The sequence below is a fragment of the Triticum aestivum genome, chromosome 2B, assembly GCF_018294505.1.
Source record: "Triticum aestivum cultivar Chinese Spring chromosome 2B, IWGSC CS RefSeq v2.1, whole genome shotgun sequence".
Classification (NCBI taxonomy): domain Eukaryota; kingdom Viridiplantae; phylum Streptophyta; class Magnoliopsida; order Poales; family Poaceae; genus Triticum; species Triticum aestivum.
This window is the reverse complement of record NC_057798.1, coordinates 147,613,348-147,685,436: the sequence shown is the minus strand read 5'-3', so window position 1 is coordinate 147,685,436 and position 72,089 is coordinate 147,613,348. Positions and strand designations below refer to the sequence as shown.

At 45.0% G+C, this 72,089-nt stretch overlaps 1 protein-coding gene across 1 annotated transcript; it reads right to left on the bottom strand.

Moving 5' to 3' along the window:
- Positions 1-29,399: 29,399 nt before the first annotated feature.
- On the bottom strand, positions 29,400-52,321 carry LOC123043982 (transcription-associated protein 1). The gene is made up of 36 exons (XM_044466600.1): positions 52,007-52,321; positions 50,708-51,435; positions 50,506-50,634; positions 50,339-50,424; positions 49,642-49,750; positions 48,864-48,959; positions 47,825-47,887; positions 47,685-47,744; positions 46,539-46,607; positions 46,331-46,412; positions 46,171-46,223; positions 45,942-46,004; positions 44,634-45,863; positions 42,826-43,818; positions 42,401-42,736; positions 41,679-41,937; positions 41,105-41,327; positions 40,152-40,551; positions 38,926-39,075; positions 38,611-38,832; positions 38,308-38,529; positions 37,565-38,215; positions 36,980-37,240; positions 36,502-36,858; positions 35,438-35,841; positions 34,934-35,363; positions 33,480-34,781; positions 33,130-33,390; positions 32,756-33,046; positions 32,221-32,655; positions 31,524-31,955; positions 31,084-31,362; positions 30,558-30,960; positions 30,297-30,445; positions 29,917-30,123; positions 29,400-29,820 (listed from the first exon to the last, which is right to left on the bottom strand). The coding sequence occupies exons 1-36, from the start codon at positions 52,068-52,070 to the stop codon at positions 29,701-29,703; spliced, it is 11,619 nt and encodes a 3,872-aa protein (XP_044322535.1). The 5' UTR covers positions 52,071-52,321; the 3' UTR covers positions 29,400-29,700.
- Positions 52,322-72,089: the final 19,768 nt, after the last annotated feature.

Here is a 72,089-nt window from a genome sequence, read left to right as displayed (position 1 = left end):
GGTCCCCTGCCTGGTCTGCTCTTGCTATTGCTCTTGCTCGCGTTGCTGCTCTCGCTCTTGCTCTTACTTGCGATGTTGCTCCGATTTGGCTACACTTCAGTCGACTGAATTGACTTTTGGGTCAGTCGATTTTCAAGGGGTGGGCTCGCCGGGGTGAAGGAAGAACCAGCCGCAGCAGGGAGGGGGGCTTGCCGGAGAGGTACCCTACTATCTATCTTAGGGTTCAGGATGGGGGCGGTGGTCGCCTGCGGTGGCGGGGCGTTGGCGGGGCGGTGGTGTGGGGATCGCCGGAGAAAAAGCTCGGCACGGGGGGGGGGCTAGAGGGATGGCCGGGGCGGCGGCGGACCGACGGTGGGGAGTGTTTTCGGGGCGGGCGGGGCGGCGCACCGCCGGCCACGGGCGGCGGGGGGCTGCAGTTTGGCTGGTGGTGGCTGGCGGCTCAGGGGGGTGGAGGTTGAAGATGAACCGCATGCCCTTGATTTCGTATCCAACGGCTGCAAAATCGACTGACCAGAGATGAAAAAGTCAGTCGACCGACGTGTAGCCTCACCTTGCTAGTGCGTTCAGTTTCGACAGCAAAATTCAGTTTCAATAGCAAAATTCAGTTTCGACAGTTAGGTTCAGTTTCGACAGTTAAATTCAGTTTCGACAGTTAATTTCAGTTTCGACAGTTAAGTTCAGAGATGAGCGGCTGATGTATTTTACATCTAGCACTTTGTGGTTATGTATTTTACGTCATGTATTGGAGATTCTATTAGAATTCCACTCAGCTTAACATTGTTCGTTGTCTTTCTTGTCCTGCTTCAGCCTCGGCGTCGTACAACTCACCGGAGCTGCTCCAACGACGAAACCCTCCATCACAACGGAGCAGTACCTCGGGCTCCATCTCCAAACGCCTAAGATCTTCTTCCCCTCCTCCGACAGCAAAGTCAGCCGGAGCATCCTCACCGGACAACCCAATCACGCTGAGATCGACATGGCTTCGTCAAAGAGGTTGTACACTTGTTCCATCTCTTTTTTACTCTACATGTTATATATATATATATTGTCCACTGAGCACACGGATTTGTTCCTTTAGTGTCTCCTTGAAAGAAAAAATGTAGGAATTTTAATTTTCACTTGTCCTCCTTTTCAAATTCCTATTCATGAAGCACAAGACTAAGAGATAGTAGCATAATAGCATTATAACCGTACATTTTCTTGTGGTTTGACTTAATCTCACCATGCTTCTTTGCATCCTATGATCTTCCAATTGTTGTGAATCAAACACCCAGATTGGCAGAAATCCTGTGTTTTTAAATTCTCTATTTTGCACGCGCATTCCTATCCTATTCTTGTCTATTTCCTATCCCTACATTGTTGGAATCCTCCAATTCAAACGAGCCCTTACAGAATTACTTCTCTTACAGATAGTTGTCAAAGAAAACCTTGCGTGGTTTGTGTCAGGCCCCCGACTCAATGCCACATCGATCTAGCATGTAACACCTCATATCACTTTGCGGCCTCACGCACGGTATTCCACGGGTGTCGCCTTACCTTTGCCCGGGACCGTTTGCGCCTTTTGGCACACGTATATGATAGTGTCGCTAGCATCCATATGATAAGGAGCCCGGGCTGACATGGCTAGTCGTAAACCCAAAGTGGCACAAACTTACAGGGACAGGCATCCATGACCCGGCATCGAACGTGTCGGTCATCAGCGAGTGAATCCAGGCTGTAGTACTGGGCTAGCAGGACTCCGGTGAACCGGGCTGTAGCGGGCTAACAGGACTCCGGTATTCATCGCGTGACATTTCCCCGAGGGGACAGACACAGGAACGAAGAAGGACACATGTCGGCCAGCCTAAGTGTTCCGGAGCAGTAGCAAGCTACCATGGCTCAGTGGAATCACTAGGAGACATTTCCCGGTAAGAGAGGCTACTAAGGATAAACAACTAGATAGTCAGATCCCACACATACCAAGCATTTCAATAACATACACACAAAATGCTCGATATGTGCAAATACAACATGGCATCACAACATGACTCTACGACTCAAGTATTTATTCAATAGGCTCCGAGGAGCGAGATATTACAAACATGGGTCCTATGACCCAACATTCAGAGCATACAAGTCAAAACACAAGCGGAAGCTATCATGTCTGAGTACAGACATCTATAAATGAAAAAGGCTGAGAAGCCTGACTATCTACCAGATCCTGCCGAGGGCACAAGATCGTAGCTGAGGTAACAAGCTAAACGTCGAAGTCCACGCGGAACTACTAGCGAGACTGAAGTCTCTCTGCAAAAACATAAAATAGGCAAACGTGAGTACAAATGTACCCAGCAAGACTTACATCAGAACTAACTACATATGCATCATTATCAACAAAGGGATGGTGGGGGTTTAACTGCAGCAAGCCAGCTTTGACTCGGTGGCTATCCTGAACTACAACTGCAAGCAACTCTTTTGAGGTGGCGCACACGAGTCCACATATTCACCATATCAATACACCACTATGGATCCGCTCCCGTCTCCCTACGAGAACGCCATCCATAGCACTCACGCTTATCTTGCGTATTTTAGGGTATCCACTTTCACTTGTCTATGAACTGATATAAGCAACCCAGAAGTCCTTTACCGCGGACACGGCTATTCGAATAGATGATGTTAACCCTGCAGGGGTGTACTTCTTCATACATGTTTCCACCACTTAGCGTCTGCACACGACATGTGCTCGGCAGACTTCAAGCGAAAGCCGACGTGGGTGTAGACCACGACCTACCTAAACACTCAAGTCTCTAGTCCAGGTTTATCGCCTATTCGGGTTCCATCCATGAGGAGATCCGGCCGGAGTTTCGCTCACAGCCCCAAACGATGTGTGCAGGGTTCCCGAGATACCTAACGGGTATCCGGTACACCGTGCCACGTACCTACCGCATCACAGCCCACCCCTACGGTCAGCGCTGTCCACGGCCTCCAGTAAGCTACAAACACCAGAAACTACTTGCAACTCCTGGACAGAGGACTAGGGTGAATAAGAAGTCGAGCGGGGTCATATTTCAGGGCCCAATGCATGGTAGTAGCTGAATCATGGATCACAAACACAGAACTCAGTTCCTAAGGACGGCTTCAATGAGACAACCCACCATGTACTCCTACATGGCCTCTCACCGTTACCTTTTACCAAATCGTGTTCACACACTTAGCTCACACACAGTAGGACATGTTCACACACCTCTGATTCATCCCCGATGAATCAGACCTGACTCAACTCTAAGCAGTAGCAGGCATGACAAACAAACATGAATGAGTAGGCACAACAGGGCTCAAACAACTCCTACTCATACTAGTGGGTTTCATCTATTTACTGTGGCAATGACAGGTCATGCAGAGGATAAAGGGGTTCAGCTACCGCAGCAAGTAACAAATGACTCATTGTTGTTCTAATGCAGTAAAAGAGAGCAGGGCGAGAGAGTAGGATTGTATCAGAATGAACAAGGGGGTTTTGCTTGCCTGGCACTTCTGAAGATAACAATCAGTCTTCATCAGTGTCAACGATCACATCATCGGTACAGCGTCTACCGAGGGGGAACAACACCGGCAAACACAGAAGAAACACGATCAATGCAATGCACAGTATGATGCATGCTATGACATGGCAATATGAATGTGTTTTGGGCTAATGCATCTAGCAACAAGTTAAATGGGGTTGGTTTAAATACAAGATTCAAATTCAAACTCCATATGTGAGAGTTTAAATGCCATTTATTTGTTTTGTCCAAAACAGAGGACAAACATTGTTCAAACATGCATGAAAATGGTACAGATGGATTCCTTGAATTTTTTTGATAATTTTTCATATATAATTTGTTTGATTTGGAGTCACGGTTGAATTACTATGATTTTTAGAAGTTTTAGCTATTTTCTGAAATAAATAAATCGTTTAGATTTATTTAAAATCCAGAAAAGGGTTTACTGCGTCAGCATGACGTTGGCATCACATCAGCAGGTCAACAGGGGCTGGTCCGGGTCAAACCTGACACGTGGGTCCCGCATGTCAGTGTAATTAGTTTAACTAATTCAATTAGTACTAATCCTAATTAACTAACAGGGCTGGGCCCCACCTGTCATTGAGTCAAGGGGAGTCAAACTGGGGTCAAACCCAGGTCAAACTCGCCGGAGTTGACCCGAGGCTCGTCGCCGGCAAGGCCAGGGACGGCGGAGAGCGTCGGGATTCGCCCTCCGATGACCAAAAGAGCAGCGGAGGGGCTCTACGGGATGCCCAGGCTCGCGCGCATCTAACAGGGCAAACGGGAGAAGCTAGGGTGGCCGGAGGCGACGGCAATCATGACGACAGTGGCGGCCGGAGTTCGGGTGAGGCGCGGGCGGTGGCTACGGTACACAACAGGAGCAATAGACTAGGGTTTTAGGATCCTGGCATGGTGCTGAGCACAGTGGTGTGCTCGGACGTGACGTGTGTGAGCTCTAGCCACGGCGACCTCGTGGCCGGCGGTGATGAGCTCTCGGGCTCGGCGGAGCCCGCGGTTAGTGGAAGAAATCGGCATCGGGGAGAGGGAGGTTCGGTGCGGGGGATCACAGCGATGACGACGGAACGCTCGGCGAGGTCGGGGACGGTCCGGAGCCGACGAATCGGGCGATGGCGACCGGCGGGTCTGAGGAGGGGAAAAGCATCGGGGCGGCGCTTCGGGGCTTCTCCGGTCGCGTGAGCCGACGGAGAGGACGAGGGAGGCACTACGAAGCTCGGGAGCGCGTCGGAGAGGAGAGGGGGTGGCGGTGGCCGCGAGGGAGCTCGTCGGTGGCGACGGCTGCGTTCGGGCGAGTGAGAGAGAGGAAGCAGAGGAGAGGAGGCCACGGGGAGAGTGATAGAGAGGTCGAGGGGGTTCGGCATCTCCGTGGCGTCATCTAGGCGCATCAGAGAGGGGTCAGGTAGGCAGGGAGGGAGGAGGTGGCCGGCGCGGGACGGGCACGCGCCTCCGTCCTTCTGGCGAGGGAGGAAGACGACAGGGAGGAGGCGGTGATGGGCTGGGCCGTTGGAGCTGGGCCGGTTGGTGGGCGCCAGGTAAGTCCAGGTGGGTTCTCTCTCTCTTTCTTTCTCTTTTCTATTTTCTGCAATTGGTTTTGATTTGATTTAAAATATCAAATCATTTTTCTAAAACTTTCTGTAAATTGTATGTGAGCTCAGGAACTAGTCCAAGGTCACAGGCAACTTACAAAAATATTTGAACTTTATTTCTTATATAATAGAAATAAATTCAACTCAAATATGTCATTGGTTTAAGTCAAAGGCCCAAAAATAAATAATTCTGTGATTCCAAAAATATTGGTTTGAATTTTACCTCTTACCAATATTTTCACAGAGTAACAGGAACATTTCTTTGGACTCATTTGATGAGATTTAAATGTTGGTTATTTTTAGAGGTCTTCTGAGGCTTTTGAAAATTCCTCAATTCAAATTTCATTTGAATTAAAACATGATGCTCACATGAGGGTCTAGCCTAGTGCATAACAGGACCAGGGATGTGACAACTCACCCCCACTAAACAAAAATCTCGTCCCGAGATTCAAGCGTAGGGTAAGGTGAAGGGGGAACGCAAACTAGCACAATCTTCACGATCCAGGTTGCACTTCAAATGAACGTTGATTCGTTCACCATCATTGTCTCGAAGTCTTGCTCTGAGAACTCCAACTATCATGACAACGAGAGGAAGGAAAGACCCCAAAAGAATCGTTCTTCTCGAAGGTCGAACAACTCAGGATTAACTCACGGAATGAGACATAGCAACATCTCTTGAGCTGAGAGACGAAGCACACCTCTAGCGGAAAGGAGTGGAACAAATGACGGAGGTTTACCAGGTAGACTACAATTCCACACTTAAAAAGGTGGTAAACGATTGTCAACGTAGCGAGGAGTTGAGTTGCCATGATACCACAACGAGGCACCTTAGGGATGGTGACTCGTAGATATATCCCCTTAAGTGGCAAAAAGAATTACCTTTGATTCAGAGATCATTGAAACTCTTTAAACCAGCCTAAGGCAATTCTCGAGCGATCGTTTGGAGGGGGTCGGTAGAATGGCATACTCGGACTTGGATGATGTGGATTACCTTGTTGAAGACAACGTAATGGATGAATTTGCTTACCACCGGAAATGGAAGAGACCCATGGTAGAATGGCACATTGGCGGTGCAAGCTGGGAACAAAATGCAAATGCTGGGAATGATTCTGGTAACTGGGGAAGAACCCAACAATAGAGAGTGAATTCACTGTTTGAAAAGGTCATAGCATTGCCGAGGAAACTGAGAGCACTATACAGTTAATGCCGACGATCAAACCTAGCACTTGCGCGTGCTCTCAAGAACTTGAGCATTTCCATAATCATCAAGATTTTACCAATATCCGTGTCAAGGATCCTGGCAACACAACTTGCTACCATGATGAATGATGATGGATGATGCAGATGCAAAGGAAGATAACACTTTCTCAGATTTCACCCTTGGCGGGGCCAAGGAAATAAAATCTGGATGATCGACCGAGAGACATTTAGCACTCCGCTTCTAATGCTCTCCTTAATGTGCTAGCGTAATCCATTTATTGAAATGGTTTGGTAACCAGACCATCAAGTAAAAAGGTCGGACTTCGGGAGCACAAAAATCCATAAGGAACAACTAGGGAGTAGATCCTACGAAATCCTTATGGGGAGGTGGCCAACTTCCTCAATCAAGATATTATAATAACAGGTCTTCCGGCTGGGTGTGTTGGCCACGACATCCACTTTACCGGTTTCCGAGGGACCGATATTATAGTTCTTGGGAAATGTTCCAAACCATCATATCTGCCTGAGATTCAGATCTGGTTGGTGTCAGGATATTCCAGACTCATCGAGTCTAGGAAGAAAAACGAAAGTTTGCAACACAAATCGACGAGATGACGTTGCGAGATTCTCGGGGAATGAACTACAATAGTAAGCTCCAAAACATGAGCTAGTTCTGCTACAAACATGTGAACACGTTGTCCCAGACAAGCATGGCCACGTAGTAGTCTTATAATTAAACACTACCGAGTTCAGGTGGGGAACCATCATCGAGGATATCGAAGTCCTTGCATAAGGTATACTCTTAAGAAGGAACTTCTTCTCCTTGAACAAATCAATCGGTGGCTTGGTGTGCTCGGGACACCTATGGAATGAAGGTTGCAAGTCTCCAGACCATAGAATACTTCGCACGTGTGCATGACTGACTTGGGATGATTCCAGAGGAAGCAAAACTAACTTTCTCAAATTCACGGCGGCAACTTTCACCAAATGCACGTGTATAAGAGGAAGTCACTCCTTTCATCAAACAAATACTTCATGAGCTAGCATGAAGAAAATGCTTTCAAAAGTTTCCAACACTAACTTGTTGTCCAACAAAATCATGGAGGAGATAAGGATGTTGTCAATGGGCTCAACAACAATTCATCTGGGTTTCCTTTTAAAAGGAATTCCATAGTTAAGTGAACAAGTGATAGCATTGGTCAGACCCAAAAGATATAATGGTGTATGCTCGAGGGATCAACCACGAGTAAGACAACATTACGAATATCGTTGGTTCTGGTCTGATTGGATGATAGCCCATACTCCAATCAAAGGTTGGATAAAAATGATAGGTCCATTAACTGATCACGAGGTTCAGTCGATGAAAATATCAACTTTCTTCAACACACATACAAGACATCCCTTATAATGAACTATATCGGACAAGCTTCTATCTTCCAACTCTCCAAGTTGATGCATAGCTTAACCAACTAGCTCAGGGGTATCCAACACGGATTCTTGGAGAAAGGGTGGTTTACAGGATAAACCAACTTGATCACGAGCTCAACATAACAGTCAGGTGACAACCTGGTGATACTTTCGAGAAGATATTCGGAAAATCACGAACCACCGATATGTTACTAAGATCGAGAACAATCTTGCTTTTCAGGGCAAGACGATATGATCAAATGAGCGAGGACTTGACAAAATCCTAACTCATCAATCGAAATGTGCACCAGGAAGATGGACAAGGTAGCACGATCAATCTTAGAATGATGATTCAAGAACCAACACGTTAAGAATGAGGTTATTGTCCATTTAACTACCAAGCAACAAGGTTGCTAGGAGTATTGATTTCACACATCACGATTCACTTGTCGACATTCCGGTTATAACAACACGGGAACCGAGAAATGAATAATGATGGAGAGAAGTATCACTGCACCAAGAATTCATAGGATGGTGTGCAATTCCCATGATAATCTTAATATAAAGATGGTAACACTCCAGGGTGGAACAGAACAAAAACTGGATTAGTATTTTGATCTGCGGAGTACAACTGCTAAGACCCAATCCTGGGTACGGATGAGGTACTGGAGTTTGTTTCTCCTAGTCATTCTGGAATAGAATGGCTTGACGGACCACAAGAGTAATAGGCATCGATGAATGAACGCACGCATACTCTTGACTATCAATTGATAGATGAGGGTCGGAAGACAACTAAAGCAGGACAACTCAAAGGAACATATGGTTTTCTGAGTTGTGGATGCATAGATTAGTATGTTGAACCAAGTTCAACAAAAAATTCCGGATAACCCATGCAGAAAAGTTGAACTAGCAGAGTCGCAATATAGAATAGAGAACCCATCGAGAGCACTCCTGTTATGATCTTTTGATCCAACAAACTACTGCCATAAGTGGTTCATAGTATTTGGAAGAAGGAAAATACCATGGACCTCAAGGACTAATGCAAAAGTTACTAATTTCCTAAAGGAACTAGCAACACTATCAACATGAGGTAAATGGGGTGAATCTCGGGTTCAGAACCCAGAAATAGAATGCCTACTAACTAAATGGCATCACGGGATGCTTTCGATAATGACGGCCAGAATCATCACACTGGAAACACAGATCATGGCTAGACCACTAGATGATCCCCTAAGCACTTAGGGTCATAATTATTAACTCCAACATATATGTCGAGGCAATAAAGTACCTCAACTCACTAATTTGTGTGATTAATCTGACCAAAAGGACATCGGGAACGGGAAGAAGGGATTTGCAAATGCATCAGACTGTTTAGAAACCTGGGATGACTCGGACAGCATAACGGCTATAAATGCTCAAAAGATTTGAGACATGCTACAAAAATGGTGGCATAGCCACTCAGAAGCACAATACCAAGGTTTCGAGATCAACAGTTAACATACAGAAGTCGTAGGAACTGAACTCAAGCTTAAATCCAACAATCTTATAAGTCTACGAATTAGTAACACGTGATCCTGATAGAAAGAAGAGAAAGCCTAGTTCCTTAACCCCGTAGGAAAGATAAGATGACTCAGATCAGAAGGGCATAAGGTATAAGGAGTAAAAAGAGCCTTACGTTCCATCCCACAATCAATTCCCTTATATAACTAAAGAATTTCTAGACTCAACTTCGACCAGTTTGGCTTGGTAATCCTACAGGCAGTCAAGCTCTGATACCAACGCTGTCAGGACCCCGACTCAATGCCACATCGATCTAGCATGTAACACCTCATATCACTTTGCGGCCTCACGCACGGTATTCCCACGGGTGTCGCCTTACCTTTGCCCGGGACCGTTTGCGCCTTTTGGCACACGTATATGATAGTGTCGCTAGCATCCATATGATAAGGAGCCCGGGCTGACATGGCTAGTCGTAAACCCAAAGTGGCACAAACTTACAGGGACAGGCATCCATGACCCAGCATCGAACGTGTCGGTCATCAGCGAGTGAATCCAGGCTGTAGCACTGGGCTAGCAGGACTCCGGTGAACCGGGCTGTAGCGGGCTAACAGGACTCCGGTATTCATCGCGTGACATTTCCCTGAAGGGACAGACACAGGAACGGAGAAGGACACATGCCGGCCAGCCTAAGTGTTCCGGAGCAGTAGCAAGCTACCATGGCTCAGTGGAAACACTAGGAGACATTTCCCGGTAAGAGAGGCTACTAAGGATAAACAACTAGATAGTCAGATCCCACACATACCAAGCATTTCAATAACATACACACAAAATGCTCGATATGTGCAAATACAACATGGCATCACAACATGACTCTATGACTCAAGTATTTATTCAATAGGCTCCGAGGAGCGAGATATTACAAACATGGGCCCTACGACCCAACATTCAGAGCATACAAGTCAAAACACAAGCGGAAGCTATCATGTCTGAGTACAGACATCTATAAATGAAAAGGCTGAGAAGCCTGACTATCTACCAAATCCTGCCGAGGCACAAGATCGTAGCTGAGGTAACAAGCTAAACGTCGAAGTCCACGTGGAACTACTAGTGAGACTGAAGTCTCTCTCTGCAAAAACATAAAATAGGCAAACGTGAGTACAAATGTACCCAGCAAGACTTACATCAGAACTAACTACATATGCATCATTATCAACAAAGGGATGGTGGGGGTTTAACTGCAGCAAGCCAGCTTTGACTCGGTGGCTATCCTGAACTACGACTGCAAGCAACTCTTTTGAGGTGGCGCACACGAGTCCACATATTCACCATATCAATACACCACTATGGATCCGCTCCCGTCTCCCTACGAGAACGCCATCCATAGCACTCACGCTTGTCTTGCGTATTTTAGAGTATCCACTTTCACTTGTCTATGAACTGATATAAGCAACCCAGAAGTCCTTTACCGCGGACACGGCTATTCGAATAGATGATGTTAACCCTGCAGGGGTGTACTTCTTCATACATGTTTCCACCACTTAGCGTCTGCACACGACATGTGCTCGGCAGACTTCAAGCGAAAGCCGACGTGGGTGTAGACCACGACCTACCTAAACACTCAAGTCTCTAGTCCAGGTTTATCGCCTATTCGGGTTCCATCCATGAGGAGATCCGGCCGGAGTTTCGCTCACAGCCCCAAACGATGTGTGCAGGGTTCCCGAGATACCTAACGGGTATCCGGTACACCGGGCCACGTACCTACCGCATCACAGCCCACCCCTACGGTCAGCGCTGTCCACGGCCTCCAGTAAGCTACAAACACCAGAAACTACTTGCAACTCCTGGACAGAGGACTAGGGTGAATAAGAAGTCGAGCGGGGTCATATTTCAGGGCCCAATGCATGGTAGTAGCTGAATCATGGATCACAAACACAGAACTCAGTTCCTAAGGACGGCTTCAATGAGACAACCCACCATGTACTCCTACATGGCCTCTCACCGTTACCTTTACCAAATCGTGTTCACACACTTAGCTCACACACAGTAGGACATGTTCACACACCTCTGATTCATCCCCGATGAATCAGACCTGACTCAACTCTAAGCAGTAGCAGGCATGACAAACAAACATGAATGAGTAGGCACAACAGGGCTCAAGCAACTCCTACTCATACTAGTGGGTTTCATCTATTTACTGTGGCAATGACAGGTCATGCAGAGGATAAAGGGGTTCAGCTACCGCAGCAAGTAACAAATGACTCGTTGTTGTCCTAATGCAGTAAAAGAGAGCAGGGCGAGAGAGTAGGATTGTATCGGAATGAACAAGGGGGTTTTGCTTGCCTGGCACTTCTGAAGATAACATTCAGTCTTCATCAGTGTCAACGATCACATCATCGGTACAGCGTCTACCGAGGGGGAACAACACCGGCAAACACAGAAGAAACACGATCAATGCAATGCACAGTATGATGCATGCTATGACATGGCAATATGAATGTGTTTTGGGCTAATGCATCTAGCAACAAGTTAAATGGGGTTGGTTTGAATACAAGATTCAAATTCAAACTCCATATGTGAGAGTTTAAATGCCATTTATTTGTTTTGTCCAAAACAGAGGACAAACATTGTTCAAACATGCATGAAAATGGTACAGATGGATTCCTTGAATTTTTCTGATAATTTTTCATATATAATTTGTTTGATTTGGAGTCACGGTTGAATTACTATGATTTTTAGAAGTTTTAGCTATTTTCTGAAATAAATAAATCGTTTAGATTTATTTAAAATCCAGAAAAGGGTTTACTGCGTCAGCATGACGTTGGCATGACGTCAGCAGGTCAACACGGGCTGGTCCGGGTCAAACCTGACACATGGGTCCCGCGTGTCAGTGTAATTAGTTTAACTAATTCGATTAGTACTAATCCTAATTAACTAACAGGGTTGGGCCCCACCTGTCATTGAGTTAGGGGGAGTCAAACTGGGGTCAAACCCGGGTCAAACTCGCCGGAGTTGACCCGAGGCTCGTCGCCGGCAAGGCCAGGGACGGCGGAGAGCGTCGGGATTCGCCCTCCGATGACCAAAAGAGCGGCGGAGGGGCTCTACGGGATGCCCAAGCTCGCGCGCATCTAACAGGGCAAACGGGAGAAGCTAGGGTGGCCGGAGGCGACGGCAATCATGACGACGGCGGCGGCCGGAGTTCGGGTGAGGCGCGGGCGGTGGCTACGGTACACAACAGGAGCAATAGACTAGGGTTTTGGGATCCTGGCATGGTGCTGAGCACGGTGGTGTGCTCGGACGTGACATGTGTGAGCTCTAGCCACGGCGACCTCGTGGCCGGCGGCGATGAGCTCTCGGGCTCGGCGGAGCCCGCGGTTAGTGGAATAAATCGGCATCGGGGAGAGGGAGGTTCGGTGCGGGGGCTCACAGCGATGACGACGGAATGCTCGGCGAGGTCGGGGATGGTCCGGAGCCGAGGAATCGGGCGACGGCGACCGGCGGGTCCAAGGAGGGGAAAAGCGTCGGGGCGGCGCTTCGGGGCTTCTCCGGTCGCGTGAGTCGACGGAGAGGACGAGGGAGGCACTACGGAGCTCGGGAGCGCGTCGGAGAGGAGAGGCGGTGGCAGTGGCCGCGAGGGAGCTCGTCGGTGGCGATGGCTGCGTTCGGGCGAGTGAGAGAGAGGAAGCAGAGGAGAGGAGGGCCACGGGGAGAGTGATAGAGAGGTCGATGGGGTTCGGCATCTCCGTGGCGTCGTCTAGGCGCATCGGAGAGGGGCCAGGCAGGCAGGGAGGGAGGAGGTGGCCGGCGCGGGGCGGGCACGCGCCTCCGTCCTTCTGGTGAGGGAGGAAGACGACAGGGAGGAGGCGGTGATGGGCTGGGCCGTTGGAGCTGGGCCGTTTGGTGGGCGCCAGGTAAGTCCAGGTGGGTTCTCTCTCTCTTTCTTTCTCTTTTCTATTTTCTGCAATTGGTTTTGAATTGATTTGAAATATCAAATCATTTTTCTAAAACTTTCTGTAAATTGTATGTGAGCTCAGGAACTAGTCCAAGGTCACAGGCAACTTACAAAAATATTTGAACTTTATTTCTTATATAATAGAAATAAATTCAACTCAAATATGTCATTGGTTTAAGTCAAAGGCCCAAAAATAAATAATTCTGTGATTCCAAAAATATTGGTTTGAATTTTACCTCTTACCAATGTTTTCACAGAGTAACAGGAACATTTCTTTGGACTTATTTGATGAGATTTAAATGTTGGTTATTTTTAGAGGTCTTCTGAGGCTTTTGAAAATTCCTCAATTCAAGTTTCATTTGAATTAAAACATGATGCTCACATGAGGGTCTAGCCTAGTGCATAACAGGACCAGGGATGTGACAGTTTGTCCCGCTCCTGCTGCGCCGTCGTCCACCCCAGCTCAGCTGCTCCAACGATAGAAGGGTTTAGCACAGCAGGGATCCGGCCTCTAGACTGTCTTTCACTGCCTCAGATCTTCTTCCCCGCCGCTGGCAGCCATGAAAACTGCATTACCATCATCAACCAAGCAGATGACCTCGAGGATTACACGGGTCCGCAAGAGAGGTCGCACTCTTTCGTGTCTGCTTACGTTATGCATCGCTTAACATTACATGCTACTTTATCATCCTGTTCACCGATTAGACTCTGAGTCAGCTCCAAACTAATGGTCAAACTTGAGTTTTTAAATGGTTGTGAGGTACATATCGGGGCCGCTATCAATAGTATCTATCTACTATCTGGTTAATCTTCGGTGTCTACTATGAGTTTCATGTTGGGTAGGAAACAAACAGTAAAGAAGCCATTATCTGTATTTATTAACTAAAGACATTATCTGCCTGCTATTATTGGTTTTGAGTCTATCCATAGGTTGCTACCATCACTCTGGATTTTTGCATGCACTCCTTACATAATCTCACTATGTTTTATTCCTATGCATGACAGTTATTGTAAACAATGGAACTGAACATGTAGAGCAAAAGAGACGAGCCTTGCTGAAACGCCCCGGATTCGATGCGCCAGGTGTCTGCCAGTTATTCGTTGTTCTTGCCATGTCATTTGCTTGCGTGTTGCATTTTTCCATGTCGTCATGTGCATCTCATTTTGCATACGTGTTCGTTTCATGCATCCGAGCATTTTCCCCGTTGTCCGTTTTGCAATCCGGCACTCCTATGTCCTCCGTGTCCCCCTTTTGTCTCTCGTTGTGTGCGGGTGTTAAACATTCTTAAAATGGCCCGAGGTTTGCCAAGCGGCCTTGGTATAGCACCGGTAGACCGCCTGTCAAGTTTCGTGCCATTTGGAGGTCGTTTGATACTCCAACGGTTAACCGGGTAACCGTAAAAGCCCTCTTTGTGTTGCAGCCCAACACCCCTCCAAAGTGGCCCAAAAACCCATCTAAACCCCCTCCATGTTCTCGGTCATTCGATCATGATCGTGTGGGTGAAAACCGCTCCTCATTTGGACTCTCCTAGCTCCCAGAATCTATATATAGGCCTCCCCCGTCCAAATTCGCGGATGAATCCCCCCCCCCCCCCGAAACCCTAGATCTAAGATCCACCGTGCACCGGACATATCCGTCCAGCCGCCTCCCGCCTCCAATCTGCCGCCGTCACCTGTCCCGCGCGCCGCCCCCACGTGTCCCCGCTGCCGCGGCCCGTTCGGCCCGAAGCCGGCCCCCGCGGGCCCATCTCCTCACCACCGCGACCCGCGGGCGCTGCCCCGCGTGCCGCCCCGCGCCCGCCGTCGGCAAGCGCCCGGCCCGCCCCGCCGCTCCCGGCCGGCGTCCCTTCGCTGCCTCGCCAGCCGGAGCCGCGCCTGCTCCGGCGCCATGCCGCCCGGCCTCCCCTGCGACCAGCGCCGCCCGTCCGCCGCCGCGGATCCCCGCCGCCGGCCGCTTCCCTCGCCGCCCCGTCGCCTGCTCGCCGTCCTCCGGCGACCTCGCCCCGGGCCAACCCGTCTCCGGCCACCTCTCCTCCAACTCCGGCGAGCCCGGCCCGCCTCGAAATCCGTGTAAATCCAGTTTCCCAAAGGTTGACCCCGAAATTTCCCCAAGTCCCAGTAATTTTTGCATCATGTGTGCAACTTTGGCATCTCATAACTCCATGCATACTGCTCCGATTCGTGCGTGTGATATATCAAAATGTTCCCTGTGAGATGCTCTACATTTCATTCCATTGTGCCATGTTTGTTTGAGTCCATATTGATGCCTGAATCATTGTTGCAAGAGTATTATATGATGTTAATCTGCTGAAACTGTTATAACTTGGTGATTTGTCATTTTTCTTGCATTTGATGTGTGCATCCTATGAGCATGAGCTCTACATGTCTTTTGAAATATGTATTGCCATCTTTATAGAGGTGCAATTCATGTATTTTTGTGAGTCTTTTAGTGAGTGCATCGAGCTCGTGAAGTAGAGTACTTGTTGTTGCTGTTTTGCTAGGTTGAATCTGTTATTTTGTGATGCTATGTAAACCTGCTGCTACAAGTCATTCTATGCATAATATGGAGATGTTCACTAAGGATGTTTCGTTAAACATGTCATGCTCTATCCACCTATGCCCCTGGTTGCATTTATAGCCTGCTGTAGCTTGTTGTAATCTTGCTCTCAAGTTGCTAAATAATGTTGTTGTCAGCCTATTAACATTAAGTCCAGTTTTGCCATGAGCTTTGCTAGTGATCCATGCACCCTATGAAGTTGTTCTTGCCATGCTTAGCTTCATAAACATGTATTATTACTGTTGGTTACCTTCCTATGCCATGAAATGCTCTGTGGTGAGTGGTACAAGCTCACCAACATGCCTACTTATCGTTATTCCTGCCATGCCCTGTTTGCTGAATCTGTTAACGAAACTTGCCATGTTTATATGGGTGCCATCATATCTTATGATCCTTTTTGGCTCATGCTCAGTAAAGGACTTTTGTTTTATGGGTCTAGTAGATTCATTCCATGCCTTTATTTGCCATGATAAGTTTCTGTAACATATTGTTTGATAGCTCTAAACATAGCAACCTGATGTTATTTCTGCAAAGTCTGAAACTGTTATTATTTGTAATCTTGCCATGTCTTTTTGAGCATGTTCTAGTGATTTCTGGAGATAGCTCAGTGTTCATGTTTTGTTATGCTTTATCTGTACATCATGTCCATGCCTTTTGTTCTCATGTTGGGGTGTTGTAGCATGTTGTTTTGATGCTTGCAATATGCCTAGCTGTTGTTTTGGACAGATTGTTGCTACAACTTGTATAGTGTGTGTGTTGAACCGTTGCTCCGTTTTGAGTGAGCTTTATATGAAACTTGCTTGATTTTGCATGTAGTTTCATATTATAATGTTGCATCTTTGTTTTGAGGTGTTTGCTTGATGTTTGTATGCATTTTGCATCAATGCCATGTTTAACTTGTTTTGCTCATATCTTCTAGGCCGTAGCTCCGAACTAAATGAACTTTATATGTAATTTGACTAGAATTTCGTGTAGATTCTCTTGGTGCTCTTTGACTTGCTATTTAACAACTTGAACATGAGATTTATTCAGATCTGGACCAATTTCGAAATTTGCATATGAGGACTTTACCGGAATTGTTATATGTTGTTTCCAGCCTCATTTAAACTTGCCTGGATGTGTTGCTTTTGTTTGCATCATCTCTTGCCATGAGTAGCTTCATGTAGTATTGTCTTGCATCATGCTTGGTTGAGAATCATGCCTTGTTCATGTGTGGTGTGTTTACCATGTTGTGTGCTTCTTCTCGATAGTTCCCGTTTCGTTGCGATCGTGAGGATTCGTTCGTCTACGCTTGGTTCGTCTTCGTGGCTTCATCTTCTTCATGGACTCGTTCTTCTTCCTTGCGGGATTTCAGGCAAGATGACCGCTATCCTGGATCTCACTACTATCATTGCTATGCTAGTTGCTTCGTTCTATCACTTTGCTGTGCTACCTATCAATTTCTCTTCAAGCCTCCCAAATTGTCATGTCAACCTCTAACCTTTACACCCTTCCTAGCAAACCATTGTTTGGCTATGTTACTACTTTTCTCAGTCCCTACTATAGCGTTGCTAGTTGCATGTGAAGTTGAAGATTGCTCCGCGGTGGACACAATTATGTTGGGATATCACAATATCTCTTATTTAATTAATGCATCTATATACTTGGTAAAGGGTGGAAGACTCGGCCTTATGCCTGGTGTTTTGTTCCACTCTTGCCGCCCTAGTTTCCGTCATACCAGTGTTATGTTCCCGGATTTTGCGTTCCTTACGCGGTTGGGTGATTTATGGGACCCCCTCCACAGTTCGCTTTGAATAAAACTCCTCCAGCAAGGCCCAACCTTGGTTTTACCATTTGCCTCACCTAGCCCTTTTTCCCTTGGGTTTCCGAAGCCCGAGGGTCATCTTTATTTTAGCCCCCCCCCCCTTCCCCCCGGGCTAGTGCTTCTCCAAGTGTTGGTCCAAACCGAGTGATGTCCGGCGCCCCCTGGGCAACCAGGGTCTATGCCAACCCGACGTCTGGCTCATCCGGTGTGCCCTGAGAACGAGATATGTGCAGCTCCTATCGGGATTTGTCGGCACATCCGGGCGGCTTTGCTGGTCTTGTTTTACCATTGTCAAAATGTCTTGTAAACCGGGATTCCGAGACTGATCGGGTCTTCCTGGGAGAAGGTATATCCTTCGTTGATCACGAGAGCTTATCATGGGCTAAGTTGGGACACCCCTGCAGGGTATAAACTTTTGAAAGTCATGCCCGCGGTTATGGGCAGATGGGAATTTGTTAATGTCCGGTTGTAGATAACTTGACACCAGATCCGAATTAAAACGCATCAACCGCGTGTGTAGCCGTGATGGTCTCTTTTCGGCGGGGTCTGGGAAGTGAACATGGTTTTTCGGTTATGTTTGACGTAAGTAGGAGTTCAGGATCACTTCTTGATCATTGCTAGCTTCACGACCGTTCCGTTTGATCTCTTCTCGCTCTTGTTTGCGTATGTTAGCCACCATATCATGCTTAGGCGCTGTTGCAACCTCACCACTTTACCCCTTCCTTTCCCTTTAAGCTTTGCTAGTCTTGATACCCATGGTAATGGGATTGCTGAGTCCTCGTGGCTCACAGCTTACTACAACAACAGTTGCAGGTACAGGTTTTGCGATGATCATGACGCGAGAGCGATGTTTGCTTGTTTCGGAGTTCTTCTTTTGCTTCTTCTTCGATAAGGGGATAGGTTCCAGGTCGGCAGCCTAGGCTAGCAGGGTGGTTGTCGTTTGAGTTTCTGTTTATGTTTCATCCGTAGTCGGATGGTGCTCTTATGTAAGATGATGTTGTATTCGTGTGGCATTGTATGCCTTATGTATGTATCCCTATCTATTATGTAATGTTGATGTAATGATATCCACCTTGCAAAAGCGTTTCAATATGCGGTTCTATCCTTGGTGGGACCTTCGAGTCTCTTTGGGATAGTATCGCATATTGGGCGTGACACTTGCGTGGCAATATAATTTCATGCAGACGTCCCTCCATGGTAGGCGCAAAGGCACCCCCCCCCTCCACGCATTTCGGATTGTAATCGAGAGGAAGATATATGTTCTGAGGGGGATTCAGAAGGAGAAGATAACTCCTATTTACCCCCTGAGGTCTTCACTCTAACTTGGCATGCTGATGTTGGTTATATCATGCATATTGTGTCTTGCATTGCTTACTTATACATCAAATATGTCATCTGCTTAGTTTAGACATCCTTTGTGTGAATGCCATCTGTTTAGTTTATTCATCGTTTATGTGAATTATGCAATGCCACCTTGTTTAGCCAGGCATCATATATGTGAATTTTGCAATGCCATCCTGCTTAGCCAGTCATCTTATATGTAAATTATATCAGGCCATCCTTTTTTTCGTTACATATTACATTTGTCAACAATGTTAGTACATTCAACTACTCTTTGGGTGCATCAGCCATTTGACACGGTGATGGCAAATTCTGGAGTGAAAACAAGGTCTTCTGAGCAGACTATGCTATCTGACAAAGCGCATATCTCGCTGGTTACGTATAGCTCCTCAGAGGAGGATTCAGAGATAGAGGACCAGTCCTATCCCCCCCCCAAGGTGTATGCTCTAACTTGGCAGGGTTATGTTGCTCATATCGTGTGTATGGTGTCTCGCATTGCTATGCCATTTGATTAGTTTAGACATGCTTTGTGTGAATGCCACCTGTTCAGTGTCTAATTACCATATATGTGAATTATGCATTGCCATCTTGTTACAAGACATTATATATGTGAATTATACAATGCTATCTTGTTGCAAAGGCATTATATATGTGAATTATGCAATGCCATGCTGTTTAGCCAATCATCATGTATGTGAATTATATCATGCTATCATTTTTTTGTATTACATGTTCCATTTGTCGACAATGTTTGTATATTCAACTACTCTTCCTGTGCATCAGCCATTTGAAGCAGTGATGGAAGTATCTGGAGTGAAAACAAGGTATTCAGAGCAGACAATGCTACCTACTGAAGCAGACATCTTGCTGGCTATAGAGAGCTCCTCAGAGGAGGATTCAGAGACTGATGCCAGTCCTATTTTCCCCCTGAGGTCTATGCTCAAACTTGGCAGGGTTATATTACCCATGCCATGCATGTTGTCTTGCATTGCTTAGTTTTTACATCATATATAGATTGCCATCTGCTTACTTGCTTACTATATAAATCATATATTTGAATTATATCATGCCATCATGTTTACATAGTACATACACATCATCTATCTAAATTATGGCATGGCAACCCATTAATAAAGATATCATATAGTTATATCATCTCATCCTGTTTAGTGTTTACAGTCATCATATTTAGAATTATGGCATTCTATCCATGAATGTATGTGAATTATGGCATGCCAACCTATTTAATAAACACATTATATAGTTATGTCATGTCATCCTGTTTACATAGTCTCATATTTTGAACTATGTCTTTCCATCATTTTTAGTTAGCCATCATAATGTGAAATTGTGTCATGCTATCATGTTTAGTTAGCCATCATATATGTGAAATTGTGTCATGCTATCCTGTTTGGTTAGACAACATAAATATGAATTATTTCATGCCCTCTTTTATTCCCCACTATCCATTGCACCTGTCTATCATACAATGTCTATACTTTCAATTACTTTTCTTGTTTATCAGCCATTTGAATTGGGGAGCGTGATGGCAGTATCTAAGGGAGTAACAACATGGTCTTCAGAAAAGATAGTGCTACCAGTTGATGCAGATAGAACCACGGTTGTACTTGCCCAAGGACCAGATCCACCACACATAACCCAGACTCTCGCAGATTGTACCCCTACCCAGTTGGACAGAGAACCAGCTACACCCCTTCTAACCCCAACCCCGGCAGATAGTAACCCAGTTCCAGTTGACACAGCACCGTCTCCACCACAGAGCACCCAAACACGAGCGGTTAGTAAGGGAACTGCAGTGCCCAAAGCACGAGGACCACCACTCTGAATCCCAACTCAACGCTTAAAGGAGAAGAAGATTTGTTCTCAGGTCAGGTTCTGTAGCTATGGTTCATACTCCTTTGCTCTTGCATTACTGTATTTACTCATACCAACTATTTTCAAATTTGAAGGATGGAATTGAAACTCCAATGGCGCAACAGGTATGTTTTAAACCTGTTTCTTTAACTGGTTTGCTGTTGTAACCTGCTCTATGTTGATTTCAGTTTCAATTGAATAAGTAGTTATGTTCTCATGTCATGCACATTACAAGTGTTGTTATTGCTCTATAGTTACCCACACTTATATTCTGTCTCTGCTTTGTCTTGAACAAATATTATTTGAATTGTGTCTCTATCTTGATTTGCCAACAAAAACTAGAATGATATAGACCATAAAGTGACCATGGTACATAGATATATGTTTGTTTCATGTTGTTATCCTGTCCACTTTACTACTGAACTCATTTACCAAAATGAGTTTCATATACAACATGGTAAACATGTGATGTGTCTGCTTGTTTCTCTTTTAGAATGCGGACAAAATATTGGAGAACAGCACCGCGTTATCCAATGGTAAAGGAAGTAATGCAGATAAGGTTCAAGATAGTGAGACATCCCTGTTGGTCTCCAAGAAAGTTGATAAAAACTATCTTGACGACAATGAGGGAACCCAAAAGTCATGTCTTGATGTAGTGTTCGAGTTACTGGCCACTACTGCTGGCACAAGCTCTTCGAAATCGCTGTCTGAATCAGTTCGTCTTCTTGAGTCTCAACTTCAAGTTGAAAGACATCGATCAGATGTGCTGCGATAGGAAGCTGAAGGACTGAGGATGTCCTTGCGGAATTCAGATGCATATTTTCTGGTGCAACAGCAAGCGCTGGAGGATTTAAGCGCCAAACAAGAGAAAGTTAATAAGCTTGCTAAGCATCTTGCCAGCATTATGGGTACCCAGGATATTGTTTCTTGAGATCTTCTGAAGTGGTTTCAGTTCTGGATTTGTTTTGCCGTGGCGTTTATTTGCGCTGGTCGCCAACTTTGACAACCAGTGTATATGATATGCTGCTTTGTTCCCTATATTTGCACTGGTGGCAAACTTTGATGCCCAGTGGATGTAATATGTGTAACAGCCGTGATAGCCTAGCATAAGTTGATTGCTTATTTATTTCCTTGTTGTCTTGTTTACTTGTTTGCTTGTAGTCAATGCAGTTCTTTTTAAAATTAGGCCACAATAACCATGGGCTAATATTTATTGTAGTGACACTGGGCCTCCTACGGGCCGTAGAAACAGTGGGCCTTCTACGGACCATAGAAACAATGGGCCTTCTACGGGCCGTAGAAAAAATGGGCCTTCTACGGGCCGTATCATCAATGGGCCTTATACAGGCCGTATGACCATAACGGGCCATTGTTAATAGGCCGTATTTTATGATGCTATGAAAACGGCCCAACGTATTAACGGACCACAAACGGGTCGATGTAACCACGGGCTGAATTTGGCCCACAAGCAGAAAATGACAGTAACGGGCCGTAAATAAACAAATGCTGGAAATGATCCCAAGAATAAATGGGTTCTGAGAAGGCCGAAAGATAACATTTGCTGGAAACGGCCCAACTGAATAACGGGCCCTTAATGGGTATAAAGTGATATACTGTTCATTAGGGGCCAGTTTCACCACGGGCCGTTAATGGGTGTAGAGTGATACACTGTTCATTGCAGGCCAGTTTCACCACGGGCCGTTAATAGGCCAAGAGTTACATAGGGCCTCATATGGGCAGAAAGATGTCATGGGCCATACATGGGCCAGAAGTGAAAACGGGCTAGAATCATATTGGATGGCCCAGATGACGCTACTGGGCCTAATTCGGATAGGGTGTAACGGGCCTTGGGTCAGCGGGCTGTAAATGGGCTATATGTGAACAAGCCATTAACAGGCTTTCCATGGGCCGGCCCGCCACCTTTTGACCAAGTCAAACGGGCCGGCCTTTTCACAGGAATGGGCCTCTGTTGGGTCGTGCCACGTGTGGACGTATCATAGGCGCCTTCTGTCCAATGAGTGGATGACATCTGTCCCAACGGTGAGCCGACACGTGTCTCCTCCAGCCAATGATGATTTTACACATGGAAAATCCCCATTGGTCGGGGCTGTTAACGGGTTATCGGATCCAAAACCCGACCCGATAGCTTAACAGCGTTCCGTTACGATGGATGCCACGTGTCGGTCACCCTTGACGAAAGCACTTCTGTGATGCGTGATTTATCGTCATGGAAGTGGACACTTCCGTGGTGATAATTTTGGTAATGTCATGGAACACTTCTACGACAGCACAGGTATGACTATCTTGATTCTGTCATAAATCTGTCATGGATGTACATGCATGACAAAAAACGCGACCTATAACACGTATCATCACGGAAGTGTATTTTTTTATAGTGATCACATGCAATCAAAATATGTGACATGATATGGCCATCATCATCTTGTGTCTTTGATCTCCATCTCCAAACTACCGTCATGATTTCTATTGTCACCGGCATGACACCATGATCTCTATCATCTTGATCTCTATCAACGCGTCGTCATATGGTCGTCTCGCCAACTATTGCTATCGCATAGCGATAAAGTAAAGCAATTACATGGCACTTGCATCTTATGCAATAAAGAGACAGCCATAAGGCTCCTGCCAGTTGCCGATAATTTTAAAAACATGATCATCTCATACAACAATTTATATCTCATCATGTCTTGACCATCACATCACAACATGCCCTGCAAAAATAAGTTAGACGTCCTCTACTTTGTTGTTGCAAGTTTTATGTGGCTGCTATGGGCTTAGCAAGAACCGTTCTTACCTACGCATCAAAACCACGACGATTTTTCGTCAAGTGTGTTGTTTTAACCTTCAACAAGGACCGGGCGTAGTCAAACTCGATTCAACTAAAGTTGGCGAAACAGACACCCACTAGCCACCTGTGTGTGAAGCACGTCGGTAGAACCAGTCTCATGAACGCGGTCATGTAATGTCGGTCTGGGCCGCTTCATCGAACAATACCGCCAAATCAAAGTATGACATGCTGGTAAGCAGTCTGACTATTATCGCACACAACTCTTTATGTTCTACTCGTGCATATAACGTCTACGCATAGACCTGGCTCTGATGCCACTGTTGGGGAACGCGATAATTTCAAAAATTTCCTATGGTCACGCAAGATCTATCTAGGTGATACATAGCAACGAGAGGGGAGAGTGTGTCCATGTACCCTCGTAGACCAAAAGCGGAAGCATTTCAATAACGCTGTTGATGTAGTCGAACTTCTTCGCGATCCAACCGATCGAGTACCGAACGTACGGCACATCCGTGTTCAGCACATGTTCAGCTCAATGATGTCCCTCGTAATCTTGATCCAGTTGAGGACGAGGGTGAGTTCCGTCAGCACAGTGGCATGGCAACGATGATGATGATGCTACCGGCGCAGGGCTTTGCCTAAGCACTACGATGGTATGATCGAGGTGTGTAACTGTGGAGGAGGGCACCGCACGGTTAAGAGAAACTTGTGTGTCCTTTGCGGTGCCCCCTGCCCACGTATATAAAGGAGAGAGGGAGAGAGGTCGGCCCTCCTAGGGGCGCGCCAAGTGTAGGGAGTCCTACTAGGATTCCCTTTCCTTTTCGGAGTAGGAAAGAAGGAAAGGAGGGAGAGGGAGAAGAAAAGGGGGGTCGCGCCCCCACCCCTTGTCCAACTCGGTTTGGGCAGGGTGGAGGCACGCGCCACCTCGTGGCCCTTCGTCCCTCTCTCCACTAAAGCCCAACAAGGCCCATTAACTTCCCCCGGCGAATTCCCTCCGGTACTCCGAAAAATACCCGAATCACTCGGAACCTTTCTGATGTCCGAATATAGCCTTCCAATATATCGATCTTTACATCTCGACCATTTCGAGACTCCTCGTCACGTCCGTGATCTCATCTGGGACTTCGAACAAACTTCGGTCATCAAAACACATAACTCATAATACAAATCATCGTCGAACGTTAAGTTTGTTGACCCTATGGGTTCGAGAACTATGTTGACATGATCGAGACACATCTTTGATCAAAAACCAATAGCGGAACCTGGATGCTCATATTGGTTCCTACATATTCTTCGAAGATCTTTATTGGTCAAACCACATAACAACATACGTTGTTACTTTGTCATTGGTATGTTACTTACCCGAGATTCGATCGTCGGTATCATCATACATAGTTCAATCTCGTTACCGGCAAGTCTCTTTACTCGTTCCATAATACTTCATCTCGCAAGTAACTCATTAGTCATAATGCTTGCAAGGCTTATAGTATGAGTATTACCGAGAGGGCCCAGAGATACCTCTCTGAAACATGGAGTGACAAATCCTAATCTCGATCTATGCCAACCCAACAAACACCTTGGGAGACACCTATAGAGCACCTTTTCACCCATTTACATTGTGACGTTTGGTAGCACACAAAGTGTTCCTCCGGTATTCGGGAGTTGCATAATCTCATAGTCTGAGGAACTTGTATAAGTCATGAAGAAAGCAGTAGCAATGAAACTGTAACGATCATAATGCTAAGCTAACGGATGGGTCATGTCCATCATATCATTCTCCTAATGATGTGATGCCGTTCATCAAATGACAACACATGTCTATGGTTAGGAAACTTTTACCATCTTTGATTAACGAACTAGTCAAGTAGAGGCATACTAGCGACAATATGTTTTGTCTATGTATTCACACATGTACTAAGTTTCCGGTTAATACAATTCTAGCATGAATAATAAACGTTTATCATGATATAAGTAAATAAATAATAACTTTATTATTGCCTCTAGGGCATATTTCCTTCAGTCTCCCACTTGCACTAGAGTCAATAAACTAGTTCACATCGCCATGTGATTTAACACCAATAGTTCACATCGTCATGTGATTTAACACTCTATAGTTCACATCGCCATGTGACCAATACCCAAAGGGTTTACTAGAGTCAATAATCTAGTTCACATCGACATGTGATTAACACCCGAAGAGTACTAAGGTGTGATCATGTTTTGCTTGTGAGAAAGTTTAGGCAACGGGTCTGCCACATTCAGAGCCGTATGTATTTTGCAAATTTTCTATGTCTACAATGCTCTGCATGGAGCTACTCTAGCTAATTGCTCCCACTTTCAATATGTATCTTGATTGATACTCAGAGTCATCCAGATCGGTGTCAAAGCTTGCATCGACGTAACTCTTTACGACGAACTCTTTATCACCTCCATAACCAAAATATTTCCTTAGTCCTCTAAAGATAATTTTGACCACTGTCTAGTGATCTACTCCTAGATCACTATTGTACTCCCTTGCCAAACACAGGGCAGGGTATACAATAGGTTTGGTACATAGCATGTGTTGGGGAACGTAGTAATTTCAAAAAAAATCCTACGAACACGCTAGATCATGGTGATGCATAGCAACGAGAGGGGACAGTGTAGTCCACGTACCCTCATAGATCATAAGAGGAAGCGTTATGACAACGCGGTTGATGTATTCATACATCTTCACGATTCGACCGATCTTAGTACCGAAAGCATGGCACCTCCGCAATCTGCACACGTTCGGCTCGGTGACGTCCCACGAACTCACGATCCAGCAGAGTGTCGAGGGAGAGTTTCGTCAGCATGACGGCGTGATGATGGTGATGATGAAGTTATCAGGACAGGGCTTCGCCTAAGCGCTGCAACGATATGACCAAGGTGGATTATGGTGGAGGGGGGCACCGCACATGGCTAAGAGATCAATGATCAACTTGTGTGTCTATGGGGTGCCCCCACCCCGTATATAAAGGAGTGGAGGACAGGAAGGAGGCCGGCCTCCTAGGCGCGCCCCAAGGGGAGTCTTACTCCCACCGGGAGTAGGATTCCCCCCCCCCTTCCCTAGTTGGATTAGGAGAGAAGGAAGGAGGAGGAAGGAGGAAGGAAAGGGAGGCCGACCCCCCTCCAATTCGGATTGGGCTTGGGGGGGTGCCCCCTCCTTTGCTCCCTTCTCCTCTCTCCCACTATGGCCCAATAAGGCCCATATACCTCCCGGGCGGTTCCGGTAACCTTTCGGTACTCCAGTATATGCCTGAACTCACCCGGAACCATTTCGGCGTCCAAATATAGTTGTCCAATATATCAATCTTTATGTCTCGACCATTTCGAGACTCCATATCATGTCCGTGATCATCCGGGACCCCGAACTACCTTAGGTACATCAAAGCACATAAACTCGTAATACCGATCGTCACCAAACTTTAAGCGTGCAGACCCTACGGGTTCGAGAACTATGTAGACATGACCGAGACATGTCTCCGACCAATAACCAATAGCGAAACCTGGATGCTCATATTGGCTCCCACATATTCTACGAAGATCTTTATCGGTCAAACTACATAACAACATCCGAATTCGAGGGGGAGGGAGAAGGAAAGGGGGGGCGCACCCCCACCCGTTGTCCAACTCGGTTTGGGCAGGGGGAGGCGCGCGCCACCTCGTGGCCCTTCTTACATATCTCCACTAAAGCCCAACAAGGCACATTAACTTCCCCCGGCGTATTCCCGTAACTCTCCAATACTCCGAAAAATACCCGAATCACTCGGAACATTTCCGGTGTCTGAATATAGCCTTCGAATATATCGATCTTTACGTTTCGGCCATTTCGAGACTCCTCGTCATGTCCGTGACCTCATCTGGGACTCCGAGCAATCTTCGGTCATCAAAACACATAACTCATAATACAAATCGTCATCGAACGTTACGCGTGCGGACCCTACGGGTTCGAGAACTATGAGACATGATTGAGACACATCTCCGATCAATAGCAGAACCTGGATGCTCATATTGATTCCTACATATTCTTCGAAGATCTTTATTGGTCAAACCGCGTAACAACATACGTTGTTCCCTTTGTCATCGGTATGTTACTTGCCCGAGATTTGATCTTCGGTATCATCATACCTAGTTCAATCTCGTTACCAGCAAGTCTCTTTACTCGTTTCGTAATACTTCATCTCGCAACTAACTCATTAGTCACAATGCTTGCAAGGCTTATAGTGATGAGTATTACCGAGAGGGCCCAGAGATACCTCTCCGAAACACGGAGTGACAAATCCTAATCTCGATCTATGCCAACCCAACAAACACCTTCGGAGACACCTGTAGAGCACATTTATAATCATTCATTTACGTTGTGACGTTTGGTAGCACACAAAGTGTTCCTCCGGTATTCAGGAGTTGCATAATCTCATAGTCTGAGGAACTTGTATAAGTCATGAAGAAAGCAGTAGCAATGAAACTGTAACGATCATAATGTTAAGCTAAGGGATGGGTAATGCCCATCACATCATTCTCCCAATGATGTTTTTAATGCAGGTCGCAACTGCATGTACTTCAAGGGCGGTCGCAACTGCAAGCTTTCAATAATTTCTTTTTTTATTCTCATTTTATTTTCTAAAAAATCATAAGGGATTTTAAAAAGGCCATGTACATTTTTGAGAACATGTGTTTTTCCCAAATTCATGATTTTAAAAAATTCATGAACTTTTTTAACATTTATCATTTGTAACAGTAACTAACATTGTTTTCGAGTTCATGCTCATTTTTTAAAATTCATGAACATTTTTCATATTTGAAGAATATTTTTCAAATACGTGAACATTTTAAAATCGGCAAACGATTTTCAAAATAAAAAATCACATGGTTTATGGGGAAATGGAGCAACCGGATATTGACATAGTTCTATTACTATACTTGCGGCACCATTTTTGATAACGTATTATAGCAAAATGTAACAAAAGGAAATCGACAAAAGATCATGATTAATTAGTTCGTGATGTTAATAGTTCCTAAAACATTTTTCCTACAAGTTTTCACGTAGATTCATCGTCCCTACTACAACAACTAGCAGTTCTGCTCCTATTTAGCTTCACAATAAGCCGCTTGCCGCACAACACGAAAGTTACTAGGCTAAGGAAAGACATGAAAACGTGGCCAGCCCAAAAAGAAAAAGAAATGGGGTACAGCTAGGATGACATCAGCTGAGGTGAATGAGAGACTAAAAAAACCTATGATGAAAATGAGAACATAGTTATGTCTCAGTTAGACGAGTTCTAGCCAATCCCTAGTAAAAATTATACGTCGATAGGCGGATCACAGGCAGGGCAGCATGCAACAGGGCGCTTGTGGTGGGCGTACAGACCCCGCCCAATGACGGTGACCCCGGTACAACCCCTAGGTCCACCCATCATGAACAGCCCAGCCGGGAACAAGCCATCCACTTTTGTGACATATAATTATATTTTATACTCCCTCCATTCCTAAATGTAAGTCTTTATAGAGATTCCATTAGGTGAACTACATAAGGAGTAAAGTGAATGAATCCATATTTAAAATGCATCTATATACATCCGTATCTAGTTTATAGTAGAATCTCTACAAAGACTTATATTTAGGAAGTTCATAGTAGAAACTCTACAAAGACTTAGGAACGGAGGGGGTGTTACATGCATATGTATGGTCAAACTTTCTCTCGAAACGAAAGGATCAAACGCGGGCGAAGGGAGCACAGCCCAAGTTTGTAAAGACAGTCTGCAAGAAAGAGAATACATCGTGCAACATCCAAGAGACAGGATTCGTCTGCCACAATTATGACGAAAGTCACAACAATTATTTGTTGAATCTCATTCTCTAGGAGTCATGTCTCAGTTTCGAAATTGGACATGTTACCGTTGGTTCATTCATGCTGCCCAGCTAAACCAACAAAATCAGACTATGTCAATACCGGCAGGAAAACAGAGCTGCAACCCCAGCTTCCTCCTTTATCTACACGAACACGATACAAGCTAGCGGACCGGTTCTGCTACATAAGGTTATATTCACAGGACTACAGGAGATATTAACTAGGGAGACACTACTTGCTCATTAGGCTACAAAATGTGATTCGCATCCCTCAGAACCACGGGTGCCACGTCGGATCCATCATGCACAGGTTCCTCGAAGATAGCGCCGATTCCACCAGTTCTGTAACGCCTCTTTGGACAGACTGGGGCGGTTCTGTTGTGCTCTCCTCCTGAAAAACCAAGAGTATGGTCAGAGATCGCACAACTTAAATGTTGTCTGCAATGATCAAGCGGCACGCAAAAAGCATCTTCAAGAAACTGCATACCTCGTCAGCAAGATAATGTGGTGATATGGATTTGATACGGTTGATGACGTGATCCACATTGTGTATAACCTTTTGCTGGAAATCCAATGGGTTGATCATTCCAGCGGCAACTGGAACAGACGGAATGCCAAGCGGCCTTCTCCATGACCAAGATAGCAGCTCGTCGCGGAAAAACATAGCCAGATGATGCCATATGTGTTGGGTTTGCTGAAAATCATAATAGTAGCAATCTCAACATGTGGCACATGCAATAAAACTAAATAGATGCACCCTATAATGAATCTTCAAGCAGAATCGGTACCAAGATAAGATCCTATCTACTCTTTAGTCTTAGAGAATATATCCTACAAGAATCACCTATGGTGGGTGGAAATACTCACTTTAGGTGAAACCACAGACTGGGCAGCAGAACACATGGCAGAAACGATGAGACCTTCAACGCCAAAATTTGAGAAGAAAGCTTGCATGTTGCGTGTCAGCCTAAATGGAACTAGCTCATTGAACTCAATCAATCCATTTGGATCATAAGCTGCAAAAAAAAAAATTTATCAAATGTGAGTGATCAAGTTCCACATGCCATATTTACATAGATTGATTATTGTCCCTCAAAAAGAAAGATTAATGATCATCAAGAAGAATACCTGGATGGAAGTCAGTCTGGAATATCTTCCCAGTATTTTTCGCAAACAGAATTTTGTTAGGAGCCCTGCCACCAATCTGCAACATGTATGACATGAAGCAGGACAGAGCCACTTGGATTGCAAACTGTTTCTTGAAAGTCCAAAGGTGGTTGCCAGTTGGCAGAATCTTGTGCATGTACTGGGAGAAGATATTATCGTTTACAATACTTTTAGTAATTTCATTGTATGCTTGCAAACGCAGTTCCACCACTTGTTCGGGAGAAACCTGCCCTGAGATGGCTTGATTTAGCTGCTCTTTAAAAATTGTTATAGGTGAATCAGCTTCTCTGTTATGCCGTGCACAGTTGATTTCATAAACCTCAAGGAAAGTGCTGTACATCAAATCATCCTCTACCATCCGAACCTGAATAACATAAATTGCAGCAATGTCAAGACATGTTCATTACATGCTACCTTGAACCTAAAAGTTCAGGATAACAGATTATTATCAGGTAAAGAATAGGGCAGAGCCGGGGGGTTAGTTCACCTGAGACCAAACAGGAATAATTATCGGGGTATGGATAGCAAGATGGCGACGTCTAGACTCCTTGTGTTTGTCAAACATTTTGTTTAGCACACGGAAAAGCTGCAGCATTCTTTCATCACTCCGAGCATTCGGCGTCAATGATGTCTGAACAATAAAATGGCGCTGTGAACCATCAGAACCAATAAGTGTCAGGCGCCGAAAGCTACTACCATGCCTCCGCACAATTGGTATATCAGGTCCAACTCTGTCCAACTTGACAGTGTGGTCAGGTGCAACCTCCTGCAAAAGAAATGCAAAGTGAGATAATACAAACAATAACCAGTGTGGCGAGTAGTACAGTCAAGAACTGGTGGGTAGTATAAAACTTTCAAAAGAATGTGGAGCATTATCTTCATCTAAACAGAACATGAATGAAATAGTTCAAAAGAATTAGGACCAACCTGATCTGTAAAATACTGCCCCGGAAGTTCTACATCAACAACATGAAAATCCCTAAGTACTTTACTTTCTTCCTCTAGCTTTAATACAGCAGGAAATCTGTCCTCAACATTACTCTGCAGAATATTCTTCCAGTGCTTCAATCTCTCAGTAAGTTCAGCAAGGGTTGATGGAAATGTAGTAGCACTATCTGGGTCAAGGTCACGCTCAAAATCTTGCTTGTACTCCTTAACAAAATCAACGTGTTTGTTAACAGCATCTTGTGAAAAGCAAGCCCTGCACACACCAGAAAGCTCCTTCTTGAGAGATTGCGGAACCTCGCCTGTGGTTGCAGTTGGATACTTGTAGCAGCGATGAAGCAGTGCATTAACCACAGCAAGAAGTCTTTCCTCAGGAAGAGTAACAAATCTTGACCCAATTTCAGACAGTAAAAGCTGAAACAAGCATGAAATATTAGATTATAAACCTTCATAATAGACGAACTATTGTACATAAGCATCACAGCTTTCTGCCGATTTTAAAAGGTGCCATTGTTTAACAAATTTCCTTAAAAATGTGCAAACAGCCCAAACCTATTTACTCTATAATTAGAGAACAGCTAGTGGTTTAGAAATAATATATCACCTCTACCACGCTTTTGAGATATGTACATCAATATGAATAATCTTCTTCTCATTAAACTACTTTGTTATTTCTTACCTCAAGTTCGTTGGCTAGATTGGTATGCTTGCTCCTAAGAGCTTCCATGATATCCTTTGCAGCATCAAACGCACTTGCTGCAGAAGTGACCCAGCCAAGTCCATTGTTACGTCTTAGTGCATTTTGTGAACCCTCTGCACTCTGTTGACCTTGATCATGACTGGTACTTGTACCACCTTCAACAGCAGATCTGTCCACCTCTTGTCCTTGGAGGTTGCCCCCCTCATGAGAACCTGTAGCACCACCTGACTGGGCGGCCTGATGAACCTGGTTGTCAGAAGTCAAATTACCACCCGCGCTGCTGTTATTCGCAGCATTGTTTGCCAACATAGCTTGTTGCATGCGCTGCTGAGCCAACATATTTCTTCCCATTTCAGTTTTAGTAGCAACATCACGCCGCTCCATCAAGTATGTACGAAGCCAATAATACAAGGCCTGCATGAACAACTTTCAGATATGTACATCCAGAGACAAGAATATGCTTTTTTTTAGTCCAAGAAGTTCAATAACAAGAAAGTTAAAGCATTTATTTTACCTGTGGATAAACTTGAGCTATCTTCAACAAAACCAATTTGCAGTGTTGAGCTTCATTTCTCTGTAATGATAGCAACAATTGAGGGATCCAAGAAAGCCAAACCCAATGGGGCAGCTGCTCCAGATATTTATCTAAAGCCCTTCCGACTGGTTCATTTTGCGTATCAAAGCTGAGAAGATAGAGAATTCGAGCTAGATGGCTCCTTGAGTTCGAAACTCCATATTTAACGCCTTGGAAGAAACAACTTGCGGCATACTCAAGCCAAACCTCTTCTTGTGTTTCTTTGAAAATCTGCGTAAAGGCACACAATCATAATTACTCAACAAATCTGTAAACTGAACGGGCATTGTTAATAAAGAGGATCATATCCATACCATGTCACAATAATTTCCCCAGCTAATCCACCCTTTTGGCAAATGCTTAAAAAGGGTGATTGCATTTGAATATGCAACATTTGCATTCTCACAGTCATTCATTTTCAACATGAAGTCGCCTTTCAGACGAAATATTTCTGCTTTATTTTTCACCGGGAAAAATTCCAAATTGGTATTATTGATCAAGTTAAGACCACTGACTAGTTCGCCTTTCATATCTAAGTATGCCTTAGCTTGTTCGCATATCTTCACAAATGCTTCCTGCAATCAGATCAGAACGCAAACTAGTAAAATAGACATTGGATGAGGAGTGTGCAGTAATACAAATTTTTAGTGGTAGAGACAGTCACCTGGACTTCCATTGTAGCATGCCCATACATCTTATCAAGTATAGTAACACAAACATCAGGAAGACCATGCTTGCGAGTGATGTGAGCAAGCTTGTTCACATTCCAAGCCTTGTCTCGGTAACCAAGATGATGAAGTTGAGGATTTGTTTGGCCAAAATCCTTGAACGCATCTATTACCGAATTGTACATTTCATTCCTCCATTGGAGCAGGTCATACCAAATAGTCGTATTGTCCCAATCATTAGGAGTCCTAAGTCTCCATGTCTCAAGGATATCCTTGAGATCAGCAAATGAATTCTGGTGATTTGAACTGGCACCGGAGTTCCCTGAAGCTGGTTTATTCCCATTTGCAATGTCAAGAAGTATTTTAGAGGATTCTTTCACTTCAACCAACTGCTGAAACTGCTGCAGCAGAGGCATTCGGGACTGCACAGACATCTCAGGCAACTGCCACCACTGTTCTAGTGCGAGTTCAACACCTTTGCTAACGAGGTTCTCAGCTTCTCCAACACCATTAGTACCTTTGTCATGAAGAGTGAAAAATGCTTGAATCAGGCGTAACTTTGGTGTCTCTTCTACTTGAGCTTTCGGAATTACATGCTCCTTCATATATGTCCAGTCAGGCGCCTTCCAGAGGCAGTCCAAAAGAATCTCATAATTCTCCACACCTTTTCCAAAATCAGCCAATACTTCCCACTGGCCTAACTGAGTTGCACAAGACAACCACTGTTCTTCCCACAGACACATTTCAGCTTTTGGGACGGTATTATTGTATGTGCCCTGAGTTGCTTTGATCATTGCCTGGTAAAAGAGGGTTTGCGCCTGCTGCCAATATCCATGCTGGACAAGTGATAGCCCAGCTCTAGTTTCTGCAGTGATTGATCTTCTCTTCCATAATCCATACCTCATGTCATCCTCATTCAGAAGCCTGTATAACTCCGCCAGTGACTCGGAGCATTTAGCCTCATTCATAAGCAGCATGTGACTCTCAAGTAATGCGATTGAAGTGTGCCAGGCATTGCAAGTTTTTCCAATATATTTGATAAGCTCGCTCGGCATGCGTGGTTGAGGGTGGCTCAAATGAAGACCTTCAAGAAGTGCTTGGGCTACATTAGGCCTGCATCCCTGCTGCCTCTTATGGTAGTCTTTTGATAGAAGTGCAATTATTGGCTTGGCTAGCGCAACTTGTTCATCTTTCTGTAAAGTAACCCAAACAATTGGAAAGACAAGAACCCACAGATGATAAGCAACATTGGGATCAGCAAAAGCAAGTTCTTTCAATGGAGCCATGACATCTGCCACCTGCATAAATTACAGGTAACAAAGGAATTAGTTCTTAACATGGATTACATTCAAGACAAAGATTTCTTGCAAGCAAAACTGGCAAAAGGGTTAAATAAAAACATAGCCCCATCCAGATTAGCCTGTCTACGAAAGTTTAGAATGGTATTTACCACAAGCTTGCTTGCTTCATTTAAGAACTGAGAATGCCTCATCGTAAGAGAATCAAATGACAGGGAAGTGCCATCCAAGCTTTCATGAGCATCAGGAACCTGCTGTGGCATGATAATGCGATCTGGAACTGGACCCACTATCGTAAGCGGGGTAAGTCGAGCAGAATTTGAGGCAAGAGAAATTGGTTCATTTTCAACTAATATAGCTAAAATGAGATCCAAGCCTTGCTTCAACCAGAAAACATCACTCACTGCTTCCCAGTCCTGAGTCTGTATTATAAATTGCAATCTAGCAAATAACGTCTTTCCCACGTAGTCATGGTAAAGCCTGAAGAACCGCTTCCTCATTTCTGGATCTTTAGCCCTAAATCCAAGCATGTATTGTCTCTCAACTTTATGAAAATACTCTTGCCTGGAAGCCAATGGATATCTGCACAAACAAATAAATATCAAATAGAAACCAAAAACTACTAATAAAAACTTACTGCATAGAGATGTTCTTACTTGGTAGAATCACCACAAAGTGAATAAAGAAGCTGCAGATACTTTGCATCCCATTCTTCTTGTGCGGATGAGGAGAAACTTTTCCTGTCAACCATTGATAACTTCTGAAGATAAGTTACTATATCTTTTGGGTTAAGAGAACTAACAGAGCCAGCTGATGAAACAAGTCTGTAGTCATCCTCAATCCAAGCTTTTATCATGTCTAGTATGCATAGAAGAACACTGGAATCGGTGCCTCTCTCTGAAAGAAGTGTTTGAAGTATTTGTCCCATATTTCGTCTGTACTCAGAAGAGCCCATCACCCTCTCACTTATGAGCTTTAGGACAGTCTTCATGTTACATATGACAGTAGAATCCACAGTAGGACGCGAACTAACAGCTGAATCCATTTCAGGCCTCTGTCCCTAAAAGTATTGCAATGTCAATTGCCAAGGTTAATCAAACAAGTGTTCACCGAGTCTTGTCAGAAAATTTGTGCATGGAATAGGAACCAAACCACATAGTTAAACAATAATAACAAATAGTAGGTTTAGTCATTAAATGGGTAATTCTAATTCTAACGTAAAAAGTTGTAGGTCGTAGGAAAAAAATAACCAAAAGAAAACTAAGGTACAAAGTGGAAGCTGAGACTGAAACAGACTATAGCGCTGACAATTAAGGGTAGAGTGACAACTAGTCAATAATGTACTAAGCTCCGCCTGGGTTTATTAGTCCCCCTTGTATTTTTGGGTCAAACTCTTTGACATACAACGTATACAAAATACAAAGGGGGCCAATAAACCCGGACGGGGGTATTATGTGGGTACATGATGCGACAAAGTTTGCTGGACAACTAAATTAAAGTGACATGTGTTTCACCCTAGATAAGTTATCTTGATGTCACTGTTTATTCAGTTCACCAAATATAATTAATCAATAATAAGGTTTGCTACAGTCATACAAGTAAAAGATAAGTGAGATCCAAGGATAAGAGATCAAAAATGCAGATTGCTTGCAGCAAAATATGTTAGCGTATTAGTGCACTAAGGTAAGTTTAAAAACATAACAAAATTAAGTCAACATACTTGTCGGGCATGGCTGCCAGCAGAAGATCCCATATCACGTGCAAGACGTTGCAGGACACGAAGAAGCAGCGCAATAAATGGATCAATGAAATTCTTTTGTACTTCTGCAAGTGCATTGAGGACAAACAGTGCAAAGCTTATTATAGAGTTAGCATTGCTAGCTTCGAGTGTTATCTGTGGAGTTGTCACAGCAGCAAGATGCTTCTGAATGAGATCTTGAACCCTTTGATACAACATTTTTATATCCTGCGGTGTCGTAGCCGCTTCAAGTGGAAAAGCGCTGAATACCATCTTTAGCAAGGAACAAAGGGACTTTCCAGCATCCAGCATTTTGTTATTGAAGCAAGGTTCCAGTATCTAAGCACAAGAATTCACAGAACATATCAAAGATTAGAAACATCTGTCTAGAACCCCCTCAAAAATAGGAATCTAAGGAAGACCTTGTCAAGAGAAGAGAGATAATTCTGAAGTAACTTACTTGAGAAATATGATTGATGTTATTCCGAATGAAGAGGCGGGGTTGTTTTTCCAAGACTTTGTTCATAACATCAAGACCCTGTGCAAGCGCCGTTGCAGGGTCCTTTGACTGGGAGGGTGTCAGATTCCCAAGCAGCTTCTCGAGATAATTGAATTTAACATTGGCATTGGGCCAGACTTCCAAAGCTTGTGTCAGCAAATCAAGAGCTTGCTTGTACATTGAACTAGATTCTTTTTCCTTGGGTTCAATCACCAGTGACACCTATTCTCCAAATCAATGAATTTATATGAGTATCCACTACTTCAAACCAAATACAAAATGTGACGTGGACATGCTGATTGTTTATAGTGCTATATGACAAAAGAGCAATGAGCCAGCTAATCCACAGGTCCCCTTAAGGGGAGAAAGCACAGGTTATCAAATTGTGATATATGCCGCAAGTATACAACACCACTAAACAAGAGGTATACCTTAGAAACATGCACGTATTTTGAAAGAAAATTATCATTTTAACGCACACAATCTACTGATGCAGCTTAGTGTGTTATTTAAAACAAAAGGCATAAAACTAAGAAAGATAATCACCCTTATAAGGAAAGTAATAATCATCTCTTCCATTGCAGCATTGGGTTTATATTCCTCATCCGGTTGCCCAGAAGATCCTGGTGTTTCAATATTAGGTATGGATGCCCCACCAGGTGACATCACAGGAAGAGGTTGTAAGCCTGGCTCAACCTTTACCCTCTTACTCAGATCATCAGCAAACATGGGAACATCTGAAGAGCGTTTTGGATCACCACCAATAACAGTAGGGCTAAGCATATCAACAATCTGATTCTGGCTCTCACTTTCCTGCACAACTTTCATTTCACTCTGCCTCTGTCTCTCCCACGCCACTACCAATCCAGCAAGTTCGATTGCAAGACGTCGGTTTTCAGCAGTTGTGTTGTATGGTAATCCAAGACGACTAAGAGAGTTAACCATCTGGGGAACAAAATGTGCTCTGCAACTATAGAACAGTTCTGCATGGCGAACAATAAGCTGGAATATGTGAATCATGTTGGGAATAGAATGGCCTTCCTCCACAAGGATTTTCTTCGTGTATCTGATCCATATTGGCATGCGAGTATCCCCAGGAGGGAGTCTTCTAGGCAGAGCAGGCATAAGGATATCAAGAGCTTGCTTTACTAGCAACTTATTTTCTGGTTGGCATGTCCGTAATAGAGCAATAAAAACCTGGGCAATATAACAGGTCAGACTGGCTTGCTGGATAAGCTGGTAACGATAACGATGCACAATTGTTACAGGAGAAATTTATGTTAACCTACCTGTAGAATTATCTTTTCAGGGGCTTGATATGCCTCTAAGAAATGGCACACGTTCACAAAGGCCCACTGTTTGCTGGAATTGTCTTCACGTTTAAGATGGTTCCAGCCAAACTTTATGAGTTCCTTTCGATGGTGAACAAGGTCATTCTGAAGATACTTCAGAAGTAATGTGGCAAGTTGAAGGAGTTCTATTCTTAAAGGCTCGTCATATTCAGCACTGACCTAGACACATGAAAAAAAATCCCATTACCCTCATGAAGAGAAAAAGACCAGGCATGTATTAAGGAGTGGACTATAGTTCACCTCTTCCGGAGGATCAAGAAGCTTGTCAACAATAATTTTAACTATAGAAGGATCAACAACTTCCCAACTTTGTCCGTTTTGGAAAGAATGAGCTAGCATTGGAAGAATGAGTATCTGCATAGCAACAACCAAATGATCTTGCCCATACTGTTTTAGTTGGAATATGTTCAGAAAGTGGGTCAGGATAGTTTTCTTCAAATTTGGAGCATATCCTTCAGCAACCTAAATGCAACATGTAAATGTGTAAGAAATGGTAAGCACTCAGAAAATACAAGCGAACAACTTGCACGAATTAGAAACAAGAAATGGGGTTACCTCTATGACATAAAATTCCTTCAGAAAGCTATAATCTATTCGGCTTCGGTACAAGAATATTGATAGCATATCAAAGAGTGCACTAACTTCAGTACGATCGTGCCTTAAGTAATTCAGGAAGCATTTTATGAGCCGTTTGCTTTCCATCACCTGGTCAGAAAGCAAATATATTAAAAAAACAAGATCTGGATAGAATGTGCAAATCTGCAATATGCTAAGGGATCAAAGTAACTCACAATATTTACCACAGCATTAATAAGTTGCAAAGGAGTAAAGTGTCTTGCAACAGGAACTCAACTACCAAACTTCAATTATGAGCAAGTATGTGCATAGGAGTGAATAAGCACTCAGTGCAAGAGGAAGTATGTGCATCGGAGTGAATAAGCTCAGTGCGCGGATTTTTGGCTCTCAGGAGCATATGCTCCCTAATGAACAGTAAAATCAAAATAAATAGTAAATAAATTTCAAAAATTCTGAAAAATTTCGTAGATGTTCCTATTAGTGTAGCAAGTGTGCTTGACAATTTTCATGCCATATGGGATAGCAGTGCTTCGTCGGTGAAAAAAACAAAATTTGTAACATTTGGCGTTCGACTTGTTTTGTTTTTTTGCACAGGTCAAAATGCTTAAGTTTTTCCCCTGGAAATTTGCATGTACCATTTGGGTTTGACAATGAACACATCTTTTTTTCAAAAAAAATTGACATTTGTAAAGTCCATTTTTGGCACGCAGGAGCATGTGCTCCCTAGAGCCAAAATGGATTTCCTCAATGCAGCAGAGTATTCAGATAATGCAGAAATCAGAAATAATATCCATATGATCGTACTAATTGCTTAGGAAGTTAGGATTGTCAAACTGCACCACTGGTAGGGTACTGAAGTAGCATTTCAGAAGGATCTGTGGAGCACAAAAATTGCCGACAGATTATTATTTTTCTTGTGGCATAAATTGATGTTGCAAAAAGAGAGGCCAAAACTGAAGTAACGAACATCTGAAAACAAAATACAGAATTCGAAAAAAAAGTCCAGCTAATAGCCAAATATGATCTGATACACAGAAAGATGACAGAAGCAAAGCAAAGAATGCAGGAAACTAAATATAAGTAATGCACAAAACAGAAAATTAAGAAAGGTTAAAACCGGAAAGGCAGCGGTCAAAATATCAAAGATGCTGTACATGACCAGTGTACAAAGGCATCAGGAGTAAGTGGAAAGTGAAAACACCTACCTGGGGTAAACTCAATTCCTGCTCGTTCTGCAGGCGAGCAATTCTTGCAGGTGATTTCCAAGCAAGCAGCAATGTGTCGAAGACATCCCTGTTGTCACGGAGCCACTCGGGCATCAATTTCACAAGGGTCGAGATAAGTTCTAATCCATTGAAATAACTATCTGAACCAATAACCATGTTTGATGAAGATTGGACAGTAAAACTATTGGTTGTGGCTCCAGCTCCTTCATCCTTTACCGAGGACAACAACTGATTACCAGGTCCCGAGGATGGTAGTTGAGCAGCACCTGCTTCAGTCTGAGAGTTAAACTGTGAAAAGGCACTAGCAAGTATCTTTTGAGGTGACTTCGCAAGTTCATCCCGTAATTCCCCAGTATCAGAGCAGATTATGTACATAAACCTGTATTTTCAAAAAGGAAGAATTAATCAATTTTTGGACGTGATAAATATAATTACCCCTATGTTAATCATAGGAGCAAGAGGTGCATTTCAAAGATGATAACGTCACAGGACCAAAGGCTGTTCACATATGTATATCTCCCAATATAACTTTGAAGGGGACAACAAGATGTCAGAAGATAACGACAATCTACTGGAAGAATGATTTGGGGGATAATATTTTTTACCAGCCTATTATTTCAATCACCTGGTCGGTGTAATTTCAGAGATATGTTGCAAAAAATGTGCATTGCACTTGCAGAATGCCTAAAGTCATTCCCTCTGGATTATGAAGGTACAGTGGTAAAGTACAGTTTTGAAAACACATGTAAAAATGAATCCATAATAACCCAAAAAATAATTTCTGGATTAAGCCAGCTAAAAGTCTTTGAAGTTAATTAATCTACCCAAGTTATTTTGAAGTACTAAACTGTGCTTTTGAAGCTTCCCATTATTGCACAAAGTAGTACTATTCATACATCATCGATAAACGCATGATCTGGTAAAGTGTCTACCTTCTGAAATACTTTTGATGACTTAATCGAGCAAGAAAATAGTCCACAGCCTCCACAGCATAGCGGTTCAAAAACTTGGAGAGTGGAGCACGGTACGGGCTGTTGATTTCACTATAAAATTGGTCTTCAGGAAGTGCGCTCTCCAAATCTATTACCAAGGTGACAAGGTCATCCAAGAACTTGCTCGCCGCCGCAGGGAGAAGGTGAAAAAGCTCAATCATAGCTGCCCAAGCAAAGAAAAAACATTACATAAGACCATATAAAACTACCAAGCAAAAAAAAAGTTAGGAATGAGGACAACACGATTTTGCCAAACAATACAAGGATGACTTCACATTGGATCACTATTTTTAAATGAATCGGATATTTCTCAATGAAGATTATAATCATCTATATCTAAGTAGGTTCATGTAAAATATGTCACAACTCACAAAGTTAGTTAAGTCTTGTGACCAAATGTTGTACAATAAAATATGGTTTATAAATGTAGAGTGGCATGTAATCCTTCCCACACACAATATCCTATTTGAGAGAAATAGAATACATGATGAAGGAACATAGCAAAATATGTCACCTGCAGCTATTTTTGGTTCATCTCCAGTTTTCCAAGATTTTTGACTCTGGGCAAGCTTCTCTGGCTCCAGCCATTTTTTCAAGTGATCCAATAACTTTGCACCCAAAGTTACATTGAACCAATTTGACAGTAATTCAAGCAGACGGGCCAATCCTTGGAGTAATGGCATGGTGAGACTCCTTGTCTGTGCTAAGTTAACTAAGATGGGCCTTAAGCTACTCTGTAAAAGATCTTTTGGCATCCTCTGTTGCTGAACAACCTATAAATGCAATTACAAGTGAGAGCAAAACACATGGAAAACATTTTTTATGTTGAAATAGTTATTACTCCCTCCGTCTAGGTGTGTAAGTCATCTTACGAAAACCAAATAATCCCAAAACACTTAGGCGCGGTGCATTAAATTCTACCTCGTTTCTTGTTTCTTGACATATCAACCAATAAGAGAAGTAAGGTGTGCATGCTTTTAATAACTTGAGACTACCAAACACGACATGCAGTGGTTAGTTCATTGCATGCAATGCTATTAATTAACAAATGAACATTAAGTTTTCTTGTTTTCCCCTCCTCCTTGGTCACGGTGCACAACCTAAAATGACTTACTCACCTAGACGGAGGGAGTAGTAAAGCAGAGATTAAGAAACAAAAGGCTAAGAATTAGCAAATATTCTGATTTCCATCGCAAAGTGTCAATATAACAAAACATAACTGCAGATAAACGTTACCTGACGAAGTCCCTCCTTGGCAACATTGACAATTTCAGTTGTCCTACATGTCAGAGACTTGAAAAACATTGAGATAATCTTTGCCCGCAATTCACTGTGAATTGGAGCTTTCAGATCTCCCCAAGCCATCGCAGTACAGAGCAGTTCAATGCATGCAGTTCTTAGTTTATTCCATGTCATGACTATTTTGGCATTCATCAGCTTGGTGACCCATACTGTTTCATCAGCCTCTGCAATTTGCAGTGCTTCTTGCAAAAAATTGACGAGCTCAGGCGACAACTTCAGAAGAGGTGGTCTTAGTGCTAGACAGAAGTTCAGGGCTGTAACAGTACCCACCTGTGACAAAAAGAAAAGAAAAGAAATCTATCAACTGATATTGTAAAAGTTTAGTCTGGATGAGTAAAAGGTTAGAAATCCAAGGAAACCTGTTGCTCAACGTTCTTTGAACGCAGAGGTCGTGAAATCAGAGGCTGAAGCAATGGTAGATACAAAGGCTCGAGCAATTCAGAGACTTCACTGCCAGTCCTACTTGCAAGCAGTGATAAGCATGCCTGCACATTCTTTCTCACAACAATTGAAGCATTGGGGTTAAACAGCTCAAAAGCAAGAAACTCAACAACTCCCTGGAAACTTTGTCTGCGGGGTTCACTGTTTGCTTCATCTGCGTTGTTTACTACCCGTAACACTTGTGTTAGGACATGGTTTGTCTCCTCCTGCTCTTTGTTTGCATGCACTGGAAGCCTCTTAAGAACATATATAAGTCCACGTACAACTCTGACCTGAAAGATACATAGGGTTTCCACAGACACTTTACCAACCAATGCTCCAAGGCCTATTACACCACCCATCTGAGCTTGCCACGTGCTACCATAACAACAGTGCAATAATCGGGGCAATAGTTCCTCAAACACGGCAACCCGCACACTCGGGGGAGGAGAATATACTGGATTCAAAGATGGACTAGAAACAAGCATAGGAGTGCTTGGGCCTCCTCTTAGCACACCAGTGTGTTTCATCCGTGCGAGAAAGATTAGTGTCTCAGCGAAAGTATTCAAAGCAGATAGAGCAGCTTTTGCATGTTGACGGTTTTCACTAGATAGAACTTCAACTAATGCATCCAAAAATATTAAAGGGTCCAACTCCCGGAGATTAGATGATGTGGTGCTTCTTGGTCTAGACCCCATGGTGATGCTAGATGAGAGGGACGAACCAATTGGCTGCCCAAATCCAGATTGATTGGACGATGACGAATCAACATGGAAAAGTATAGCAAAATGCCGGCATATATCAACAACAAAGTCATCCTTCTCATCTTGAAGACTGGTATCAGCTTTAGCGGCGATGATGGCTACAAGCAAAACCTTGAAAACAGATTTTTCTGCCAATAACTGTGTCTTTGTCTTCACACCTAAATCTCCCTAAAAACAGATAAAATAAAGGGAAGCACCAGTAAGAAACAATAAGATGGCTAGAACACAGAGGCCAAAAAAAAAAACTATGGTTCCAAGTCCAGAATCAATTACCACTAATCTATGACATTTTGCTTTGGACATGGATCACTAAAACTTAAGGCTAAGTGATCAACAGATCTGCAAATAGGAATCTAAAACATCTACTCCCTCCGTTCCGAAATATTTATCTTTCTAGAGATTTCAACAAGTGACTACGTACAGAGCAAAATGAGTGAATCTACACTCTAAAATATGTCTACATACATCCGTATGTTGTGTTCATTTGAAATGCCTAGAAAGACAAATATTTTGGAACGGAGGGAGTATATGCATAGCATTGCCAGTGTGACAACACCTTATTAAACCCCTAGTTGCAGTTAGCTACAATCAGAAGTGCAGATACTGCATGCAGCCCAAAAATCACATGTGCCAACTTGGCAATGATAAAAGGCCCAGTATAATCCGAAGAATGAAGATGCATTCACTTGTAGGTTAGTTTAGTAGAAATTACTAATTCAAAATGATAATTATTAATAGTGGCTTTTAGTTTATTACTCCCTCCTTCCCATATTAATTGTCGCTCAAACGTATGTATCTAGCATTGAAATACGTCTAGATACAACCATTTGAGGGACAATTAATATGGGACGGAGGGAGTAGTAGACTCATGCATTCTAAAGGACATCAAGAGGAGAAAGGGGGGAGTGCATATTAATATTTAATGCTAGTGCTCAATAGTATACACAGGATGACTTGAGGGGAGCCTTAAATAGTATACCAACCTTCATATCTGAAGCATCGTTGCGACGCCTTGAGGGATCTAATGAAGAAATGAGCAGATGCCCAAGAACTCCAGAGCTCACACCCTCCGCGGGTACATTTTCCCTCAAATTTAACAAAGAGTTCAAGCATACTCGAATAAACTGAAGAGCCTGTTTCCTGTAGAAAGCTTCCATACCATTACCTTGCATAACAGCACCAACAGCAAAATGTATGCATCTGTCCAGAGGAACTAAAAATGGTGTTGCAGGCTCAAAAGTCAGAACTAAACGAAGTCCATGTTCCGGATTTTCTTTGCATTCAAGTGCTAGGGGCTCCTTCAGAAATCGCCTGTTTCGACCGCCTAGCTTACCTAAAAGTTCCAAGGACTTTGTACCCCATTTGTAGGGAAGGGGCCTTAAGTGAGACCATAAAGCAAGAATGACCTCAGACATTAAACTGGCCATGCTAGGTTCCAGAAAATCAGGATTAAGGCTATCAATCCAAAATTCAAGTGTACAAAGAGCTAAGCTCACAAGATCATCATTCCCTTTCAGAGCAAGAACAAGAGGTTTCATCAAACGAGGAATGTGAGGTAGCAACGAACTCAAACGGGCAGGTAATATCAGGCAAAGCTCCAGAATCAAGTCCCGCATATCTGCAGTTGTTGGCCCATCAAGCATCGAGAGTAACAAATTGAGGCAAGGTTGAAGAGATGGAATAAGATCACGCATCAACGAATCAAATTTAGCACTGTTCAATGCACGGAACATGCTACGGAGAAGGTGCATGTAACCAAGAGGTTTCTCAACTTCAGTGGCACTCTTCATGCAAACTTCCATTATTACTGGCACATGTGGCTGAAGAGTGCGTTCGCAGCTTTCTGGAGCCTTTGCGGCAGCAATAAACAAGAAGCGGAAAAGTTGCAAGACAAGCTTTGCTGCAGGTGAATCTGGTTGTTTCAGAGCATCAAGCTTCGAGCTAACAAGGAAATTAATCAATACATCTGTGAAGGGCCGAAGAACCTTCGGAGCTTGCAGAAGGGAAGAAAATATGTGTAAAAGCTGGTTGTTGGTTATCATGCAATCAAAGAGGTCCGGCATGCAGAAGGAAAACATATCCATGATATCACGAGCTTCCATTATAGCTAGCATTTGTGAAAAACATTGCAGTATGTCCCTCTCTTCATCTTTCTCCTTAAATAGAGCTAAACAGTGAACACCAGATTTTAGAACACCTGAAGTCTTCCGCACCTAGAATAGATGGTCAAGATTTATTACAAAAACTCAAATCAAACCAAGAGGAAAAGAGGTTCGGACAGAGTGATGTACCTCATCCTCCCGCAATCCCCTGAAGGGTTGAACTGACAAATTAGCAGATTGCTGATTCTGTTGCTGCACAACACATGATAGGATATAAGAACTTAAGGACTAGAGCACAAAGAAAATGACAAGCGGCCAAATTTACTACTCCCTCCGTCCCAAAATGTAAGACCATTTTTTACACTTGTTACATTTTGGGACGGAGGGAGTATTTAGCAAATCAGAGAGTCCATAATACCTGTGGGCGTGGCCAATGAGCATGGGTTATACTCCAAATTATTGTCTTCATTCCTGGTGTGTTCAATATGAAAATTGATAGTTCAGACGTGTAGCCACAAGATGCATGTCATCGCTTAAAAACTTTGAATGGTGTGAATACTGTATATCAAAATGCATACCCATTACGAGTGTCCTTATCAGACTTTTGTAATCATTAACCTCCTTCGTATACTCCAAGGGTGGTTGCAAATTCAACACAGTCTGCAATAAATGTCAAAATGGTTTAATAAACAACAACAAAGCAGCAGCTGTATCACATAAAACACACCTAATTATATTTCATGGTTGCTTGGTTTATCAGGTTCAGCTGTATCACATAAAACACACCTGCAATGGGACTTCGAGCTTCATTCTCAAATTTGGACGTTCCTTCCCTTCCTCAACTTCTTCAAGCAACTACAGAGAACAAGAGTAAGGTAACATAATATAAAGCACTAAATGGAAATGACGCAGTAATAATGGGTGCTTGAAAGCCAATTTAATACTATGGCTCAAAAGTAGATCATGAGATACACATATTAGTAACTAATAAGCACAACATGAATCTACCATTACATTTTCAGTTCTCATGTATAAAGAAGCTGAAATTGAAGTAAATGATAGCTACCTTTCATTGTTGTTCATAATAGAAATCTTAAGAACTGATATGTTCTGTTGCAGGACAAGATGGAAATATGTAAAACATGTAGATACAAACAAGACAGGGCACCCAGCCAATCACACAAAGCTACATGAGAAACCTTATCTCCTAGCCAGAGTGAGCAGAGCCCTTAGGCCAACCCTACTTTTCCTACCTCATCACCTTAACAATTAGGAGTACTAGACAACATTATTCTCCATGCTATTCCTACCTCATCACCTGCTTTTGTGGATATTTAACAGGCAAAGTAAAGCATGCCGCCAAATAGAAACATATCGTGTGGATAGGCAATGACAGCAGGGAGAATATATCATGCCGGTAACTAGCAGAGTGAGCAGATCTTATGATAGCTACTTTACTGCAACGCAAAAAAGGCCTGCACTTTGGCCTTGGAAATTCCGAATGGAAAGTAGATTTCTGCTAGAGACACTGATAATATGAATCTTCTGTTGTGTATATAGTTGTATACTTGTACTCCCTCCGTCCCATATTTCAGTGCTAGATACATTCGTTTGAGCGACAGTTAATATGGGTGGAACATAAATTGCATACCAAAAAATTAGAGGGACCAAGACTACCAACGCATTCCTACACACATTTGCATTAGAAATTCACACAGCTAGCTCGTACTCCATTCCATACAGACCTTGCAGGGATTCAGCTGAGCAGAACTGCCCCATTGTTTTGGAACATAGCAGCATTATTGCCTATGTTTTATAGCTGTGTACTGTAGTTTTGCAGTTTGAATTATTGCAATGCAATACCCAACCAATGTGGACATGTGTATATAATGTGCCAATGGATTGAAGAAAGATTCTGAAGTTTCCATATACCTGAGGAATTGTGCGCTTCAGTGTCCTAAATTTCCCAACAAATGCATCCAATATGCGCCCCTGGTGATTGGCCAATCAGGAGTATTTGTTAAAGAAAAAAGTAATCTTTGATGTGTGCATTATGAACAAACAATTCTTACCAACAATACTCGTGCTTCATCCATGCTTTGCTGGTCAACACCTTTTTCATATATGGGCTCGACCTAGAGTGGTACCAGAAAAATAGCGGTTTACAAACGCTAGCTTCACTAAAACTACTGTCTAGCTTTATGGTAATGCATGAATATTGAATTACAGACGGAAAAACTCAACAACAAAAGTAATGTACAAGTCACTAGAGTTATCTCGGCAATCTGGAAAATCACGGCGACCCCAGGGCACCAGGACAACAAAGTGCATAGGGTCATCTTCAGCGAGAGGTAGACAGTGCAAATACAAACAATAAACGATACCAAGTACTTTATTTAATAAATATACCATTTTGGTAGGACGTTAGGAGACATAGCATCCAAGGTTACCTAATGTAAAATTTAAGGTACTCCCTCAGTCCCATAATGTAAGGTGTTTTTTGACACTACACGTAGTGTCAAAAAACGTCTTACATTATGGGATGGAGGGAGTACATAATATAGGATAAGCATATTTGGAGAAGAGAAGAGAAAAGAAAAAGGAATGGGAATGGGAAAAGAAATAACACAAAAATGTAGCAGGAGTGATTGTTTGGACCATCTGGCGATGTTAGGGGATAGCTCTTGCTTTTTTTCGTATGTATTTTCCCTCCCAGCAGGCCACCGCCACAGAACACATAACAATAGGTAGAGAGGAGACTCGATGATAGAGGTGATCGTTGGCAGGCAACCATCATATCCTGACATCATCATCATAGGCCAGCAAAGCCATGATTGAGATCGAGCCCAAGTTCAAGGTCTATGTTCAAGGATTTTTTTTTAAAGATCTGCTACTCCACTATCGTGGAACGGATGTGACGGTGGCAGTGACTTCACTCGCATCCTCCCCTATCCCCCTCTTATCCCCTCCTTTCCACTCCTTCCAAACACCCACCTAAGTCCAGCTGGCCTGGTTAAGCCCACTGACGCCTGCCTCCAGCAGCCAATATGATTTGAAATCCTTGGTAAATGCCATTTTTTATACTAAAGAAAGGAAGAATAGTACGCATACCAGATTAAGCATTAGACGGGCAGACGTCGTATGAATTACGAGAGTTAGCGAAGAATCATGCATATTCCGAGAGAACAAATAGATGATCCGTGACAACTGCACAAAAGTGAAGTTACTGCTTTAGTATAAACATCCCCAAAACTCAGTCATGAATATAGTAGAACAAAGCAAAAGTCTGCTCTTGTAGATACTTGCATAATCTTTGCTGAACAAGGAAAATTAGATACTTGTATCTGTGTTACAGCTAGCAGAAGAAACATCTGACAAAGCACCTAATCTTTGCTCTCGTAGATACTTGTATCTGTGTTACAGCTAGCAGAAGAAACATCTGACAAAGCACCTAATCAATGAAACAACTAGCTGTCTAAGCCTTTATATTGATGGTGTTTACAATGAGCAAATAAGATAGTAGTTCTCCCTCTAAAATCTATGGAACTGCAGAAATTATGGGTGCGTTTGATTTTATAAGCCCAAGTCTACCAAACAGAAATTCTACCTGGCCAAAATTTTGGCCATGGTTTCTCGTGCCCATGATTTGGCCAATGTTGGCAAGAAAAAAAACTAAAATAGGCATAGGAGCAAGGCATGTCAAAATATTGGTAAGCATCCAAACAATGACCAAAAATTAGGCCATACCCAAAATGTTGGTAACGCATGTTTTGGACATAAGCCAGACATGCCCTCTGACTGAGCAGTGCCAAATTTGTGATCTTGTGAAATAAAATAGATATTTTAACGTAACAAGATTGACATGCTAGAGTTAAAGAATAAGATCAACCAGCGGAAGGGAAAGGTCTCCTCGAACATAATGCACCAACTCTGCAAGAAGGGTATAAGCAAGCGGCCTTAATGTCTCGATACAAACTCGCCCTGTGCCAACCAAAACCCTGGAAGACAAGCAATCATCAAGAGTTAAAACTTGTCTGAAACCAAGAATAACGCATGACAGGCAAAAAAGCAAGCAATCAAGTGCTCCAATATCCATAACAGGACATAAATGACATAAGATTACCATGTACCCAGTTGAGTTATAACACAGCAACCATAAGAAAAGAAGGATAAGCTCAGCATAACACATAGTGCCTCATTGACAGCTCGGTGGATATGGTATTTCTCTGCTTACAGTTTTACAGCGATTTTCTACAAACTAAAATTGAAGAGTTCAAACCAATCCAAATCAAGGGGGGGGGGGGTGATTTTTTATAATTCCTTAGTTTCCAACTGCTTTGGATTATCCTTGTCTTCAATGAAAAGGAGTTTATGCGACCATGTTTATTTGGACTATATCTAGAAATATTCAGCCCTCTAAAAGTAACTTCGAAAGGAAACACCGAAAGAAACAGGTGGTCATGAGTTATGACATCAGATCAATAGCTAGCTAGCACACAGCTTGGTAAACCATCTTGCCTCCGCATTTAAAAATCATGGAACAAAATATGGTAGTGAGCATTCAAGAAGTGAAATGGTTTATTTACCTTTCATCAAGAAGTGTGTCAATCAAGGGAAACAGCCCACGCCTGTATTCAGTGTTGAGAACTTGCTTCAGCCCAACTAGCAGCTCCTGGAATTACATAAATGGAAGTGTTTTAAAAATAATGCATGATGCAGCACCTAACTAAGGGAGTTTGCAAGTCATAGTAACCTTTCTTATGGAGACTGAGTCTGCGGGGCATGTAACAAGCAATTTCACAATACTGCTGCATATACTGTTCTCATATGGCTTTATATAATCTGCGTTGCTTTTTAGCAGGTACGTCAGAAACGACAATGTCTGCAGCACAAACCATCAATCAGTTAAGAACTCCACAGGCAAGGCAACAGAAGTATAGTGAACTAAGCCCTACCTTGACTTGTGCACCCTTTAACTCAACAAAGGGCGTCTTCAGGTGAGGCGGCACCTTGTCTGGCCCGTTCTCAGCAATTGCTTCCACCATGAGTGGCAATAAGAACGGGATATTTGTCTGCACCAGCTTGGCATACAACTGAAAGAGGAACATCACCACAAGAGGGCTCTCGGTAACTATCTTGAAAGACTGTGCGCTTGGATTGAGTTGTCCACCACTTGGCACTGCCAACATGCCTGGGCCATCGGCAGTGGGGTCCAAATGCTGATTGGACACGGGGGGAATGACATTGGCACTGGCATTGGGGTTATCGAAGAAATGCTTGACAGTAAATTTGAAGTTGCGGTATATTGCAACAACAAAATCAAGAAATGGCTGGACCTCCGCCTCAACAGTAGGGCGGAAGTTGCGGAGAAGGTCAAATACGATTCGAATGGCAAGAAGGGCATTGTCCTCATTGTCCTGTGTCAGCACACGGAGAGAGAGCTTGAGAAGATCCTGCACAAAGGGTCGTAGCACCTCACTGTGCGGAAGCCGGTTGAGGATCTCGATCACCACATTGCGCAGCTTGTGCTCAGCGTTTTCGGTGGCCTGTGGTGAGGTGTAGGTGCTCAGGATGGCTGAGAAGGCCCTGAAGTAGCATCGAAGGAAGTTGAGGTAATCCGGAGTATGTGTCATCTCCAGGCTGTCCCGAACTTCCATCACGAGCTGCAGCCGGACTTGCACAGCTGCAAAATAGTCAACAAACTGATGATTAGGCAACTCCAGAGAAAGTATTATGGCTTTCAAAATTTGCAACTTGGGAGTTGGGATTGAACAAAAAAAGGTTTCCTTTACTCCTTTATGGTGAATTTCGACAGGAAATTGGAGAGCAGGCCGTTTGACAAAATTCTACGATGGAGAACTACATGCTAGATTAATTAAGAAAAACATGGAGCAGCTTCATTCGGTTCCACGCAGCGGAAACCTGACACTACAAAATTGTACATTGGGGAGCAATATACCTCTAATTAAATTTAATCCACACCGTATAAAGAAGATACAGACTTAAATGCACCAGAAGGGGAATGCGGAGATTCAGTAAGGTAAACAGGACTGCAAGAGCGACAGTCTAACTGCAAACAAACAAAAAAAGGTTGCGAGGAAACAATGGGCGGGCAAACTACATACGATCCGCCGCCCCCCGGGTGAAATCGCGAGCGCGTCGCGCAAGCACGGCTGCAAAATTGACGCGGTGGCCAGCACATACAAGAAAACAGATAAACAGGGCATGGGGGGGAGGGGGACGCGGGGGCGTACGTAGGTCGGGCTCGAAGAGCCTCTGCGAGTGCATCTCCATGTTGGAGCTGTTGATGGGCGCCATGGCGGCCCCAGCCCCGCTTGGAGGACGCGCGGACGACAAACCCTACCGCGCCAGGGCTTAGGGTTTTGGGGATCTGCGGCGCCCGGAGGGGACGACCCGGCGCCGCCGCCGCCGACTGAGGGGCGGGGAGGGTGGGGAGCGGCGGAGGAGGGCGCGCGTTCGATCTTTCCGGCACGGGGACGAGCCGTGCGTCGCGTTTCGGAGCGGGACCTCGCGCTCGCGGGCGAGCTGAGGAGGGTTTGGGGGAAGGGGGGGGGGGGGGGAGAGATGGGGACGAAGGGAGAGAGCGATGGTTTTAATTAGGGAGGGTGGTACTGCGTTTGGGGTTGGGTTCGGTCCCTCCGGTGCGGTCCGGGCCCGTGGCTTCGGAAAGAAGGAAGCAGAATGCCTCTCTCAGGTCAACGCCCCCTCCAAAAGAAGGAACTCTGAAGCTCTGCAGTTCTTTGCTTCTGAATTTGTCTAGTAGTATCTGTTTTGGCTGGAATTTCCCTTCAAAACAAAAATATATGCAACCAGTGTGTAATTACATGCCGTTGATCTTTCTGGTCACCGAAGAGGTAAATAAAACACGTGGCAAAAACATGCTACGGACCGTCAACTATTGTCGTATGTGTAGGGTGTGTTTTTGTCGAAGAATCAAGGGTGTGTTTGGTTAAGGAACAGAGTGGAGTGGAATGACATGGTTACATTCTATCTGAATGGGTTGGTTTCGTTCGTGTGTTTGATTGAGGATGATAGATAAAATGGAGTGGTGATGTTTCAGTGTTTATCATAGAAACGGAATGTAATGGGTTTGGTTTCAATCTGCATTTTCCCAAACATCTATAGTGAGTTGAGGATGAGACAGGTACTTGTTGGTATGATTATATAACTATCTCCTCTTGCACCACAACATATCTTACAAGTTAAAAATAATAACTAGCTAACTCTAAGCACTAAAGTCGGGGTTAATGCTAATGAACTACCCCTGTTGTCTCGTAATATAAGACGTTATTACATCTCATGAGATGAAGGGAGTAGTTGGCTCGTTGCCATTGAGTTGTATATTAGAGGAAGAACAAGAAGTGGCTAATGTGAATTCTAATATTGAGGAAGATCCGGAAAAAAAAAACATTGTTGATGCTTGCCATTGAGGTCAGCTTTCCGTCACTCCAAGCAAGCAAGGTCGCTACCACTGACGATGCCATGAACCTAGGGTCATAGACACCCTGCCCAAGGTCACTACCCTAGAGTCAAGGACATTCAAAGTATAGCAAGAAGTACCGACTGAAGCCATCGAGTGCAATCCACTCGACCAGTCACCTCACTTGGATACCCCCAATTTCACTCGACTTGGATGGAGTCATTCGACCACACAGGAAACCACTCGGAGTACATAAGACCTAGAGTCATTCAGGATGGCAACGGTCAGGCGTTCACTCCATAGTCTTAAAGAGCATTAATAACTTTATAGCTGGTGTTACCAGTAACGCCCTATCTTAATGTACATTGAACCCATGTAACGGAGGACGACTGGGGTCCTGGCGCAATCTATATAAGTCACCCCCTCCTCTGGGACAAGGGTTCGCACCCCTTGTAACACACACCCATATTCCAGTCGACCGCCTCAGGGCATTGAGACGTAGGGCTTTTACCTCCTCCGAGAGGGGTCTGAACTCATAAACTCGTGTGTACAACCTCGTCGTAGCTAGGGCCTTGCCTCCTCATACGTACCCCCTACTCTTACTGTCAGACTTAGTACCATGACAGTTGGCGCCCACCTTGGGGCAAAACGTCTTGGCAACTTCCCGTGAGGTTGCATTTTCTTCGATCTTCATCAACACGGTTTCCGGCGGTGGTTTGGTCATGGGCCGCGAGTTCCGACTCGGCGCACTCACTTTCATCGCCGACGACTCCGCCTGGCTCCAAGAAGCCCCCCTCGATGTCGACGCCCTTCTGATCCGCGGGGCGTCGCACTTCCGCGCGAGTGCCTGCGGCGTTCTCCTACGACAGTCGTCGACTCCGTATCGGCCGGCCCTCACATCGTCTGCTCACTATGCTGGTCACAGCAGCAAACGATCCGGTCAGTTGCGGGTCCAGCGTTGGGTCAAGCATGCGGTGGCCCATCAGTCGGCCACCCCACAAGTCGCGGTAATCGAGCCCGACGAATTCCTCTGCGGCCCAATCGACCCGTCGACTGGTTCTGCATATACGTTTTTCGAGAGCGGGAGTTGTGACCCCGCGACAGAAGTTCTCGTGGTCGACTCTCGTTGCAGCCCACCCGGGTTTCGCCGCAACAACGGCAACGGTGACGGCGATGGCCCGTCATTCGGCCACGAGGAGTACGAGCCTCAACCTCTCAATTCGCAGCAGAGGGAAGAGATGCACCGCCGCAACGTGGAGGCCCTCCAGACCCCCATCATAGGGGAAAGCGCCGAGGCTCGGGCCTTGGAGGCTGCGCGCCTGGCCACACTGGCCGAGCGCACACGTTTGGAGAATCTCCAACATTCTCTTGACGAACGCGCCCGTCGACTGATCCTTTAATCTAGTCAATGACAGTTGTTTCCTCCTGAACCTCAAGTATACCGCACTCCGATCTAGAATCTTATGGCTGTTGCACGTATAGTAGAGTCTATTCAGCCATCCCGTTCAGAAGCTGGAAGAGGCTTGGAACAGATCCGAGCGCTGCTCCGAGCAGCAGGAGAGCTGAACTCTGTCGTTTCCCAGTTGCAGAATAGGATCCACAGCAGGTCAGTAAGGGCATATATAGTTCAATCGGCACACAGTCCTGGGTCGCCTTTGCGACGTGAAGATCGTGATCGCCGTTGAGATCGGCACCTAGGAAGAGCTCATGGAGAGTTTGATCATGACTATGCCCGTGACAACCACCGTCGAGTGCCTTCGCTCCCTCTGAGGGACGGGTCATACGCGCCCCGGTGGTATGATGATAGGCGCCCGTATGGTAATGACCGCAGAGTTCCAGTCGACCCAAGAGAGCTTGGGTTCGACGCAAGGTCCATCCTTGTGCAAGGTTTGGTCGACCGAAACAGAGCATACAAACAAGGGTTGGATAGAGACAGGCTCGGTGGAAGCAGGGTGCATGTTTTCCCGCCCTGAGTGTTTCGGAAGAGCCATCCGAGCCGCTGAGATCCCTCACTGTTGGAAATATGCCCTAGAGGCAATAATAAATTGATTATTATTATATTTCCTTGTTCATTATAATCGTTTATTATCCATGCTAGAATTGTATTGATAGGAAACTCAGATACATGGACATTGGATGTCGTTGATAACGGGATCACATCATTAGGAGAATGATGTGATGGACAAGACCCAATCCTAAGCCTAGCACAAGATCATGTAGTTCGTATGCTAAAGCTTTTCTAATGTCAAGTATCATTTCCTTAGACCATGAGATTGTGCAACTCCCCGATACCGTAGGAGTGCTTTGGGTGTGCCAAACGTCACAACGTAACTGGGTGGCTATAAAGGTCCACTACGGGTATCTCTGAAAGTGTCTGTTGGGTTGGCACGAATCGAGATTGGGATTTTGTCACTCCGTGTAAACGGAGAGGTATCTCTGGGCCCACTCGGTAGGACATCATCATAATGTGCACAATGTGACCAAGGGGTTGATCACGGGATGATGTGTTACGGAACGAGTAAAGAGACTTGCCGGTAACGAGATTGAACAAGGTATCGGTATACCGACGATCGAATCTCGGGCAAGTACCATACCGCTAGACAAAGGGAATTGTATACGGGATCGATTGAGTCCTTGACATCGTGGTTCATCCGATGAGATCATCGTGGAACATGTGGGAGCCAACATGGGTATCCAGATCCCGCTGTTGGTTATTGACCGGAGAACGTCTCGGTCATGTCTGCATGTCTCCCGAACCCGTAGGGTCTACACACTTAAGGTTCGATGACGCTAGGGTTATAAAGGAAGCTTGTATGTGGTTACCGAATGTTGTTCGGAGTCCCGGATGAGATCCCGGACGTCACGAGGAGTTCCGGAATGGTCCGGAGGTAAAGATTTATATATAGGAAGTCCTGTTTCGGCCATCGGGACAAGTTTCGGGGTCATCGGTATTGTACCGGGACCACCGGAAGGGTCCCGGGGGCCCACCGGGTGGGGCCACCTGCCCCGGGGGCCACATGGGCTGTAGGGGGTGCGCCTTGGCCTACATGGGCCAAGGGCACCAGCCCCAAGAGGCCCATGCGCCTAGGGAACCCTAGAGGGAAGAGTCCTCAAGGGGGAAGGCACCTCCGAGGTGCCTTGGGGAGGATGGACTCCTCCCCCCCTCTTGGCCGCACCCCTTTCTTGGAGTAGGGGGCAAGGCTGCGCCTCTCCCCTCTCCCCTGCCCCTATATATAGTGGAGGGGAGGGAGGGCATCCATACCTGAGCCCTTGGCGCCTCCCTCCCTCCCGTGACACCTCCTCCTCTCCCGTAGGTGCTTGGCGAAGCCCTGCAGGATTGCCACGCTCCTCCATCACCATCATGCCGTTGTGCTGCTGCTGGATGGAGTCTTCCTCAACCTCTCCCTCTCTCCTTGCTGGATCAAGGCGTGGGAGACATCGTCGAGCTGTACGTGTGTTGAACGCGGAGGTGTCGTCCGTTCGGCACTAGGATCATCGGTGATCTGAATCACGACGAGTACGACTCCATCAACCCCGTTCACTTGAACGCTTCCACTTAGCGATCTACAAGGGTATGTAGATGCACTCTCCTTTCTACTCGTTGCTGGTCTCTCCATAGATAGATCTTAGTGATACGTAGGAAATTTTTTGAATTTCTGCTACGTTCCCCAACAGTGGCATCATGAGCTAGGTCTATTGCGTAGATTCTTTGCACGAGTAGAACACAAAGTAGTTGTGGGCGTCGATATTGTTCAATATGCTTGCCGTTACTAGTCTTATCTTGATTCGGCGACATCGTGGGATGAAGCGGCCCGGACCAACCTTACACGTACGCTTACGTGAGACCGGTTCCACCGACAAACATGCACTAGTTGCATAAGGTGGCTGGCGGGTGTCTGTCTCTCCCACTTTAGTCGGATCGGATTCGATGAAAAGGGTCCTTATGAAGGGTAAATAGCAATTGGCATATCACGTTGTGGTTCATGCGTAGGTAAGAAACGTTCTTGCTAGAAACCCATAGCAGCCACGTAAAACATGCAAACAACAATTAGAGGACGTCTAACTTGTTTTTGCAGGGTATGCTATGTGATGTGATATGGCCAAAAAGGATGTGATGAATGATATATGTGATGTATGAGATTGATCATGTTCTTGTAATAGGAATCACGACTTGCATGTTGATGAGTATGACAACCGGCAGGAGCCATAGGAGTTGTCTTTATTTATTTGTGACCTGCGTGTCAACTTAAACGTCATGTAATTACTTTACTTTATTGCTAACCGTTAGCCATAGTAGTAGAAGTAATAGTTGGCGAGGCAACTTCATGAAGACACGATGATGGAGATCATGATGATGGAGATCATGGTGTCATGCCGGTGACGATGATGATCATGGAGCCCCGAAGATGGAGATCAAAAGGAGCAAAGTGATGATGGCCATATCATGTCACTATTTGATTGCATGTGATGTTTATCATGTTTATACATCTTATTTGCTTAGAACGACGGTAGTAAATAAGATGATCCCTTACAACAATTTCAAGAAGTGTTCTCCCCTAACTGTGCACCGTTGCGACAGTTCGCTGTTTCAAAACATCACGTGATGATCGGGTGTTTTATTCAGACGTTCAAATACAACGGGTGTTGACGAGCCTAGCATGTACAGACATGGCCTCGGAACACATGCAAAACACTTAGGGTTAACTTGACGAGCCTAGCATGTACAGACATGGCCTCGGAACACGGAGACCGAAAGGTCGAACATGAGTCGTATAGAAGATACGATCAACATGAAGATGTTCACCGATGATGACTAGTCCGTCTCACGTGATGATCGGACACGGCCTAGTTTGACTCGGATCATGTAATCACTTAGATGACTAGAGGGATGTCTATCTGAGTGGGAGTTCATAAGATGAACTTAATTATCCTGAACATAGTCAAAAGGTTTTTGCAAATTATGTCGTAGCTCACGCTATAGTTCTACTGTTTAGATATGTTCCTAGAGAAAAATTAGTTGAAAGTTGATAGTAGCAATTATGCGGACTAGGTCCGTAAACTGAGGATTGTCCTCATTGCTTCATAGAAGGCTTATGTCCTTAATGCACCGCTCAGTGTGCTGAACCTCGAACGTTGTCTGTGGTTGTTGCGAACATCTGACATACACGTTTTGATAACTACGTGATAGTTCAGTTAAACGGTTTAGAGTTGAGGCACCAAAGACATTTTTGAAACATCGCGAAACATATGAGATGTTTTGAGGGCTGAAATTGGGATTTCAGGCTCGTGCCCATGTCAAGAGGTATAAGACCTCCGATGACTTTCTTAACCTGCAAACTAAGGAGAAAAGCTCAATTGTTGAGCTTGTGCTCAGATTGTCTGAGTACAACAATCATTTGAATCGAGTGGGAGTTGATCTTCCAGATAAGACAGTGATGGTTCTCCAAAGTCATTGCCACCAAGCTGTTAGAGCTTCGTGATGAACTATAACATATCAGGGATAGATATGATGATCCTTGAGGTATTCGCGATGTTTGACACCGCGAAAGTAGAAATCAAGAAGGAGCATCAATTGTTGATGGTTGGTGAAACCACTAGTTTCAAGAAGGGCAAGGGCAAGAAGGGATACTTCATGAAACGGCAAATCAGCTGCTGCTCTAGTGAAGAAACCCAAGGTAAAACCCAAACCCGAGACTAAGTGCTTCTGTAATAAGGGGAACAACCACTAGAGCAGAATTACCCTAGATACTTGGTAGATAAGAAGGCTGGCAAGGTCGATAGAAGTATATTGGATATACATTGTGTTAATGTGTACTTTGCTAGTACTCCTAGTAGCACCAGGGTATTAGATACCGGTTCGGTTGCTAAGTGTTAGTAACTCGAAACAAAAGGCTACGGAATAAACGGAGACTAGCTAAAGGTGAGCTGACGATATGTGTTGGAAGTTTTTCCAAGCTTGATATGATCAAGCATCGCACGCTCCCTCTACCAAAGAGATTGGTGTTAAACCTAAATAATTGTTATTTGGTGTTTGCGTTGAGCATAGACATGATTGGATTACGTCTATCGCAATACGGTTATTCATTTAAGGAGAATAATGGTTACTCTGTTTATTTGAATAATACCTTCAATGGTCTTACACCTAAAATGAATGGTTTATTAAATCTCGATCGTAGTGATACACATGTTCATGCCAAAAGATAGTAATGATAGTACCACCTACTTGTGGCACTGCCACGTAAGTCATATCGGTATAAAACGCATGAAGAAGCTCCATATTGATGGATCTTTGGGCTCACTCGTTTTTGAAAAGTTTGAGACATGCGAACCATGTCTATTGGTGTATATGCATGAAGAAACTCCATGCAAATGGACCGTTTTGACTCACTTGATTTTGAATCACTTGGGACATGCAAATCATACCACATGGGCAAGATGACTGAAAAGCCTCGTTTTCAGTAAGATGGAACAAGATAGCAACTTGTTGGAAGTAACACATTTTGATGTGTGCAGTCCAATGAGTGCTGAGGCATGCAGTGAATATCGTTATGTTCTTACTTCACAGATGATTCGAGTAGATGTTGAGTATATTTACTTGATGAATCACGAGTCTGAATTATTGAAAGGTTCAAGTAATTTCAGTGTGAAGTTGAAAGATCGTCGTGACAAGAGGATAAAATGTCTATGATATGATCATAGAGATGAATATCTGAGTTACGAGTTTGGCACACAATTAAGACATTGTGGAAATTGTTTCACAATTAATACCGCCTGGAACACCATAGTGTGATGGTGTGTCCGAACATCATAGTTGCACCCTATTGGATATGATGCATACCATGATGTCTCTTATCGAATTACCACTATCGTTCATGGGTTAGGCATTAGAGACAACCACATTCACTTTAAATAGGGCACCACGTAATTCCGATGAGATGACACCGTATGAATTATGGTTTAGAGAAACCTAAGTTGTCGTTTCTTAAAGTTTGGGGCTGCGACGCTTATGTGGAAAAGTTTCAGGCTGATAAGCTCGAACCCAAAGCGGATAAATGCATCTTCATAGGACACCCAAAACAGTTGGGTATACCTCCTGTCTCAGATCCGAAAGCAATAAGGGATTGTTTCTAGAATCGGGTCCTTTCTCGAGGAAAAGTTTCTCTCGAAAGATTGAGTGGGAGGATGGTGGAGACTTGATGAGGTTATTGAACCGTCACTTCAACAAGTGTGTAGCAGGGCACAGGAAGTTGTTCCTGTGGCACCTACACCAATTGAAGTGGAAGCTTATGATAGTGATCATGAAGTTTCGGATCAAGTCACTACCGAACCTCGTAGGGATGACAAGGATGCGTACTACTTCAGAGTGGTACGTAATCCTGTCTTGGAAGTCATGTTGCTAGACAACAATGAACCTACGAGCTATGGAGAAGCGATGGTGGGCCCGGATTCCGATAAATGGCTCAAGGCCATAAAACCCGAGAGAGGATCCATGTATGAAAACAAAGTGTAGACTTTGGAAGAACTACTTGATGGTCGTAAGGCTGTTAGGTACATATGGATTTTGAAAGGAAGACAGACAATGATGGTAAGTGTCACCATTGAGAAAGCTCGACTTGTCGTTAAGATGTTTTTCGACAAGTTCAAGGAGTTGACTACGATGAGACTTTCTCACTCGTAGCGATGCTAAGAGTCTGTTGGAATTATATTAGCAATTACTGCATTATTTATGAAATCTTGCAGATAGGATGTCAAAACATTGTTTCCTCGACGATTCTTGAGGAAAGGTTGTATGTGATACAACCGGAAGGTTTTGTCTATCCTGAAATATGCTAATAAGTATGCAAAGCTCCAGCAATCCTTCTGAGGACTGGAGTGAGCATCTCGGAGTTGGAATGTATGCTTTGATGATGATCAAAGATTTTGGGTGTATACAAAGTTTATGAGAAACTTGTATTTCCAAAGAAGTGAGTGGGAGCACTATAGAATTTCTGATGAGTATATGTTGTTGACATATTAATGATCAGAAATGACGTAGAATTTCTGGAAAGCATATAGGGTTATTTGGAAAGTGTTTTCAATGGAAAACCTGGATTAAGCTACTTGAACATTGAGCATCAAGATCTATAAGGATAGATCAAAACGCTTAATAGTACTTTCAAATGAGCACATGCCTTGACGTGATCTTGAAGGTGTTCAAGATGGATCAGTCAAAGAAGGAGTTCTTGCCTGAGTTGTAAGGTATGAAGTTAAGACTTAAAGCTCGACCATGGCAGAATAGAGAGAAAGGAACGAAGGTCGTCCCCTATGCTTAAGACATAGGCTCTACAGTATGCTATGCTGTGTACCGCACCTGAAGTGTGCTTTACCATGAGTCAGTCAAGGGGTACAAGAGTGATCCAAGAATGGATCACAGGACAGCGGTCAAAGTTATCCTTAGTAACTAGTGGACTAAGGAATTTTCTCAATTATGGAGGTGGTAAAAGAGTTCGTCGTAAAGGGTTACGTCGATGCAAGCTTAACACCTATCCGGATAGCTCTGAGTAGAGATACCGGATACGTATAATGGAGCAACAATTTAGAATAGCTCCAAGTAGAACAGTTATTTGGAATAGCTCCAAATAGAACGTGGTAGCTGCATCTAGGAGATGACATAGAGATTTGTAAAGCACACACGGATCTGAAAGGTTCAGACCCGTTGACTATAACCTCTCTCACAAGCATAACATGATCAAACCCAGAACTCATCGAGTGTTAATCACATGGTAAATGTGAACTAGATTATTGACTCTAGTAAACTCTTTGGGTGTTAGTCACATGGGGATGTGACCTTGAGTGTTAATCACATATCGATGTGAACTAGATTATTGACTCTAGTGCAAGTGGGAGACTGTTGGAAATATGCCCTAGAGGCAATAATAAATTGATTATTATTATATTTCCTTGTTCATGATAATCGTTTATTATCCATGCTAGAATTGTATTGATAGGAAACTCAGATACATGTGTGGATACATAGACAACACCATGTCCCTAGTAAGCCTCTAGTTGACTAGCTCGTTAATCAATAGATGGTTACGGTTTCCTGACCATGGACATTGGATGTCGTTGATAACGGGATCACATCATTAGGAGAATGATGTGATGGACAAGACCCAATCCTAAGCCTAGCACAAGATCATGTAGTTCGTATGCTAAAGCTTTTCTAATGTCAAGTATCATTTCCTTAGACCATGAGATTGTGCAACTCCCGGATACCGTAGGAGTGCTTTGGGTGTGCCAAACGTCACAACGTAACTGGGTGGCTATAAAGGTACACTACGGGTATCTCTGAAAGTGTCTGTTGGGTTGGCACGAATCGAGATTGGGATTTTGTCACTCCGTGTAAACGGAGAGGTATCTCTGGGCCCACTCGGTAGGACATCATCATAATGTGCACAATGTGACCAAGGGGTTGATCACGGGATGATGTGTTACGGAACGAGTAAAGAGACTTGCCGGTAACGAGATTGAACAAGGTATCGGTATACCGACGATCGAATCTCGGGCAAGTACCATACCGCTAGACAAAGGGAATTGTATACGGGATCGATTGAGTCCTTGACATCGTGGTTCATCCGATGAGATCATCGTGGAACATGTGGGAGCCAACATGGGTATCCAGATCCCGCTGTTGGTTATTGACCGGAGAACATCTCGGTCATGTCTGCATGTCTCCCGAACCCGTAGGGTCTACACACTTAAGGTTCGATGACGCTAGGGTTATAAAGGAAGCTTGTATGTGGTTACCGAATGTTGTTCGGAGTCCCGGATGAGATCCCGGACGTCACGAGGAGTTCCGGAATGGTCCGGAGGTAAAGATTTATATATAGGAAGTCCTGTTTCGGCCATCGGGACAAGTTTCGGGGTCATCGGTATTGTACCGGGACCACCGGAAGGGTCCCGGGGGCCCACCGGGTGGGGCCACCTGCCCCGGGGGGCCACATGGGCTGTAGGGGGTGCGCCTTGGCCTACATGGGCCAAGGGCACCAGCCCCTAGAGGCCCATGCGCCAAGATACTAGGAAAAGGGGAGAGTCCTAAAGGGGGAAGGCACCTCCGAGGTGCCTTGGGGAGGATGGACTCCTCCCCCCCTCTTAGCCGCACCCCTTCCTTGGAGGAGGGGGCAAGGCTGCGCCTCCCCCCTCTCCCCTGCCCCTATATATAGTGGAGGGGAGGGAGGGCATCCATACCTGAGCCCTTGGCGCCTCCCTCCCTCCCGTGACACCTCCTCCTCTCCCGTAGGTGCTTGGCGAAGCCCTGCAGGATTGCCACGCTCCTCCATCACCACCACGCCGTTGTGCTGCTGCTGGATGGAGTCTTCCTCAACCTCTCCCTCTCTCCTTGCTGGATCAAGGCGTGGGAGACATCGTCGAGCTGTACGTGTGTTGAACACGGAGGTGCCGTCCGTTCGGCACTAGGATCATCGGTGATCTGAATCACGACGAGTACGACTCCATCAACCCCGTTCACTTGAACGCTTCCGCTTAGCGATCTACAAGGGTATGTAGATGCACTCTCCTTTCTACTCGTTGCTGGTCTCTCCATAGATAGATCTTGGTGATACGTAGGAAAATTTTTGAATTTTTGCTACGTTCCCCAACACTCACAACTTCAGATTGGCGACTGGCGTCAGTAAGTTCACAGGGGAGTCGAAGCCTGACACTTGGTTGGAGGATTACCGAGTGGCTGTGCATATTGGTGGCGGCAACGACAAGGTGGCCATGAAGCACCTCCCTTTGATGCTTGAAGGTTCTGCCAGAGCTTGGCTGAATCAGTTGGCCCCTGGAAGCATTTTCAATTGGGATGAGTTGGCCCGAGTGTTTACCAAAACATTTAAGGGCACCTACAAGAGACCTGCCGGTTTGACAGAATTGCAGCATTGCGTGCAGAAACAGAATGAGACCTTGAGAGACTATATCCAGAGATGGACCACTCTTCACCACACAGTGGAGAATGTGTCGGATCACCAAGCAGTTTGTGCCTTTAAAGAAGGCATTCGCTACAGAGAGCTCAATCTGAAGTTCGGTCTAACCGGAGACATGACTCTGACTCGAATGATGGAGATTGCCACTCGGTACGCGGCGAAGAAAAGGACCAACTCCGGAGTGGCAAGAACAGACCAGTCGCCCAGGACACCGGAGGAGGAAACTCCAGTCGGAAGGAGAAACGAAAAGCTGAGGCTGCAGGCCCTGCTGAGGCAGCAGTTTTGAATCAAGGGAAGTTCAAGGGGAAACCTAAAGGGCCTTGGACTCCTAAAAAGGTGAAAGATCAAGCGGGAAACGATGTTTTGATTTACAGTGTCATATTCACACCAAAAAGGATGAAGAGGGGAATCTGATTCTTCCCAAGCATACCACTCGACAGTGTCGACTCCTGATTCAGAGCTTCTGAGAGAGCCAACCCAGTGAAAAGGACAAAGAGTCTGATAAGGAGGAAGACAAAGAGGAAGATGGTGGTTACCCCAATGTTAATGCCACCTTAGTGATTTTTGAGGCAAAGAAAGCCATCAAGTCTCAGGCAATAGCAGATTTCCTCACATAGTGGATTGAATAGCAACAACCGACTCAGATTCAATCGGAACATTGGACTATGTTCTTTGATGGATCCAAGATGTTGAATGGCTCTGGTGCAGGAGTGGTTTTAGTATCCCCAAGAGGAGACAAGCTCAGCTATGTCCTCCAGATTCACTTTGATTCTTCAAACAATGAAGCTGAGTAGAGGCACTGTTGTATGGGTTGCGTATGGCCATTTCACTCGGCGTCCAGCGCTTGATGGTCTACGGCGACTCAGACTTGGTGGTTAATCAAGTAATGAAGGAATGAGACATCAGGAGTCCAGCAATGACCGGTTATTGCAATGCAGTAAGAAAGCTAGAGAAGAAGTTTGAGGGGTTAGAGCTCCACCACATACCCCGAATCAAGAATCAAGCAGCTGATAATCTGGCGAAGATAGGTTCCACTCGAAAGCCTATCCCCAGTAACGTGTTCTTGGAGCATCTGCACACCCCGTTAGTACAAGAAGATCCCTTCAAGGAAGAGCCCGGCAACCGATAAGTTCAAGCAATCTGACTAAGATTGAAGTACCAGTTGTGGTCGACTTGATCATGGAAGTATTAGTGATCACACCCGACTGGACGGTGTCGTACATTGCGTACCTGCTCAGGCAAGAACTCCCAGAGGATGAGGACGAGGCCCGCCAGATAGTCCGTCGATCGAAAGCTTTCACCGTGATAAAAGGGCAGCTTTACAGAGAGTGTCACAGGAGTGGCTCAATGCTGCATCACCCCAGAAGAAGGTCGAATGATTTTAAACGAGATCCACTCGGGGACCTGTGGTCACCATGCATCCTCTCGGACCATCGTGGCCAAAGCATACCGAGCGGGATTTTATTGGCCTCGTGCGAATGAGGTGGCAAGGGATATAGTCGACAAGTGCGCAGGTTGTCCGTTCTACTCCAACATGTCTCACAATCCTACGTCTGCCTTGAAGACTATTCCACTCGTCTGGCCGTTTGCAGTCTGGGGGTTGGATATGGTTGGAGCCTTCAAGACCGACAGAAGTGATTTCACCCATTTGCTCCTAGCAGTCGACAAATTCACCAAATGGATCGAAGCCAAGCCTATCAAAAACCTTGACGCAAGCACTATCGTCAGTTTCATCAGAGAATTGATATTCAGATATGGAGTCCCTCATAGCATTATCACAGATAACGGCTCCAACTTTGATTCTGATGAGTTCAAGGTGTTTTATGCTTCCTAAGGCACTCGGGTCGACTACGCGTCCGTTGCGCACCCATAGTCGAATGGGCAAGCAGAAAGGACAAATGGTTTGATACTTCAAGGGCTGAAACCCTGACTGATGTGCGGTCTCAAGCATGCTTCTGAAGCTTGGGTAAGTGAGTTGCCATCTGTTTTATGGTGGCTAAGAACGACTCCTAACCGGTCGACGGACAGGACCCCTTTCTTCATGGTGTATGGTGCTGAAGCTGTGCTTCCGAGTGACTTGCTGCACAACGCTCCCGAGTGGAACTCTTCTCAAAAGCTGAAGCAGAATAGGCACGCTAGGATGCAAATGATCTCCTGGATGAGGAACGTGAGATGGCTCTGATCCGATCGACCATTTATCAACAAGATCTGCGTCGATTCCATGCCCGTAATGTCAGAGGTCGAGCATTCCAGGAGGGAGACCTTGTGCTCCGAGTGGATCAGAAATGGCCTCACAAGCTTGCTCCGGCCTGGGAAGGTCCCTTCATCATCACCAAGGTGCTTCACAATGGAGCGTACCACCTTTACAATGTAGCCAAGAAAGTGGACGAGCCACATGCGTGGAACGCAGAGCTGCTTCACCATTTCTATACTTAAACCACTCGGATCGACGAGTTGTAATAAGAGTCCTTCAGTTTGCTTACCAAAGACAAGATTTTTGCAGTATCTTAATGATTGATTTTCCATAATCATTTGCGTTCAAATCCCCCAGTGGGTGGCTTAGCCGCGAACCTGATTCGCCTAAGTTTCAAAACCTTTCCAAGTGGAGAGCAATCCTCCCACTCGGGGGCTTAGCTGCGACCCTATACTCGCCTAAGTTAAAAAAACTACTCCGAGCGGAGAGCAATCCTCCCACGCGAGGACTTAGCTGCGACCCCGTACTCGCCTAAGTTAAAAAACACTCCGAGTGGAGAGCAATCCTCTCACTCGGGGGCTTAGCTGCGACCCCGTACTCACCTAAGTTAAAAACACTCCAGGTGGAGAGCAATCCTTCCACTCGGGGGCTTAGCTGCGGCCCCGTACTCGCCTAAGTTAGAAAACAATCCGAGTAGAGATCAATCCTCCCACTCGGGGGCTTAACTGCGACCCCATACTTGCCTAAGTTAAGAACACTCCGAGTGGAGAGCAATCCTCCCACTCGGGGGCTAGCTTAGCTGCGACCCCGTACTTGCCTAAGTTAAAAACACTCTGAGTGGAGAGCAATCCTCCCACTCGGGGGCTTAGCTGCGACCCCGTACTTGCCTAAGTTAAAAACACTCCGAGTGAAGAGCAATCCTCCCACTCGGGGGCTTAGCTGCGACCCCGTACTCGCCTAAGTTAGAAAACACTCCGAGTGGAGAGCAATCCTCCCACTCGGGGGCTTAGCTGAGACCCCGTACTCGCATAAGTTAAAAACACTCCGAGTGGAGAGCAATCCTCCCACTCGGGGGCTTAGCTGAGACCCCGTACTTGCCTAAGTTAAAACACACTCTGACTGGAGAGCAATCCTCCCACTCGGGGACTTAGCTGCGCCCCCGTACTCGCCTAAGTTGAAAACCATTCCGAGTGGAGAGAAACCCTCCCACTCGGAGGCTTAGCTGCGACCCCACACTTGCGTAAGTCACAAAGATCCTCTGAGCTACATCACAAGTACAACGTACACTCCATCCCGATCCGCAAGGACGACAAGGTGCCAATCGAGCACATCATCAGAGCTGCGTCACAAGTACAACATCTATTCTGAGTGAGAAGTCAAGATTCCACTTAGAATCAGAAAAAATCCAGAAGCGTAAAAACAAAGCCACCATATTCAAGAAAAACCAAGTTCAGATTAAACCCGCAAAGTTCAGAACCACGGCAGACAGAAGTACTCAGGCATCAGGCCTTCAAGAGTTTAACGGTTACAAAACCACTCGGCATTTCGAGGCAAATAAGGTGGGGCATAAAGTTTGTTCACTCTTCGTGAGGAGGGCTTGCTGGCTCGACGAAGCTGTCAAGGTCAATGCCGTCTGCAATGCGAGTGGCAGCGTCGATGAAGGTCTCCATGAAGGATTTGAATTGGAGCTTCTTGGTGTTGGCAACCTTGATAGCCGCTAGCTTGTCTTCCCTGACCTCCTTGAAATGGACTCGGACCAAGGACAAAGCCACGTCGGCACCGCAACGAGCAAACGACTTCTTCCATTCTTGCACTCGACCGGGGATTTCTTTGATTCGAGTCATCACAGACTCGAGATCATTCTGGAACTCCGCTCGGGGCCAAAGCTCAGTGTCAATCTGCGACATCGCCGCTTTCAGACGAGCAAGATAATCCACAGCGCTGTCGAGACGAGACTCCAGCCGCAACATGTTCATCGTGACATCGTCCTTGACGGGAGAGTTTATGGGATCAAGATCTGTCTCAATTCGCCCAGTCTCTGCTTCGAAATCTTGACAGAATTCTGCACAATCGGAAAAGTGGTGAGCCGATAGTTATATAATGAGTCGACAATCGCAAATCCGTCGGACGAGAGGAAGTACCTTCAAGCTTCAGGACCAGCTTTTCAGCAAGTCTTCCCAAATAAGCCTCCAGTTCGCCCTTCTTCGCCATGAGGTCTCCAACCTTGTCAGTCAGGGTCTCCTTGTCCTTCTTCAGCTTCGCAACCTCCTTGTTGGCTTCAGCAACAGCAGCCTTCAGCTTGGCGTTCTCCTCTTCTAACTTGCTGACTGAAGCTAGCTTCTTGTCAGCAAGCTCTGTTTTCGTTCGCGCTTCTTTCTATGCTGCGGCAAGGTCGTTATCCTTCTGCTCCAGAGCCTGCTTCATTTTGACTAAAGAAATAACATTCTTTAGTCGACCTTGGAGTTGACGGTTTTCACTACGCACATCTGTTCCAGTGGAGTCACTCGGTTCAAAAGACTAAAAGGGAACAAGATGTAAGGTGGATAGTCGGCGAGTTGTTACCTCCCATAGCAGCATCATCATCCTTGGCCTTCTGAAGATTCTTCTTGGCCAGCTCCAAGTCAAGGTTAAGGTTGATCTGTTTTTTCTCCAACTCAGCAAACCGGGCCCTGAGCTCACAAGACTTCTGCGATCAGCAAACAAGACATATTAGTCGACAGAAACAAAAGTTAGTTTCAGCAAAAAGTGTTCTAAGACTACTGTAGAATCAAACATTCAACAATAGTCTCGGGGACTACACCCAGTGGGTGCACTTGCTGTCCCCCCACTGGTCTGGTTTATCACGCAGCATGGTCTGCCCAGCGTGTGTAAAAGAGAGAGAGAGAGATTATCAGACCTCAGCTGACTGCCCGCAGTTGTCGTGGTCTCGGGGACTACACCCAGTGGGTGCACTCTGCGTGCACCCACTGGCCTAGAACCCACTCGGATCAAACTATTCTGCCGAGTGAAAGAACAATAAAGAAACATTCGACAAAAGACCCCCGCCGAATCAAACATCCGACGGCTGTCTCGGGGACTACACCCAGTGGGTGCACTTTGCGTGCCCCCACTGGTTCAGAGATACACTTGAATCAACTTGGCGACTCAAGTGGAAGAGCTATTCAACAACAAGTTAAAGCACCCAGTGGGTGATTGGATGCAAAATGCAGACTCATGATAGACGCACATAAAAGGTTCCAAAACACTCATCCAGGGACATCCTATGGACAATGAAGCAGCAGCTGACAACTACTATATCATAGCAAGGCAAAAGTCAAATTGGAAAACTAGTCAGAAATCAACTGGCCTTGACATTAACATGCAGAGCAGAGCTGGCGTTGTAGGCAGCCTGACTGGCCTCGTGCACCACCTTCATCAGCTCCATCATAAGGTTTGCTTGGAGTATGGCTTCCTTGGCTGCACCCGCCGGGTCATCTGGAGTATGATGAGCAGCAAAGAGCGACGACGATAGTACAGCCGGAGCAATCACAGGATCTGAAGCATGGAGCTGCACAGACGAAGCATGGACTTGGGTAGTCGACACCGAAGGATGGTCAGTCTACACAGGATTGGCAAAAGAAACAGTGGCCCGAGTCGGATCTCCGGACTACTAGACCACCGTTTCTGGTGCTGATGTCGACTAAGGCTCCTGGCCGACAGGCGTTCTCCTGCTTGAAGCCCTACCTCTCCTTCCCGTATTCTTTTGAGGCGCCTCTTCATCATCATCTGGAAGTTCAATAATGTCTCGTGGGATTGCACAAAAGCAGCCATAAAGATTCAGTCGATTGACAAATTGAACCAACAAAATAAGCATGAGGTTGCAGAATCGTACCAACTTTGGAAGTAGCCACATCTTCGGTTTCCTTATCGCCCTGAGCCTTGTCAATGTCCATGGAGGTCCCAAAAGTTGCAGCACAAAAAAATTCAAAACCCACTCGGTCAAAGCAGAACTATGAGTCGACAGAAAGACACAAAAAGGCAGAACCCTTACGCAGAAGCGACAGGAACATCCATCTTGATCTTGGGCAAGGTCTTCCGAGGCTTTGAAAGGATAACTTTGGGCTGCTTGGCAACCTTTTTCGACGGCTCCGGAATCGAAGTCCGAGTGCGCTTGTGCACTTGCGTGCTCGGAGCCACAACCTTGTTGCGCCCGCCCGATGGATCATGAGACTGCTTGGATTGGCGCTCTGTTCGGGGTGGTGAGTCGACCTCTTCCTCATCGTCTGACTCATCACTCTCTTCCTCGTCATCATCATCAGGAGATTGCCAATTGGTGCTCTCGTCCATGCTCTCCACCTCCTGATGGGCTTGCTCCTGGGCTTGCTCTCCGTTCAGCATAGAATACATCTCAATATAAATCTGCAAGGCAAGAAGTTAAACAAACATCAGTCAGATTCAAAGATGATTGCAAGACAGATTGAAAGACACTCAGAAACAAAGATCAGACCTTGTCCGGCTAGTTTTCGGCGTCCTCTGGGTGGACCCGAGCGGTGTCGTTGGATCCCGAATACATCCACATCGGATGATCACAAGCTTGGAGAGGCTGGATGCGTCGATTGAGAAACACTTCCAATAAATCCATGCCAGTTACGCCCTGATGGACCAACTGGACTACCCTCTCGACTAGCATGTTCGTCTCTACTTTCTCCGCTCTAGACACGATCAATGAAGAAGGTTGCTGGACTCGGCCTAGGGTAAAGGGAGGAAGACCGGTCGACTGACCGGGGGTCGGTGTTAAGGCATATCTCTCTCTATGTAGTTTTGGTGATTGATGACAAAGCTTTTGCGGAGTAATCGTATGCACTGAGCATTTCAGAGATTCATCTTTGGCACGAGACCATTCCTTCCCTTCGAAGTATTAATCGAAGACGGTGTAGCTCTTTCGTTTCAGTTTGTGTGGACTTGTTTCGTAGGAGTCACCGTACTATCAAGAGGGGGTTTGCATTGGTAAGGCTAGGGTGGAATCAACACATACACATCCTCTTTGCACCCACAGAGCCTTCCCGCTTCATGGAGTTTCCTCTTCGCTTTCCTGAGTGTGTTTTGGTCCCAACGGTAGTACCGTGGACCCCAGCGGTAGTACCGCTCAAGAGCCACAGGTGGCAGTACCGCTCTGCAGCGGTAGTACCGCCTGGGGGTCCTCAGCCATAGTACCACTGCGGTACCGGTCTCCTACCGCCTCGACTCGAGGGGGTCGCTGATACGTCTCCAATGTATCTATAATTTTTGATTGTTCCATGCTATTATATTACACGTTTTGGATGTTTATGGGCTTTACTTTACACTTTTATATCATTTTTGGGACTAACCTACTAATCGGAGGCCCAACTCGAATTGCTGTTTTTTTTGCCTATTTCAGTGTTTCGAAGAAAAGGAATATCAAACGGAGTCCAAACAGAATGAAACCTTCAGGAGCGATCTTTTTGGAACAAACGTGGTCCAGGGGACTTGGAGTGGACGTCAAGCAACAGAGGAGGCGGCCACGAGGGTGCCCGGCGCGCCCCCCACCCTCGTGGTCCCCTCAAGCGTCCACCAACCTACTTCTTCCTCCTATATATACCCACGTACCCTGAAACCATCGAAGAGCACCACAAAAAATATTTCCACCATCGTAACCTTCTGTATCCGCGAGATCCCATCTTGGAGCCTTCGTCGGCGCTCCACCAGAGGGGGAATCGACCATGGAGGGCCTCTACATCATC

Coding starts and splice junctions, on each gene's coding strand:
- LOC123043982 (XM_044466600.1), bottom strand. CDS start 52,070: ATGGCGCCCATCAACAGCTCCAACATGGAGATGCACTCGCAGAGGCTC. Junction 41,328..41,678: donor TGAACCAAAAATAGCTGCAG/GTGACATATTTT, acceptor TTGCTTGGGCAG/CTATGATTGAGCTTTTTCAC. Junction 39,076..40,151: donor AGGAATTGAGTTTACCCCAG/GTAGGTGTTTTC, acceptor CTTTCTGACCAG/GTGATGGAAAGCAAACGGCT.